Raw genomic sequence first — 72,089 nt, 5'->3', positions numbered from 1 at the left:
TTATAAAATTTAATTCTAATTTAAAACTAATCAAACCACATCATAGTGTCCCGATTATGGACCTACAAGTTCCAAAACATACATTAAAAGCGATCTGAGACTAAATCGAGAACTATAGAAAATTTTAGTAAAATTCCTAGGGTTATGCCTCACACGCCCATGTGGAGGAAAAACACACGCCCGTGTGCTTGGGGACACACTCGTGTCCCTCACCGTGTTGAATTATCTAGATTTATTTTTCATTTTGAACCTATAGGAGTTTTCACACGGCCAAGCACACACCTGTGTCCTTGGCCCGCGTCCCTCACACAGCCTAGACACGCCCGTGTCGTTGCTCGTGTCTAAAAACCTAGACATTCTATTTATGACATCATCATTCATTTTGAGGCACACGGCCAAGGCACATGCCCGTGTTCTAGGCCGTGTCCTCCACACGGTTGAGACACACGGCTATGTCTCTGCCCGTGTGTTTACTACTATGCAAACTGACCTAAAATTTTAGATGCAGGGGACACACGGCCAGGCAACACGCCCATGGGGCTGACTGTGTGTCTCACACGGCCTGGACACATGCCCGTGTGTCTACCCATGTGGACCTTTTTAGGGCTATTTTCCAAGCCTTTAGTCACCCTCTATCATCTATACACACTTAAAGACTTCAATGGTATTTAACATAGCCTAATTATACTCTTAAACAACCTTGGCATAACTCATTGCATGTTAACCTCATCTCATCGGTTTAGTACATGCTAAATTATTCTTTTCATATTAGGGATTAACACAGCACATTTTACATTTTATACTTAGGCCATATTATAACCATATACCATTATATGCTATGTCCACTCTCAAATTATTGGGTCCCATTTCAATCATCCATCCATGATAAACCTCATCGTCATATCTTATGAAACATTTAAACATAAACATGCATCATTAGTAGGTTTACAACCTACATCAATATGAGCCATATCTCATGGCCATATACAAAAGAATAAGTATACCATTTAAACCCTTACGTTGGCTAGCCAAATAACACATATAACAAAATAACCAAAAGCCCTATCCATGCCATTAAACAGAATAAAAGTATCTATATACCAAAGCGGCACAAGTCGATAGTGTGTTGATTCTCCAACCATCTTCCAACCTTTACGAGTCCACAAGCTCTGTAAAACAGGGAAAAGAGAAAGGGGTAAGCATTTATATGCTTAGTAAGTCGGGATAACTGGAAAGTAGACTTACCGGTTAATAAGCATACAACCATATTTAGGCAATAATTCCAACAAGCATGAAATAGTTTCCCTATCACATGCACTCAATCATCAAGTTAGTTTCATAACAATACATCATGTCATTAGTCTTAAATGAGCTCAACAATTCAATATTTCCATTCTTTATTCCTCATGTTAATCCTGTTAAATTTCACGAAAATCTCGATGGATAGTCCAATTACAGTCAAGTTATACAAGTGATCATCTCAAGTACGCACTCTCACGAACCTTACATCTTACAGCGGGATTACCAGTCCAGGCTAAATCCCTTTTTACGAAAGTTGCTCTCATAAGCTCGGATTTGAATTGCCAGTCCAGGCTAAATTCAGTCCTCAATCGGATTACCTGTCCGAGCTAAATTCTTAATGCACCCATATTCTTCGGGAGGCTCGATCACTCAAGGAACACCCATCCGGGCTAGATCCTTTCTATTTTGAGATCATCGGATTACCCATCGGGGCTAAATCCTTTTCTACAACACATGTAGGATCTCATGTCATGTAAGCCATAATTTATCCATCAGATTTCCCTTTCTATTTCAACCGGGACATTTATCAACTTTCATTTACAGTAGTACATTTCATGGGTTATCATGCAATGAATATTTAAATTTTCATACATTCAAGGGCATGCATATTGAAGTAAATTAAAAGTTTACTTCGGGTTATACGAACTTACTTGTAGTCATTTCGAATTCGTGTCTCGGTTATTCTGAAACCTTTCGTTTTCCACGTTCGACCTTTGGAATTGGTTCCTCGGGGTCTAAATCAGTAAAAATAAATTATTAATACCTCACATTGTTCATTTTCAGCTTAAGACTCACCCCCTGAGTAAAAAGACCAATTTGCCCCTAACCTTTCACACTTTTACAATTTAGTCCTAAGGCTCGTATAATGAAATTCATGAAATTTCTAAGTTACTCAAGCCTATCCAAATATTTTTCTTGCCTATAGCAGCCCACATTTTCTTTCATTTCACATTTTTCTACTCATTTTCACAACTTTTACAAAATGGTCCCTTAAGCCATTTCCATGAAAAACTACTTAGTAAAAGTTGTTTACTATCCTTTAAACTCTCATATTCCTCCATAAATCATCAAAACACAAACATCTCATGCATGGCTAAATTTTTTAACATGAACCCTAGCTTGAAATATGGGTAGAAATAGAGAGAGCATGTTACGAGGATCTCAAAAATACGAAGAACGTTAAAAACGAGGCTAGGGAGCACTTACTATTGAACTTGAAAATGTTGAAAAACCCTAACTATGGAGACCCTTTAAAATTCGACAGCCATGGAGAAGAAATGGCTGAATTTTGCTTCCTTTTTCCCTTTTTATTAATTTTATTACCAAATGACCAAAATGTCCTTCCTTACTAAACTTTCAAATTTTTCCATGCATGCCCATTTTTGTCCAAAAACTTAGAAATTTGGAAAATTACTCTTTATGAACCTCTAATTAACATTCCAAAGCAATTTTATACAAATTGCTTCTAGAACCCAAGTTTTGCAATTTATTCAATTTGGTCCTTAATTTCCAATTGGACACCTTACACCAAGAATTTCTTCATAAAATTTTAACACATGCTTATTTTCATACCCTAAACCTCATAATGATCATGAAATAATTATTTTAATGTCATATTTGTGGTCCCGAAACCACTATTCTGACTAGGCCCTATTTCGAGATGTTATAGTTTATCCGGGGAGAAACAAAATGTATAATTATTTGAAAAGGATGTACTGGTGGTCGGGAATGAAACGGGATATTTTTGAATTTGTATCTAAATATTTGATATGTTAGCAAGTTAAAGCTGAACATTAGGTGCCTTCGGGATTATTACAGCCAGTTACGATATTTGAATGGAAATGGGAAGGAATTACCATGGACCTTGTGTCAGGATTACGCTTATCTCTGAAAAAGAAAGATACAATTTGGGTAATCGTTGATCATTTGACAAAGTCCGCACACTTTATTTCAATACGTATGGATTTCTCCCTGGACGGATCAGCAAATTTATATGTTTCTAAGATTGTCAGATTGCATGGAGTGCCAATCTCCATTATTTCAGACAGAGATCCACAGTTTACATCTTGATTCTGGAATATGTTACAAGAAGCTTTAGGTACACAGTTTCATTTTAGTACTGCATTTCATACTCAGGCTGATGGCCAATATGAAGGTGTAATACAGATTTTAGAGGATATGCTCTGATGTTGTGTTTTGGAATTCGAAGGTAATTGGGAAAAGTATTTGCCTGTAGTTAAATTTGCATACAATAATAGTTATTAGTCTAGCATTAAAATGGCTCCATATGAGGCTTTGTATGGTTGCAAATGTAGAACTCCGTTGTATTGGACTGAGCTTAGTGAAAAAAAGATACACAGAGTTGATTTAATCCGAGAAACTGAAGAAAAGGTAAAGGTAATTAGGGATAATTTGAAAGCAGCCTTTGACCGTCAAAAGTCTTATGTTGATCTCAAATGAAAAGAGATAAAATTTCAAGTTGGTGAAAAGTATTTTTGAAAGTATCACCTTAGAAGAAAGTTCTTCGATTTGGCCATAAAGGAAAACTGAGCCCACGGTTCATTGGACCATATGAGGTCATTGAAAGAATTAGACCTGTTGCGTATCGATTAGCATTACCACCAGAGCTTGATAAAATCCATAATGTTTTCCACGTGTCTATGTTGCAACAGTATCGGTCAGATCCTTCACATGTTATGTCCCTGACAGAAATTGAGATTCAGCCTGACATGACTTACAGTGAGGAACCGATCAAAATTCTGGCATAGGAGACTAAAGAACTAAGAAATAAAAAGGTAGCTTTAGTAAAAATTCTTTAGCAACGACACGGATTACAAGAAGCTACCTGAGAACCAGAGGAAATAATAAGAGAGAAATAGCCAAATCTCTTTACTGGTAAGATTTTCGAGGACGAAAACTCTTTAAGGGGGGAGAGGTGTAACAGCCCGTTTTCTGGGTAACCGAAACAGTGGTTTCGGGACCACAAATCTGAGTCAGAAAGAAAAATTATTTTAATATTATTGCATGGTCTGCATTATGATAGGAATAATTTATGAAAAATTCGTTAAGAAAATTTTACCGATTTCATGTTTAATTAGGAGGAAAGGACCAAATTGCATAAAGTGAAAAAGTTGAATTCTAGTAGCTAGAAGGATCAAATAGTTATGGAATTCAAAATTTGAGGTCCTTATAAGGAAAATAGACCATTAAGAGAAGTTATTAGATATTTATGATTATTCATCCATGGGAAATTAGAAAAGGAAAAGGACTAAATTGGAAAGTTGAAAAATTAATAGATGATAAGTTAATTAAATGAATAAAATAATTTCATATCATCATCTTCCCCAAAATTTACCATGGAAACCCTAGCTAAGAGATAGAATTTCAAGCAAGCTTAATTAGGTAAGTACTCATGTCCCATTTTAATAATTTTTACATTTCCGAGATCGTAATAACCTAAAATATCTATTTTGGGGATCAATTTGCAAAGTTATCAAAGTATTAAAATTTTTCCATGGATGAGTATGTTGAAATTTTGAAATTTATGGTAGAAATTGAAAAGTTGTTGATAGATAAACAACTTTTGTAAAGGAAATTACCATGAAATTATGATTTAGGGACTAAATTGTAAAGGTGCAAAATTCATGGAAATTTTCCAAATTATATGAATTACATGGGTTGTAAATGTTATTTGAAAATTTTAGCTAGGCTTGAAATAAGGATTAAATTGCATGAATTTCATTTTCCGATAGAATAAATCAAAAGTATAGGGGCAAAATGGTACTTTTGCTTAAGATGTCAATTGGATTGAATTGGATATGAAATGTGTTAAATTGATGTTAAATTCATTTATATAGATCTAGAAAGATCAAATAAAGAGTTAGAAAGAGGAAAAAAATAAGTATCAGATTAGTAGATCTCTGTATACGAGCTAGGGGTAAGCAAAATTCGATTCGTTTCGAAAAAATCGAAAAAAGATTCAAATTTCGAGTTAAATTAATCGAATTATTCGAGTTAATCGAGTTATTCGAGTCAACTCGAATTTTTTTTCAAATTTCAAGTTCGAATCGAGTTGAGTTTTCGAATTTGAATAATTCGAATATCAAACTATAATATTTTACATTTTTACCCCAAACTCCCAACCTTTTTATTTTTCCCTCAAAACTTTTACTCCTCACTTTTCCCCCAAAACTTTTACTCCCCTCCTATCTCAACCCCCCATCAACCAAAAAATTTATTTCCCACCAAAATTTTACTCTCATTTACTTTTCCTCAAAATTTTACTCCCCAAAACCCTTAAAACTTTTTATTTACCCCCTAAATTTTTACTCCCTCCCACTTTCCCCCCAAAACTTTTACTTCCTTCCCATCCCAACCTCCATCTACCCCAAACCCACCCCCTATTTTTTTTTAATATTTTTCCTCCAAAATTTTACTCTCCCTATTTACTTTCCCTCAAACTTTTACTCTCTAAAACTTTTTATTTTTCCCCTAAACTTTTACTTCTCACTCTTTACTCCCAAATAAAAAATCAAAATTATCCAAAAAAATCCCTAAACATAAATAGTAATAATTTTATTTATATCTACTATTTATATTATTAAATTAAATTTCACATTTTATATTATTTATATTATTAAATTGTTTAGTCATATTGAATATTTATATTAAAATTGAATTATTAATAATGCTATAAAATATTAGTGTTAAAATTTTATATTGGTATCAATTTCACATTTTATCTTTAAAATAACTTTTATTAAAAATCACATTTTACATTTAATATATTTTTAATTCCAAAATATATAGTGACAAGAATATGAAGATAATTGAAACAACTAAGCAAGCAAAGAAGCTAACCCGTATATAAAAGATTAATAAATAAATTATGAGGTGATGAAAGGTAAAAAAAAAGTTGTAACAAGGACCCAAAATTATTTTTTAAAATTTAACTCGAACAAATATATTCTATTCGAATTCCATCTCACTCTACTCGATTCAAGAAAATTTCAAAACAAATTAGGATGATAAAATATGATTCGTCAACTCGATTAACTCAAAAAATTTTCATTCGATTCGATCGAATGCTCTCCCCTAATACGAGCAAGTGATGAGGTAAATTCATATAACTAAATTATGAATTTATATGTGTTAATTTGAATTGTATGTATATGATTGTATTATTGTGATGTATATGAAAGTATTCACATATCCAATAATACCCGATAAACGTTAAGTCCCGTTTGAATAAATGAAGTTTGATGGATACAAGATTTCAAAACTGATTGTAGTCCTTCATGTGTTGTGGACACACCACAGCTCCTACGAGCATCTCGTTATATGCCCTCTCAAGTTTCCCATTGTATGGTTCCTGTGAGCATCATGATCGATAAAGACCTTGCATGTGTTGCGGACTACCGTAGCTCTTTGTGAGTGTCCTATTATATTATCGATTTTGATCTTGCATATATTGCAGACACAAACGCAGCTCTTTGTGAGCGTCCTAATATGGCTCCCTTGAACTTCCCGATATAAGGCTATCTGGAGCTCCTAATTAAAGGCTCTTCGTGAGCTTCCTAATTGAAACTTCTTTGTGAACCTCTTAATTATGGCTCTTATGAGCTTCCTGTTATATAGCCTGAATAAGCTTCCTGATAGGCACTTTGTGAGCTTTCCGACTAACGCCTCTTTGTGAGCTTTCTGTTATATGGCTTGAGAGAGTGCTTCCTAATTATGTGCTCTAGTGAGTACGCCTGAATATGAATTGACGGATTACAGTTTTGTACACTTTAAGCGTACTACATATGTATCCATCGATATTTCAAATAAATTCAACGGGCAAATTTCTAACATAGCTAAACTGAACTTGATATGATTTACCATAGAAATGTATATTTTATATGGAAATATGATAAGAAAAGTATATGTGTATGGAAGTTATTACATGATGAGCTCATTCATGTTTCTTAGCAATTGTGTGAATTATAATGACTAACATGTTTTGATGAAGTTGGGTGTTTAGGCTATTAGCCAAACTTATTTGATGCATTTTGCATGTTTATTTTAATGGAAATGAATGGTAAGTTAAATTTCCAGTTATACTAACTTACTAAGAATTATATGCTTACTCTGTTTATTTTCCTCTATTTATAGTGCTCGAAAGCTCTTAAAGGTTGGAAGTCAATCGGAGCATCATCACACTATCCTTCAGCTCGTTTTGGTATAAATAGCAAACTTATTTTAGTATAATGGCATGTATAGGTTAAATTTCCCAATGATGGCATGTATATGGTTGGTTGTAACTAGCCATTGGAATGGCTAGTGATGGTATATTTGATGTTTGTGTAGGAGGTTATATCATGTTTAATATATATGTGCTTGGTATAATAGATTGAATTTTGATAAGATCGGTTTTGGCTTAGTTTTAATGTCTTGAATTGGTTGGTGAATGTATTTAAATGTTGTTGTTGGTTGAAAGCAAATTTGGGTGAGAAAAGTGGCCTTGAAAATGGCCTATTTTTATCCACACGGGTAGACGCATAGGCATGTGTCTCAACCGCATGTGAAACACGGCTATGTACACGTGCGTGTGGTTAGGTCATGTGTCCCCTACATCCTTAAAATTGAGAAACAAAATGCCCAGGTATTTTCACACAGGCAAAGACACGGCCGTGTGTGACACACGGCCTATCACACGGGCATGTGGCTTGGCCGTGTGAACCCTGTACCTAATTAATGTAAGTCAGTATGCTCACATAGCCTAACACACGGGTGTGTAGCTTGGCCATGTAACCCATGTTAGTAGCTATACTAATTTTGAGCACAGGCTGGGACACGGCCGTGTGCCCTACATTGAATGCCCATATAGCCTAAGACACGGACATGTCATTTGGTCGTGTGAGGCACGCGGCCTACCCACAAGGGCATGTGTCCCCTGCATCTAAGAAAAAATTTAAAATTTCGTGAAAAATTCTCTGAGTTTTCGATTTAGTCCCGACTTGTTTCTAATGCATAAATTGGTCCTCGAGGGTCCATTTAAGGGACAATATGATTGAATATGATTGGATTCCGTTATGAATAGTAAATAATATGTGTAAACTATTTTTAAATCTGTAAACTCCAGTAATGCTTAGTAACCCTATTCTGGTGACAAATATAGGTTAGAGTGTTACATTTATTGGTATCTGCACTAAGATTTAGCTGATTCTTAGACTAATGTAGCAGGTACGATTTTAGTTATACATGCCATTATATAATTTGTGACAGTGTGATATCTCTTGACCATTTTAAACATGTTTTTCATATAGTAATGTCATCCAACCAAGCTGAATCTGAGGAAGCTGAGAGCAATGCTCAAGCTTCAGTTCAAAGAGTTGTTTCGAGTAGTAGAAGGCCCATATCTAAGGGCTGAGGTGAGGAGGCTAAAGAAGCCTTCTTTCACATGATGAATGAATGGTTTATAGAATTTCTAAAAACAAATCCTACTGTACAACAACCTCTCCCTCCTCATTCTCAACTGGTTCCTGTTATACCACAAGGTACTGAACTTATTAAAACTAGTAAGCCTCTGGTAGATAAAATTCAGAAATATGGGGTGGAAAAATTTAGGGCCACTACTGAAGATGATCCGGAAAGGGTTGAATTTTGGTTGGAAAACACCATCAAGGTTTTGGATGAATTATCTTGCACGCCTAATGAATGTTTGAAATGTGTTGTGTCATTGTTAAAAGATTCGGCTTATTAGTGGTGGAATACTCTGGTTTCTGTTGTACCGAAGGAAAATGTTACATGGGAATCTTTCAGACAGAATTAAAAAAGAAGTATATTAGTCAGAGATTTTTAGTCAGAAAAGAAAATAATTTTTAGAGCTTAAACAGGGAAATATTGCAGTATTTGAGTACAAATGAGAATTTGTCAGATTAAGCAAGTATGCCAGAGTGTGTGTTCCGACTGAAGTTGCCATGTGTAAACATTTTGAAGAAGGATTAAATGAAGACATTATGTTATTGGTTGGAATTTTAGAATTCAAGGAACTTGTGGTGTTAGTTAATCAGGCACATAAAAGCCGAAGAATTCAGTAAAGAAAAGAGGCAGGCAAAGATGGAAGCCCAAACTTCAAGTAAAAAGATTTATGGGAAAATCATAACCGTCAACTTCAAAGAAATCTAAGAAATACCATGATTTTTCTGTCACATCAATGGGATATTCTGGTAAAGACCGAAGTATGCAACACTCTAATCTGAGATCTCTGGCCCTATCAGTAACAAGTGCTGGAAGTGCTAAAAACCCCAAATCGAGATGCAAACATTGTAATAAATTTCATTTAGATGTGGTTCTCTTGATCACTATCTTAAAGACTGCCCGAAAAAGCCTGAAAAAGATATTGTTCAGACTTTAAGGCCGAGTAATCCTGCCTTGAGAGGTAGACTGCCTCGTAACCCAGGCAATGCCAATGATAGCTAAGGTGTGACTAAAGATTCAACTGTCAAAACTAAAGCATGAGCACTAGCCAGAACATATGTTATATGTGCACATGAGGATACTTCTGCACCTGATGTTATTTCCGGTACATTTTCTCTTCTTAATACTAATATTACTGCTTTGGTTGATCCTGGTTCAACACATTCATGCATTTGCATGAATTTAACATTTATTAAAAATTTATCTGTTGAATCCACTGAATTCGTGGTCAAAGTATCAAACCCCCTACATTAGTATATGATGGTGGATAAAATTTGCAAGAAATTTTCGCTAATGATATAGGTTTCTACTTTCCGGCTGATTTGATGTTACTGCCATTTGATGAGTTTGATATAATTTTGGGTATGAACTGGTTGACTCGGCATGATGCCATGGTTAATTGTAAACAGAAGTATATTGTATTAAAATGTCAGAATGGTGAGTTACTTCGTGTTGAATCTGATAAATTAGATGGGTTGTCTAACGTGATCTCAGCTATATCAGTCAGAAATATGTCAGAAAAGAAAAAGGTATGATGTTTATCTTGTGTATTTTTTTGGACATTAAAGTATCTGAGTCAAAGATTAAATCAATGTTGGTTGTTTCTGAGTATCCTGATGTTTTTCCAGAGGAATTACCTGGATTACTGCCGGACAGAGAGGTTGAATTTTATATAGATCTTATTCCGGGTACAACACTGATATCTATAGCACCGTATAGAATGGCCCCTACAGAATTAAAAGAGTTGAAAGCACAGTTGCAAGAACTAACAGTCAGAGGTTTTGCTCGACCTAGTTCTTCACCTTGGGGTGCACCGGTTCTATTTGTTAAAAATAAAGATGGATCATTGAGACTATGTATTGATTACAGGCAGCTCAACAAGGTTACAATCAAGAATAAGTATCCATTTTCTCATATTGATGACCTGTTTGATGAATTGAAAGGTGCCACTATATTTTCAAAGATTGATCTTTGTTCTGGTTACTATCAATTAAGGGTGAAAGACTCAGATGTACCGAAAACAGCCTTCAGAACCAGGTACAGACACTATGAGTTTCTTATGATACCGTTTGGCTTGACTAATGCACCTGTGGTATTTATGAATCTAATGAATAGAATTTTTAGATCGTATTTAGATAGATTTGTGGTGGTATTTATTGATGATATCCTGGTATATTCTAGAGATGAAAATGAACATGCTGATCATTTGAGAATTGTTCTGCAAACACTACATGAGAAACAGTTGTATGTGAAATTTAGTAAATGGAAGTTGGTTTTCTTGGGCATATAGTATCTGTTGAAGGCATCAGAGTGGACCGAAATAAAATTTCAGCAATTGTTAACTGGAAACCACAGAAAAATGTGTCTAAAGTTAGAAGCTTTCTAGAACTAGCTGGGCATTATCGGAGGTTCGTAAAAGGATTTTCGATGATAGCTTCTCTGATGACACGATTGTTACAGAAAGATGTGAAATTTGAATGGACTGATAAGTGTCAGCAGAATTTTGATAGATTGAAAGCTTTATTGATTAAAGCACCCGTACTAGTTCGGCCTAAATTGGGTAAAGAATTTGTATTTTACAGTGATGCATCGTTGAATGGTTTAGTGTGTATTGATGCAAGAAGATAAAGTGATAGCTTATGCATCTAGACAGTTAAAACCACATGAAAAGAATTACTGATACATGATTTGGAATTAGCAGCTATTGTATTTGCTTTGAAAATTTGGCAACATTACTTGTTTGGTGAAAAATGTTACACATTCACTGTAACAGCCCGGTTTTAGCTAAATTGGAACAGTGTTTTTAGAACCACAAATCCGAGGTCTTAAAATTATTTTTAATATTCTTTTTGGTGTTTATAGTATGTGATTATAAATGTGTGAAAGTTTCGTGAAATAATTTTAGCGTTTAAATGCTTAATTTGATAAAAGGACTAAATTGCGTAAAATGTAAAAGTTGCATTCTAATTGTTAAAGGTGTTTAATTGCTATGATTTATTAAATGAAAGGTCCTTATGATGTTATTAGACCAATGATACTGGAATTTGACATAAATGGACATTAAATGGATGCTTTTAAATGGTTTCATTTAAGGGTTAATATGGTAATTTGGTTAGTAAGTTATAATTTAATAAAACAAAATCAAATTTAAGCTTTATTATCATCTTGTTGGCCAAATATTAAGAAAGAAAAGAAGCCATTGTTGAGTTTGAAGGTGCATGCTTCAATTGTAAGTCCATTTTGACTCGACTTTTTATGATTTTTACATTTTTGAGATCGTTGCTTTGTATTCTAGCTAGCCCATACCTTAATTTTTAAAGTTGTCAATGATTTTATGAAGTTCCATTGATGAATGCTTGAGATTTTAAATGTTTTATGATGAAAAATGAATATTTGTTAATAGTTACATAAGTTTTGTTAAGTGATTTTAAGTAAAAATGCCTATTAGGGATTAATTTGTGAAATTTGTAAATTAAGGGGTTTAAATGTGAAATAAATGAAATTTTTGGGCTGCTAGGGACTCAAGTATAAATTGGCTAAGCATGGATTAAATTGAATTTTGTAAATTTATTATATTTGTGAAATAGAGACTAAATTGTAAAAATATGGAACTTTAGGGGCTAAAGTGTTAAAATGCCTAAATATGTGTTTGTGGACTAAACTGAATGATTTGATGAATAAATGAGTTAATTTGAATGTATATAGATTAAGAACAAAAGAAATCAGATTTAGATCAGGGAAAATCAAAGGTTATCGAATAGTCGATCCAGTCTATTTATCCCGAATACAAGGTAAGTTCATATGCAAATAAATGTCTTTAAATTGAATTATATATATTTAACTGTCATTAAACTGCTATGAATGTTGAATGGTCAAATACGAGCAAGAATCGACAAGGTTACAATATCTGAAAGTCCCGTACGAACTTTAGGAATAGTATAGAATACTAATGTCATGACATAAGGATTATCGAGATGTGGCTACATGTAAGACCATGTCTGGGACATTGGCATTGTATTGTGATTACATGTAAGACCATGTCTGGGACATTGGCATCGTTATTTGATTTCATGTAAAACCATAGCTGGGCAATCGGCATCGATATGTGATAACATGTAAGACCATATCTAGGATATGGCATTGTACAAGCTATATGTGATTTTTGAGTATCCTTAACGATTCTGAAAGGTTCAACGAGCAAACTCAAGCCGAGAAAGAATGTTTGAACAAGTTAAGTGATTCAGGTATGTGCGAGATTCATACGTTTATTGAAAAGGGAAGTATTTGATGAGATTACATGTGAATTTGAATAAGTATTCATTGAGAAAGGTTTGAGTATCTATATGTGATTATTCATAATTTGCTTATTTGATGGAAATGATGATGATTCATGAGATAGTTTTATCTGTATATGGCTAGTTTTATTTGTATATGGCTTACTAAGCTTTTAAAGCTTACTTTGTGTACTCATTCACTATTTTATAGATTATCGAAGCTAGCTCGGACATCAGGGATCATTAGGAACTGTCATCACACTATCGACTACTTGTTGGTATTTTTTTAATGCTTTGTAAATATGGTATATGGCATGTATAGGCTAGTGAGTTGATGATAAGTTTTGAGTTATGATATTAGCCATGTATGTTGGCTTGTGAAATGATGTAACGTTGGTGTGTATCTAGCAATTTAAGTTGGCTTGATTTATGAGTTTTATAAGTGATTTATATGGTAATAGTTGCCTTGTGTTTTGACATATTTGATATAGATTTTGTGATGGTTATGAGTTGCTCAATTAGCTAGATGTTAATTGGTGAATTATTGCTTGGAAGATGGCATGCTGGGGCTTGATTTTGAGATGATGAAATGGTATGTTTTGTAACAAGAAATAGTGATTAAAATGATAAGAATATGTATCGGGAAGATAGTTGAATTTGTTAGTTTTGGTATATTATTTTGGTATGTTATTGATTATGGAATTGAGTAGTAGAAAGAATGGTTTATAAATGGCATGATATGTGTTTGAAATAGCTTGTTTTTGTTGCTTATGAATGTATAAAAATGGTGCAAATTGTTGTGTTTTAAGTATGCTTGAAGTGGGTGAGAAATGTGGATTAAACCAAGCCTAATTTTGCCCCACATGGTTGAGCACACGGGCGTGTGACTCGACCATGTGTCTGTTGTAATCTTGTTAAAACAAGTCCGTGAGTTACACAGCTTAGACACACGGGCGTGTCTACTGGCCGTGTGTGGCACACGGGCTGGCACATGGGCGTGTGGCCAGCCGTATGACCCAAGTCAGTATACCCTTAAATTTTTTCGTGGCTAGGGCACACGAGCGTGTCTCCAGTCATGTGGTGCAAGTCAGATGTATGCCCTGTTTTCACACGGCCTGTGACACGAGCGTGTCTGGTGGTCGTGTGAGGCACACGGCTTGTTCACACGGGCGTGTTATCCTTATATGCATGAAAATTTTATAAGTTTTCTGAAGTTTTTATATGTCATCGGTTTAGTCTTGAACCTCTTTTAAGCATGTTTTAAGGTTTCGTAGGGTCTTATAAGGGATGATGAGAATGTGTTGAATGAATTTTGATTATGAATGCATAAATGTATGTATTATGTATGTGGATGATGCATATTGTTCAGTATTTCCTTGTAACCCTATTCTGGCGAAGGATACAGATTAAGGGTGTTACATTCACTGATCATAAAAGTTTAAAATATCTGATGTCGTAAAAAGATTTGAACTTAATACAGTGTAGGTGGCTTGAATTATTAAAAGATTATGATCTAGTTATTGATTATCATCTAGGAAAAGCCAATGTGGTTGAAGATGCTTTGAGCAAAAAATCTTTGTTTGCTTTGCGAGCAATAAATACCCAGTTATCTTTGTCTGATGATGGTTCAATCATAGCTGAGTTAAAAGCTAAACTGACATTTCTGCAACAGATCTGCGAGGCTCAGAAAAATAATGATGAATTACAAGCTAAACGTGTACAATGTGAGTCAATTTCTTATTCAAAATTTTAGATTGGATTTGGTGATTGTGTTATGTTCAGGGGCCGAGTATGTTTACCGAGGAATTCGGAGCTAGTACAGAAGATTCTACACGAAGCTCATAGTGGTACTATGTTTGTTCATTCGGAGAGTAACAAAATGGATAATGATTTGAAAAAGATGTACTAGTGGCCGAGAATGAAACGGGATATTTCTGAATTTGTATCTAAATGTTTGATGTCAGCAAGTTAAAGTTGAACATCAGGTGCCTTCAAGATTATTACAACCAATTACAATATCAGAATGGAAATGGGAAAGAATTACCATGGACCTTATGTCAGGATTACCCTTATCTCCAAAAAAGAAAGATGCTATTTGGGTAATCGTTGATCGTTTGACAAAGTCTGCACACTTTATTCCAATATGTATGGATTTCTCCCAGGATGGATCAGCAAAATTATATGTTTCTAAAATTGTCAAATTGCATGGAGTGTCGGTCTCTATTATTTCAGACAGAGATCCAAAGTTTACATCTCGTGTGACAGCCCAAAATTGACCCTAGTCGGAATGTGGTTTCGGGACCACAAAACCGAAGCATAAAAATAATTAAAAATTTATTTTGATACCTATAATATGTGCGTGCTCATGTATGACATTTTATGATGATTGATTTAGTGTTATAAAGGTGAATTTCACTAGAAAGGACTTGTGTGAGAAAACTTAGAAATGAGATAGGCAAATGTTGAAGAGGCCTATTGATGCACACTAGGAAAATGTTGTCCTTGCATGTCAAATTCCCCAAATTTGACTATAATGGCCGGCCAAGGTGGGCATGATGGGCAAGGAAAACATGTTTCCAACATGTTTGGCTAGTGAGTCATGTAGGGAGTATTATAATAAAAATAAGCATAAAAAATGAAAAAAAAAAAAAAGAAAGATGAGCTTGGATGCCCCTTGCGTGAGTTGAGAAAGAAGGAAGAAAAAATTTTGTTGTGTTCATCCATTTTCACTTCTTGGCCGAAAATACTAAGGAAAAGGGGAGGACTTTTGCTTCATGCTTGGGTTGGAAGAGATCTAGAAGGAGATTTGGCTAAGTTTGCATCAAGATTAAGGTATGTATGAGGTTGTGTTAGGAGTTTCATGCATGTTTTGGTTGCTAACTTGATGTGCATGTTAGCCATGGCTCAAATCCTTGTTATGCCATGGAAATGGTATTTGGCCAAAGTTGTTATGGTGATAAAGCCATTGCATGCTAAGTGTAAAGCTTGATGATGATGCATGCAATGATGGATTGTCTACTCTTGAGTAAGATTTTGAGTTTTCTTTTGTTTAATCATGATTGAAGTTGAAAAGGAGCATGATTGTCATATTCGGCCATGATGCATTCATAAGCATGGTTCATGCTTCTTGCATGTTAGTTAAAATTTGTGTTTTGGATGGCTATGGACACCTTGAAAATTCGGCCATGCTCATATATGTATATATATGTTTGCACATGATGTTTGGTTATGAACTAAGTGATGAATATGTTTGTTTAAAGAAGAAGATGTTGAAGAATGAATGTGAAATTGCAAGCACATTCGGCCTAGCACACATATGAGTGCTCGATGCTATATTATAAGTTTTGAGCAACAATATGCAAAGCATTAACTAGTAAAATGCATGCTGTTTTTGTGAGGTATTAAGTGCATAATTTGCCTCAACATGTACATGAATATTCGGCCTTGGGTAGCCTATTGAAGGCCTTAGCTTTTCCTTGATGCTCGAATAAATTGTATTGAATTGCTTGATGTAGTATAAAATGTGCATGACCATTGTGTATTCAAGCTAAAGAGTGGCCATATGACCATTTAAACTCCTTGTCATATTCGGCCATAAGCTAGCACAATGAGGTTTTAATAGATTGAATTTGTTTGAATTAGCTCAAGAGCTAAGAGGGCCACAATTGGACAAGGGGAAGGAAAAAGTGATCGAATAGCCGTAAAAGCCGTTCGACAACATCCGAGGTAAGTCCTCAAGAAGTGACCTTAATTGAATTATGTGGAATGAAATATGGATGTATTGATTATTGATTTATGTGTGTATGAGTATTCAATTCTACCCGGGCTAAGTCCCAAGGCGATTATGCTAATGATTATAATTGTGTTTGAGCCTTAGTAACGAAAATGAAATATGTATGTCCAATGATTATTGATGTATGTGTGCATGAGAAATTGAATGATATCCGGCTAAGCCCGAAGACAATTATGCTGAAATTATATCCGGTTAAGACCAAGGCAATTGTGCTAAGCGGCTATATCCGGGCTAAGACCAAGGCATTCGTGCGAGTCATTCTATCCGGCTAAGACCAAGGCATTTGTGCACATGCTTATATCCGGTTATATTCGAAGAATCTTGGGCTGGAGGTGAGTGTTGGTTGCTGTAATAAATTCAATTAGTACACTCGAGAAGCCCAAAGAATAAGGTACGTTTATATGTGCATTGGAAAGTCGACATGTTTGAGCAACATTCGCTCAATCGACTAATGAATTTCAGTTATTGAATTGATTGATACTTTGTGAAAGTATATAATGATGAAGTGTGAAGTAAGAATGTGTATTAATGAAATGACGCATTTGGCTATGTGAATGTATTGCTGTAATTAGAGTTGATTATATTCCTTGAGACTTACTAAGCATAAAAATGCTTACCCGTTACTTTGGCTCTCTTTTTATAGATTTCGCTCGATAGCAATCGGATTCGGGATCAATAAAGTCAAGTCATCCACACTATCAACGTCTCTATTTTGGTATAAATTTTGGTTGAACTTTGAAATGGCATGTATAGGACTACCGCTTGTTGGTTAAATATGTTGTGATGTATTTGTGTACGGCCATGCGAAAATGGCTCGTAAAAGTGAAGTATCGACTTAGACTATTTGCGGTTTGTATATGTATATATTTGGTGTCATGATGTGACCATGGATTGGAAATGGGAATGTTGGTCACATGATCAGCCATTGGCATGGTTAAAATGATCATATATGAACCTATGTATGGCAAGACTAGTTGGTTCATGGAGACTACCAAATAGGTAAGACCTACCTTAAAACAGATGCTGCCAGCTGCAGTGACGTGAATGTGAAAAATCACCAAAATTTGTAGGAATGGTATTAAATAGTGAATAAGTTATGTAAATGAACCTTGATGAGTCTATTTTCATATGGAAGAAACGAAATGGTCATAGGAGTTACATGTTAAGAGATATTAAAGCTATTGTGAGACAGGGCCAGAACGGTTTCTGGGTCCCCTGTCGCAACTTTAAAAATTTGCTATAAATTATCCAGAAAGAATTAGGAGCCATGCCTTATATGTACAGATTCCATTTTGAGTCTAGTTTCATTAGAAACAAACGGCACCAGTATTAAAGTTCTGTACAGTGAGATATTCAAGTTGTAATGCGTGAAGGTCAGAGTAGTCGATCCCTGTAACATGGGTGACTTTAACTAATAAACTGTACCAATTGGCCCAACCAAAAATTCTAGAAATAAATCCATGGATGGATACATGAGTCTAAATTCAGGGAAAATTTACGAAACCAGTTTCCGAGTTTTGAAACTCGAGATATGATTTTTAAGGCAACAGTGACGCAGTTTTCCAGCCTGACTGGAAATGTCAAATTGGTGGGCAAAACAAGTGAACTTGGTTTGTTAACCCCTCGTGTCCGACACCGGCGATGGTCTCGGGTTCGGGGTGTTACATCTCGATTTTGGAATAAGTTACAAGAAGCTTTAGGTGCATAGTTACATTTTAGTATCGCATTTCATACTTAGGCTGATGGCCAATATGAACGTGTAATACAGATTTTAGAGGATATGTTGTGTTTTGGAATTCGAAGGTAATTGGGAAAAGTATCTATCTTTAGTTAAATTTGCATACAATAATAGTTATCATTCTAGCATTAAAATGGCACCATATGAGGATTTGTATGGCTGCAAATGTAGAAGTCTGTTGTATTGGACTGAGCATAGTGAAAAAAAGATACACAGAGTTGATTTAATCCGAGAAACTGAAGAAAAGTTAAAGGTAATTCAGGATAATTTGAAAGCAGTCTCTGACCGTCAAAAGTCTTATGCTGATCTTAAACAAAAAGAGATAGAATTTCAAGTTGGTGATAAGGTATTTTTAAAGGTATCGTCTTGGAAGAAAGTTCTTCGGTTTGGCCGTAAAGGAAAATTGAGCCCACGGTTCATTAGACCATATGAGATCATTGAAAGAATCGGACCTGTTGCGTATCGATTAGCATTACCACTAGTGCTTCATAAAATCTATAATGTTTTCCACATGTCTATGTTGCGACGGTATCAGTCAAATCCTTCACATGTTATATCCTTGACAAAAGTTGAGATTCAGCCTGACATGACTCACAGTGAAGAACCGATCAAAATTCTGGCACAGGAGACTAAAGAACTAAGAAATAAAAAGGTAGATTTAGTAAAAATTATTTGGCAATGACACGGATTACAAGAAGCTACCTGGGAACCAGAGGAAACAATAAGAGAGCAATAGCCAAACCTCTTTACTGATAAGATTTTCGAGGACGAAAACTCTTTAAGGGGGTAGATTTGTAACAGCCCATTTTCTGGGAAACTAAAATAGTGGTTTCGAGACCACAAATCCGAGTCAGAAAGAAAAATTATTTTAATATTATTGCATGGTCTACATTATGATAGGAATAATGTATGAAAAATTCGTTAAGAAAATTTTACCGATTTCATGTTTAATTAGGAGGAAAGGACCAAATTGCATAATGTGAAAAAGTTGAATTCTAGTAGCTAGAAGGATCAAATAGTTATGGAATTCAAAATTTGAGGTCCTGATAAGTAAAATAGACCATTAAGAGAAGTTATTAGATATTTATGATGAGTCATCCATGGAAAATTAGAAAAAGAAAAGGACTAAATTGGAAAGTTGAAAAATTAATGGATAATAAGTTAATTAAATGAATAAAATAATTTCATATCATCATCTTCCCCAAAATTTTCTATGGAAACCCTAGCTAAGAGAGAGAATTTCAAGCAAGCTTAATTAGGTAAGTACTCATGTCCCATTTTTAATAATTTTTACATTTTCGATATCGTAATAACATAAAATATCTATTTTGGGGATCAATTTGCAAAGTTATCAAAGTATTAAAACTTTTCCATGGATGAGTATGTTGAAATTTTGAAATTTATGGTAGAAATTGAAAAGTTGTTGATAGATAAACAACTTTTGTAAAGGAAATTTCTATGAAATTATGATTTATGAACTAAATTGTAAATGTGTAAAATTCATGGAAAATTTCTAAATTATATGATTTACATGGGTTGTAAATGTTATTTGAAAATTTTAGCTAGGCTTGAAATAAGGATTAAATTGCATGAATTTCATTTTCCGAGCCTAGAAACGAAATTAGAATAAATCAAAAGTATAGGGGCAAAATGGTACTTTTGCCTAATATGTAAATTGGATTGAGTTGGAAATTAAATGTGTTAAATTGATGTTAAATTCATTTATATAGATCCGGAAAAGTCAAATAAAGAGTTAGATCGAGGAAAAGAAAAAGTATCGGATTAGTAGATCTCTGTATACGAGCAAGTGATGAGGTAAGTTCGTGTAACTAAATTATGAATTTATATGTGTTAATTTGAATTGTATGTATGTGATTGTATTATTGTCATGTATATGAAAGTATTCACATACCCGATAATACTTGATAAACGTTAAGACCTGTTTGAATAAATGAAATTTGATGGATACAGGATTTCCCGATTGGTTGTAGTCCTGCATGTGTTACAAACACACCACAGCTCCTATGGGCATCTCGTTATAAGCCTTCATAAGCTTCCTGTTATATGGTTCCTACGAGCATCCTGATAGGTAATGATCTTGCATGTGTTGCGGACTACCGCAGCTCTTTGTGAGCATCCTATTATATGATCAATTGTGATCTTGCATATATTGTGGATGCGAACGCAGCTCTTTGTAAACGTCCTAATATGGCTAGCTTGAACTTCTTGATATATGGCTATCTGGAGGTCTTGATTAAAGGCTCTTTGTGAGCTTCCTGATTAAAACTTCTTCGTGAGCCTCCTGATTATGGCTCTTATGAGCTTCCTGTTATATAGCCCAGATAAGCTTCCTGATAGGCTCTTTATGAGCTTCCTGTTATATGGCTTGAAAGAGTGCTTCCTGATTATGTGTTTTAATGAGTACCCCAAAATATGAATTGAAGGATTACAGTTTTATACACTTTATGTGTACTACATGTGTATCCATCTATATTTCAAATAAACTCAACGGGCAAAGTTCTGACATAGCTAAATTGAACTTGAGATGATTTACCATAGAAATGTATATGTGTATGAAAGTTATTACATGATGAGCTCATTCATGTTTGTTGGCAATTGTGTGAATTATAATGACTAACATGTTTTGATGAAGTTGGGTGTTAAGGCTATTAGCCAAACTTATTTGATGCATTTTGCATGTTTATTTTAATGGAAATGAATGGTAAGTTAAATTTTCAGTTATATGAACTTACTAAGCATTATATGCTTACTCTATTTATTTTCTTCTGTTTTATAGTACTCGAAAACTCATTAAGGTTGGAAGTTGGTAGGAGCATCATCACACTATCCTTCAGCTGGTTTTGGTATAAATAGCAAACTTATTTTTGTATAATGGCATGTATAGGTTAAATTTTCCAATGATGGCATGTATATGGTTGGTTGTAACTAGCCATTGGAATGGCTAGTGATGGCATATTTGATGTTTGTGTAGGAGGTTATATCATGTTTGATATATATGTGCTTGGTATGATAGATTGAATTTTGATAAACTTATATGATTATACAAATAGGTAAGTTTGAATACTTAAAAACATGTGATGGTATATCATGTATAAGATTGGTTTTGGCTTCTTTTTAATGTCTTGAATTGGTTGGTGAATGTTATTGTAAGTTAAAGGCAAATTTGTATGCAAAAAGTGGCCATGAAAATGGCCTATTTTCGTCCGCATGGGTAGACACATGGGCGTACATCTCAACCGTGTATGACACGCATCCATGCACATAGGCATGTGGTTTGGTCTTGTATCCCCTGCATCCTTAAAATTGAGAAATAGAATGCCCAAGTATTTTTACACGGGTAGAGACACGGCGTGTGTGTTTACCTTGTGTGACAGATGACCTAGCACACGGGCATATGGCTTGGCCATGTGAACCTTGCACCGAATTAATTTAAGACAGTATGCTCACACAGCCTAACACACGGGCGTGTGGCTTGGCCGTGTGACCTAAGTCAGTAGCTACCCTAATTTTGAGCACAAGCTAGGACACAGCCGTTTGCCTTACATCGAATGCCTGAACGGCTTAAGACATGGGCGTGTCATTTGATTGTGTGAGCCACACAGCCTACCCACCCACACGAGCGTGTATCCTCTGCATCTAAGGAAAATTTTGAAATTTTGCGAAAAATTCTGAGTTTTCGATTTAGTCCCGACTTGTTTCTAATGCATAAATTGGGCCTCGAGAGTCCATTTAAGGGACAATATGATTGAATATGATTGGATTTGGTTATGAATAGTAAATGATATGTGTAAACCATTTTTAAATTTGTAAACTCCGGTAATACTTAGTAACCCTGTTCTAGTGACAGATATGGGTTAGGGGTGTTACAATGTAAGCAAATAATGCTTAGTAAGTTCTTAGAAAGTAAAACATAACTTACCATTTCATTTACATAACAATAAGTATAAGTATAATGTAACCCAAACCACAGGCTTGGCATAATCCTAAACATCATTATCAATACACAAGTTAGTGTATTTATACATAACTCATTTAGATTAACCACATGATAAGTCATTTCCATATGAAAATACATCATTGAATCATACATCCTTTTCATGAGCATATGCACAATTCCACTTGAAAACTTACCATTTTAATCCCTTTTCTTGCATGCTGAACCATCTAGAATATCATCAGATACTTGAAAAAGCTCCTAAACATATAACTATAACCTTTCTTTTACATCATTGCTCAAACGAGCTGTTAAATGGGTCCTCTCACACGAGCTGTGGGTCGAAATGTAAGCTACACGATGCTGTTCACATGAGCTGTAGAGAATCCACAACAAATGTAGGACCTCAGCCATCGGTAGGACATTCAAGACCAACACCCAAAACATGAAATCCCTAATGACATGTCATTTGTATCCTACGAATTCCTAAGGTTCAAATGGGACTCAATAACCGTCATAGCATTGATTTGGATAATACATCATTCAAGTACATTATGAATACATAATAACATAAATTTGAATAACATGAATATAACAATCGTACATACGAACTTACCTCGATAACTAGGGACGTAAAAATAAATCTAGTTATTCCAAAGCTTTTACTTTGCCTTGATTTGGGTCCGTACGTGGTCTATCTTGATCATGCACCCATCTAAGCTTAACCGAACAAGCACTCATCCATAGAGATTTCTTCCTCTTTAAAATCGGTTAAGGCAAGGAAAATAAGGATGATACTGTTTTTCTTTTCTTTTGTTTTAACCTTTTTTACCTAATTGTCATTTTAACCTTTAAAAAATTTAATAGTTTCATTAAAACCATGTCCATAAACATCCATTATCACATTATTTGTTCTATTTACCATTCAATTCCCTTAGATTAAAATTTCAAAGCTAATTGACTCATTTAACTAATAGAACTCTATTTTTACACTTTTTTACAATTTAGTCCTTTTTAATTAACCATGCAAACATCAAAATTTCTTAACAAATTTTTAATACGACCTTACTAATATCCCATAAACATTACAATAATAAAAATAAAAATTTACTCTTCAGATTTGTGGTCCCGAAACTACTATTCTGATTTCACTGAAAACAGGCTATTACATATTCAATAAAGTCCGTCGAAATAGTAAACATGATTTCGGTATGAAAATTCTAAAGAAAATTCATGGCCATGGCACATTCTAGAAAAGGTAGATGAGTTGTATATATCGATTAGGGTTTCTGCATGTCCCGAGGCGATGATGGGCAAACCTCACGCGATTTTGAGTTTAGGCAAATTCATATAAAAAAATGATAATTCACTTGTGGTGCATAGATGGCATCCAAACAAAGCCTTTGTGGCATTCTTAATAATGCTTTTATGGCGTATTCTATCTGTAACAACCCATTTTTGGGTCAGATAAGAACAGTGGTTTCGGGACCAGAAATTCAAAGTAGAAATATTTATATTATTTTTTCTTTAAGGTCTATAGTATGATAGAATGATTGTGTGAAAATTTCGTTAAGAAATTTTACCGATTGAGTGTCCAATTTGACTAGGAGGACTAAATATTAATAAATACAAAACTTGAATTCTATAATTCAAAGGTTTCTAATTGCTATGAAAATTTAAATTGGAGGTCCTTAAATGGTAATTATACCATTATATTTTAGCATGGATAAAAATGGACATGGCTAGGTAAAATTTTAAGGTTATGCATTCAGGGCATTTTAGTAATTTGTCAAATAAAGACAAAATTAACTAAATAAAAGTGTCCATCTTCTCAAAGCAGTCCCCCCATAGTTGAATTTGAAGAAGAAGAGATAGCTAGGGTTTTGACCACTTTCAAGCTCAATTGTAAGTCCGTTCTTGCCCTGTTTTTAATGATTTCTATGTTTTTGAAGTTGTCTTAACCTAATCTAGCCTTTCCAAGCACTAATTTGAAAGAAAATTAAAGCCTAAAATTTTACCCATGTTGGATGTGAATGTATTTTGATGTTTGATGGTATTTGATAAACAACTTTTGTAAAGTGATTTTCGGTAAAAAGGTCAAATAGGGACTTATTTGTAAAAGTCTATAAAATGTGTAGAAAAGTGTGAATAAATGAAAAATGTGGGCTATCATGAGCATGAAAAAGGTTCGGCTAGGCTTGGGTTGTGAAGAAATTGAAAGAAATTCATTTTACGAGCCTAGGGACTAAATTGTAAAATGTTGAAAAGTTAGGAGCATAAATGTAATTTTTTTCATAATGTGTTTTTGGGCTGAATTAAATAATGTGATGATTAAATAAGTTAAATATGGTATTATAAATCAAGAAAAATGAAGTTCAGGTCTAGATCGGGGAAAAAACAAAGTAACTGACGAATAAATCATTTTGGCCGTTTTTGTAACTGAGGTAAGTTCGTATGTTAAATAAGTTTTACCTTAAATGTATTTTAAATGCTTTAATCTATGCATGAATTGTGAAATCAACCTTAAGGACACATCTGACGACATTTTGACAACGAGAAATCCCAATCGAACCTTAGAAATAGATTTGGATACAAGTGACATGTCACTAGGGTTTTATGTTATGTGATCCGGGTGCTGGTCTTGTACATCCTACTAGTGGCTGAGTATACCGGCATATGTTACGGTTACTTGATAACTTGTGCCAACAGTACCGTGTAGCTACGTCTTGATTGACAGCTTGTGTGAGCAAGCCCGTTAATGGCTTGAGAGTGAGCATATATATGTTATGAAATAGAGGTAGCAATGGCTACATATATGGCACCTTGTGTGCAAGGTTTTCCTGAGTATCCAATATTTTTATTCCGAGTGGTTCATTGGGTATGACAAAGATAAGAATGAGTATGAAACCATTATGAGTGGTACAGGTATGTGCGCAAAACTTATGATTTATTAAATCTGTGAAATGATGAACTCAAGGTAAGTTGTGATGGAATGAATCATGATCATGGGAATATGGTAAATTACAATTCTTATGTTGTATTACTTACATGTTAATGTATGGTAAGGTTAGCTTATTTCTTTCATACGAGCTTACTAAGCTATATAGCTTACTCTGTTTTATTTCCATGTTTTATAGTGTCACCAAGCTAGCTCGGATTGGAGATTAGTCGGAGATCGCCTCACACTATCATCTATCATTTGGGTATCGATGATTTTAAACATTTTGAGAATATGGCATGTATAGGGACTTGGTTATTTTGTTATATGTGTCATTGTGAATTTGGCCAAATGTATTGGCTTGTAATAGTCATAGGCTTGTTTTGGTATTTGGCCATGTAACTTGGCTCATTTTAGTTGAATTGGTTGTAAGGTTATATATATATACAATTATATATGCATGCATGTGTAATTATCTCTTGTGTGATATGGTTTATAAATGTTTGGTAAATGGTTGGATATGGCTTAATGGTTTTGTTGTTGAGTGGTTGTGTAGCAGTCCGATTTAGACCCTGGTCAGAACAGTGGTTTCGAGACCACGTAACTGATTCTGAAAAATCTTTTAATATTATTTTTTGTGTTTATGATATGTGAATTTATATCTGCGAAGTTTCTGTGATTTAATTTGTCTGTTCTTGTGCTTAATTATGAAAAAGGATTAAATAGCATAAAATGCAAAAGTGGCATGCTAATTGTTAATGGGGTTAATTGGCCTTGGCTTTTAAAATAAGGGTCCTTGCATGGTAATTATGCCATTGATAAGGGTAATGGACATTGATGGACATATGGTAGGTGAATTTTAATGTTTATAACTAAAGGGCAATATGGTAATTGGTGTAATAAGCTAAATTTAATAAAATAAAGGCCATTGCATGTTTAATTTTCTCATCATCTTTCACCGATTATAGAGAAAAGAAACAGCCATTGAAGCTTTGTGATATTCGGCTATTGCATGATTAATTAGGTGAGTTTATTTTGCTCAGTTTTTGATAATTTCTACGTTTCTGTAATCGTTGTTTTGTGTTCTTCAGAACCCATGTCTGAATTTCTGTTTATGTTGAAGATTATGAAATGTGCCATTGATAATTATATGAGCTTTGTAATGTTTTTATATGGATTATGAAAGATATAGGTGAGGTTATCATGCTTTGTTCTTGAATTTTTTATGGAATTAAAGCTATTTTGGCTAATTTGTGAAAATGAGGTTTTGAAGGACTAAATTGTGAATTAAATATGTTATTTGGGCTTGTATGGAAGCTATGTATATTTGGCCAAGCTATAATCTTAGCGAATTTTGCATATTTGTGATTTTGTAAAAAATAGACTAAATTGTCAAAGTGTGAAAATGTAAAGGTTAAAATGCAAAGTGCCCTAAATATGTGTTCATGGATTATTTTGAATGAAATGAATGATTGAATGGTTGAATTTGAATTGTATTAGATCAAGAACAAAGAAAATCGGACTTAGATCGAGGGAAGTCCAAAATAGTTGAATAGTCGACTCGTTTCTGTCCAAAATTCGTACGAGGTAAGTCAAATTACAATTACGTGTTAAATTGACTAAATTCTGCGCATACAAACTGTAATCTGTATTGGACGGCCTTGAGAGCCTGATGAATAAATTTCGAGTAAACTCTGATAATATGCTAGTATCTGAAAAGCTCTGTATAATACTAAAAGAACATTGACATTGATCTGGGATATCGTATAAGACTGTGTCTAGGACACAGGCCTCGATTTGAGATTTACGTGTAAGACCATGTCTGAGATATAGGCATCGTATATGATTTTGTGTAAGACCCTGTCTGGGACAGAGGCATCAATACTGAATTACATGTAAGACCACGTCTGGGATGTCGGCATTGTACCCGTTTATGAGTATCTGTATCGTTTCTGAACTGTCTGATGATAGAATACGAGATATGGAAATGAATATATGAAATGTATAATCTATACAGGTACGTTTGTATCGTACTAAATTTCTGAATATGAAAGACTTTGTTTCTGTGAAATAATGAATGCGGAGTATGTATGAAATCATGGAAATGAAACATGATATGTATACAAGTAAATGAGCATGGTTAGGCTCATGAAATACTCTGTGAAATGGCTATGAATTTTTGCTATTGACTATTACTTTATATGTTTTAACAGTTAGACTAGCTGTATTTGGCTTACTAAGCTCTTTGTAGCTTACTCATGTGATTTACATGCATTTTACGCTTATTGTAGCTACTGAAGGCTCAGGGATAGTCGAGGATTGTCACCATACTATCGAACTTATTTTGGTACTTTTGAAAGTGTAAATATTTTTAAGTATGGAATGTATAGGCTAGAATGTCTATGTATTTAAGCAATGATATGTATATATGTTATGCCAAGTTGAGGAAATGGTAAGTTTAAGCATGAGTTAGAAAGTTCCATAAGTGAACTTTGAAATGAGCATTTTGGCATGTTGTTGTAATAAGATTTTCAATGTGTTTTGGTATGGATTTGAATAGGTTATTGAATGATGATGATTTAGTTATAATGAAGCATGTTTTGAACACGTTATTGGCTGAAAATTTTGGTATAAATGTTGTTTAATATTGCTTGTGGGAATGACCCAAAAAGGGGTGGCATGTTGGCTTAAACCAAGCCTACATTGTGCCACACGGTCAGGGAGCACGGGCGTGCCTTGTGGTCGTGTATGCAAAGCAGTAACCTCTTAAGATCACACAGTGAAGACACATGGACGTGTCATATGGCTGTGGATTTAAGTCAGTAGCCAACTAAGTATCACACAGCCACGGCTCACGGTCGTGTGTAAATGTCAGTATATATACTCTGTTATGGGATGGCTGGATTGTGTGGGCGTGTCTGGTGCCCGTGTAAGGCACACGGCCTGGGCACACGGCCTGGGCACACAGGCATGTGACCTCAAAGAATTGAAAAAAAAAATAGTTTTGAAAATTCTGAATGTGTTCGGTTTAGTTCCAACCTCTTCTAAAAGTATATCTTAGGTCTTGGAGACCTCCATAAGAGATAAATTGTTGTTTTGCTTATGCATTAATATCATGTGATATCTGTGATTCTGTATTGATTTGTCATGTTCTGTCTGTCTAGTAATGCCCCTTACTTATTCTGGCGACGGTTACAAGATAAGGGTGTTACAGGTTGAGATTGGCTCATTGGTATGCTATGAAATTTATGGAGAATTATACATTATAAAAGTATTTGTGTTGGTACTTGTGGATGTGAGCTTGGTTTGATTTGGTTTGGTAGAATATGATGTTGGAAGTATGTTATGTATGATAATGAAATGATATGTTTTAACTTTGATTATAGATGTTTTGGTTGCCTAAGTATATCATGATTTATGTCATTGAACTTGTGTGTGTAGGGGTAAATGAGGGTGACAAATGGTTTGGTAAATAGCCTTTATTTTGTCCACACAGGTAGACACACAAGCGTGTGTCTAGGCCGTGTGTGACACACAGCGGCAAGCCGTGTGTCCCTTGCACCTTAATTTTGAGAAATAGAATGCTCAGAATTGAACACACGAGCAGAGACACGGGCGTGTGTCTCAGCTATGTGAGGGACACGGCCTCAAGCACGGGTGTGTGTCTCGACCATATGAAGTCTGCACCTATTTTATGAAAATTAAATTTACCACACGGCCTAGCACACGGGCATGTGACTTTGGCCGTGTGACCTCAATTTGCTCATGCTTTGCAAAATAGAGAGTTACACGAGTTAGGGACACGGGCATGTGTGACCACATAGTCTGCCCACACGGGCGTGTGACCTTTGTTCATAGCAAAAATTTTCTAAGTTTTGTAAAAATTGCCTAAGTGCTCGATTTAGTCCTGAACCATTTCCAAAACATGTTTTAAGCCTCGTAGGCTCGTATTAGGGACTTTATGATTGATTACAAATGGTTTTAAATTGGATGCAAATTTATGACTCGATTTGTATGTTTGCTTGTGATGTAAGTCCGGTAATGTCTCGTATCCTATTTTGGCGTTCAATACGAGTAAGGGGTGTTAGACTATCTGGCCTTTGTGGCATTCTTTTTGCCTTTGTTGCATACTTCTACTAAAGCCTATGTCGCCTATACTTTATGTCACCTTTGTGGCATATTCCTTTTGGCCCTTGTAGTGTACTCTAATAAGTCTACGTGGGAATTATGTATCGTTCTTATGGTAAGTTCTGGTTACATTATGAGAAGTTCTCCGACAAATAAGTCTCTGATAAGGATATGATATGTTTGAAGTTATTTTGGTTTGAATAGTTCTGTGAAGTAATCGAATGGATCTGTATGTTCGGAGAGGTTATCCACTGTGGTCATTTGTCAATTTAAAGTATAGACGTATACATAGTTATAAGAGTTATACAATTGTCCATTAGTCTGGTCTCGCTTGTGTTATGTTGGGTTGAGAAATTTGAGTTGATGGTATCCGCCATATCTAAATAGCATCATGTTTCGATTTTGGAACTATTAGGTAATCTCGTTATCTGTCAACTTGGGTATTGTTATGCTTTGTAAAAAGGGTGTGAGGAATACTTCTGAATGATTTTGTTAGGTTATTATTCGTATGAATTTGAGTTAAGTATCAAAATAGAATATGATTTGATCGGCAAATTGATGTTATCCGACTTCATGTGGGTATCCACCAAAGGTGTAAGTATTTGTCAGTAAACAGTGTTTGTGAACAATTGTTTTGGGATAAACAGTGAAATTTGGCTAAATTGAGAAGAAGAGGTTATATTATTTGGTAAGATCTGAAGTCAGCCAATGAATTAGGTTAAGGATGATACATTAAGTATGGCAAGTGGCACAATAGTATATATATGTATGTGTCCGACGACGTAAAGGTACCAGCCAAAGATAGACTTGGTCATTCAAATATTCAAGATGAAGAATTCAGCATGAAATGTTTACAGCTAATTTGTATTTCAAACTCACTAAGTTCATATAACTTGCAAGTGTTATGTTTATATTTCAGGTTATGCGATATAAATGAGTTCGCCAGGAAGGACAAGCCAAGAGTACGCTAGAAGCGATGAGCTGGAATATTATGCATATAATGGAAAAGTGGCATATTATAGAATTACGCCTTAGAGAGTTTGTTTTTAGTAAACTCTTGTGTTGTAATAAATTGTAACAAGTCTAATGCAATATATTATTTTAAATACTTTTCTTTGTTTCTTTAATAATAAGAATTTAAGTAAAATAATAAGAAAAATGTTTATGCCAAGGTTCAAGAAGGTTGTTTTGAAAATTAAAATAAGTATATTATGTAATAACTCCCAAGTTTTAGACCTAGTGAATTGGGTTAGGTTGAAGGTGCTACAAGACAAGTAAGGCAATGAAACAGTAGTTGAAGTTATGGTCGTTTATTTCCGCCCCAAAAACAACAACTAAATCTTTCTTGCCATCTGTGTCAAAAATTTAGATTATAGATTAAATTTTTAAAAAATAAAATTTTAAGCAAAGATAGTAATAGTAACATTCCATTTGTTGATCTTAAGAATTATCTTATAGTAGCCCACTGTCCAAGGTTTAGCATGGTAAAGGTGGTAAACAGATGGGTTTGGTTAGGTTTTTTTAAATTTAGATTTTCTTGAACTTCGAATTTTTGGGTTTGGATCAATTCAGACTTAGATTTTCTTAAGCTCAAATTTTATTGAGTTAAAATTTTTTTTATTCAAATCAATTCAAACCATATGAATTCTAATAAATTCAAATAATTTTAAAGTTTATAAGTTAGTATATATTTTTAATTTTGAATATGATAATTGATTTTACATTTTATATTTTATAATGGAAATGACACATTTTAGTACATCATTTCTCATGTTTTGGTGTGGATACTTTGGAATTGAAACTTTAATTAGTGTGTTGAATGGTTAGAGTTTGATGGATACTTTTCTCCATGTGCAAGGGTCCATTTTTTCATGGGTCTGGTTATAGGCTTTGGGCTACATGCTCTATTCATCACTCCAATATCTTTTATAATTTTAACAACTTTTATCATTAACCCCCAAAAATAATATAATATAATAAAAGGAGTAATATGTTAGGCTTAGTTCTAATTAGTTTTAAATCATAGGTACATTTAAAGGGGAAAATGTGAAGACATGATAAGTGGAAAAACATCAAATTATTAAAGTAACTTATATTTTTTATTTTAGGTAAATCATAATTTTAGTTTTTAATGTTTATATTTATCAATTTATTTTTATTTTTAAAGTTAAATTTGATCATTGACTTTAAAAAAATTGAATTTAATCATCAACTTTTCAAAAAGATTTAAATTGTTATTTTTAATGGAAATATTAGTTAAAATGTTAAATTTTTAAAAGTGACTACAAAAATGTCAATCCACATATACTTCATGTTATTTTAAAAAAATTATAAATAATTTTTTTATTTTTATAATTCTTAAATATTTATTGATGTGACGTACAAGATAAATAATGACATGCTAGTATAAAATATATGTAGATTGTCATACAAATTGCCACGTCAACATCTTTAAAAATTTAATATTTTAATCAACATTGCAAATTAAATACTTTTAAAAAGTTTATGGTCAAATTTAGCTAAAATAATAATGATCAAATTTAAAAAAATATTGAGAGCTAAATTTATTATCATACTATTATTATATAATATTTTTAGAATTAAAGGTTTTCATGTACATTTTATAACAACTAAGTACTACCTTATAATATATTTATGTACCAAAATTAATCTATATATCAGCACAAATGTATATATACGCCTTGAATTCTGTACATATATAAATATATACATACATATGTACATATGTGTGTGTGGAGACAAAGGGCAAGGGGCAAGCAGGTTTTGGCTTCCTAAAACGAGAAAATTCTGCCATAATATTTAAGTTAATATATACTAAAACTATAATTTGACCCAAAAATAATAAAAGTTGGATAAATGTTGAGTATAATGATTAAATTATATTTTAACTTTTTATAAAATTATATAATTTAATCTAAAAATTTATTTAACTTTACGTTGTATATATACGATAAAACCATTAATTATGACAATTCAAACCTAAATTGTTGCCTGTTGGTCGGGCACCTTCCCTAGGAAATCTAGGATCGAATCACAATTGTATCAAAAGAAAATTATGACAATTTTCAAGAAATTTTGTATATGTTGGAAGCTATTGTTAGAGCATATATCAAGCCATTTTCTTTACTCATTAAGTATTTGTATTGATATATATACATGTGTGTCAATATTAATTAATCACCTAATACTCTAATATTATGACATGTCATCACTTAAAATTTATATAAACTTATAAAATTAAATATTTGTAATTTTAGAGTGATGTTGTAGTAAAATATTAAAATGTCACATCATCACACGTTAATTGAACTAAAGTTCAAGTACCAAAATTAGGACAAACTGTCAAGTTTTGTAAATAATGTGAGCTAAAAAGAAGTTTAAGTATCAAGGTGGACCTAATTATCAAGTTTAGAAAAAATCAACTTTTTTAAAACAATTAAAGTGATTAAAGCGGTAAGAATGGGTAGAATTAAAGCTAAAAATAATCTTAAACTAATATGGTTTCCACCCATGCTTCACGTTGGGTTAATTATTTATTTCTTGACTAAATTATAATATAAAATTTTAAAAGTCACAATTTACTCAAAGTTGTAGTACTCTCCTGGATATTTAGAATTTAATCTCCATATTTTTAATTTCAAGAATTTAATCTATCTACTTCTAATTTAAAATTTTAGATCCATTTGTTAATCTTGTTAGAATTTTTTTTTTGTTAGTGTGGCATTTTGAAAATAAAATAAAATAAACTTAGTATCCATGTAACAAAAAATAACATTGTAATGGACCTGAATTTAATAAAGAATTTTAAATGTCCTAACAATTCTTAAAAATTCACATTATCGTTTCAATGAGAATAAAGTAGGCTAACTAATAATATTATAAAAGTTAAGGTATCAAATTATGTCAAAATTGAAGTATATAGATTGAATCTCAAATTTGAGCGAAATATAGTGATCAAATTAAAATTTAACCATCCTTACAATCTAGAAAGTAGAGGGATTGGAATTGAAGTTTACCCATAATGTTCTCATGTAAAAAAAAAAAAAGAAAAGGAAAAATTGGACAGGTGTCCATATTATATAATAGGATTAAAATTGAAATTTTACTATTATTTTAGAATTAAAAAGAAAAAGAAAAGAAATATAGTGTGTGATGATAGGAGGAGGCCTTAGGGCCTTCTTTTTATATAGTAGTATAGCTTTGAAATAAAAATATACCATCTTGGTAGGAAAAAAGAATAATTTGAGAAAAGGTAGAGGTGAGATATTGAGTCTCACATGTGCTGGTGAGTTAAGTTAGTTTAAATATAACTATTTGATTGTAACTCGTGATATAATTTCAAAGTAGAGGTATTAATGGATGATGTTAAATTCATACAAGGTTTTAATATTATACATAATTCTTTAAATTTTACTTAGCTTGAACTACAAATTAAAATTCATCTATTTTTATAAATAATTAATCTAAACTTGTAAAGTATTTTTTAATTTTGGAAATATGATTATTTTTCTTTAAAACATATCTTAGATTACCTTTATATGTTTTTATTAAATTTCTAAACATAAACCATTACATTTAATTTTTAATATAAAATAAATTACATAATATAAAAACTAACTTATTATCAACTTGTACTCGATCAAATTTAAACTTTAAATATTGAAAGTTACTCTACCTATATTTTAAAAAAAATCATTTTTAAATTTAATATTTTAAATAAAGCTTTAAACTCATATCAATGGATTTATTTTAAGTTACAACTAAAGATGGAAAAAGCAAAGTATGTGAATATAAGAATGTTGCAGTTTAGATTTAATTGTTTGGACCTGAATTTTGTACTTCTAACCAAGAAAATCATACATAATCACGTTTCATTATAGGATGTATCATTGACTAGCAAATATATTATTATTATTAAAAATTAATATCTTTCATAGTCTCAATAAGATCTAAGTCTAAATTGAATAAAATGTTAAACATCAAAAACAAATTAGTACTAATTAGAAAATGGAATCATGTGATACTTTTGACCATTTCTTATTGTTATAATAAACGTCGATAAATAAGGTAAAACGATTGCAAAGTAAATAAGAAAAGAAAAAAAAATAAGAACACATAAATTTTACATAGAAACTCTTTTGTAATAAAACTACGGGCAAAGACTCTATTTGTTTTACTGAAAATCGCTTTCGGAAAATTATTTCTAGAAAATAACTTACTTTTCTGGAAAAAACTAATATTTTCTGATGTTTGGATGAACCTGTGTAAAATACTTTTTATTGTTTGACATATTTCCTAAAAATATTTTACAAAATTGATTCCAATAAAACAAACATACATTTGAGATTTTTTATTTTTTATTATTTAATTGACTTTATTTTTATATCCATAAATTTGTTTTTATATTGTTTTGCATATATTAAAATTATTTTCTTAAATTCAGGTTTATTACAACGTCATTTTTTAGTTACATAGCTACAAAGTGAGTATTTTTATTTAAAATGTGACATCAATAAAATTGACAAAAAATTTTAACAATGTTAACAATTGGATTTGATTTTCAAATTTGAAAAGTAGAGGACTAAATTCTTGAAAATAAAAGTACAAGGACTAAATTCTAAATTTGTGAAGAATACATGAACTTATGGCATATTTAACCTTTATACTACAAAACATTTATTATTAATATATCTATAATTGTAATAAATATTTATTATTAAAATATTAATATTAAACATTTTCAATACTATGTGAAGAATATTATTTAAATTTATTATTTTTAAAATTTATTCTTAAAATAAAATTGAAATATTAAATAATTTATCTTATTATATTAATTATATTAATAATAAATTATATGATTAAATATAAATAATTAAATATGTATGTTTAATAATATTTATAACTATAACATTTTATATTAATATATTAATATTTTAAAAATAAAATAAATTTTATTATTAATATAATAATATTAAGCATTATTTAAGTTAACTTTTATATAAAAATAAAATTACCATAGAAGAGCTTTTTTGGAAAATGACTTACTCTTTTCAAAATGGTAAATTATTTTACAGGAAAAATGGCTTATTTTCCGTTGATTTGTAACTCATTTTCCCTTGATCAGGCTGTTTTTTGTGAAACAAACACAAGAAAATATAGAAAATATTTTCTACAAATTATTTTATGGTGAAGCAAACAAAGCCTAATGTTGAAAAATGAATGATACAAGAAGAGTTTCGACTACATCTATTTAGGAGTTGAAAAACCATATTCTAATCAAAATCATATAATAAAAGTATAGTTCTATACAGACTCAACTTGTTTGGTATGGTCCGCCAACCCCACAGATCCCTTATTTTCTCACTATATTTATTTTTTTAACAAGTAGCGAATTCGACACAATCTCTAACAGTTCTTAAACTTTTGTTTATTTGTAAAGAAAAAAATTAATACTATGGTCAAATTGTAATTTTATTTCCACTATTATATTTAAAATTTAATTTTAATCTTTATATTTTAATTTTGCATAATTTTATTCTCCACTTTTATCATATTATTGGTTAATCTAAATAGTTATAGATAAAATAGTAGTATAGATTACCAACAACTTTTTAGTTAAGTGACAAGAATTATATATCGTGGACATAAGAATTTAGATTAAATTTCAAGTAATCATATTTTTCATCCGCAGTAACAAAAAAAATGTTAATATATATTTCTTTTCCTTAAAACCAACAATTCCAACTCATTATACTAACATTTCGATAATAATAATAATAATAACCCTTATTATGTTAACATAGACTATTTCTTTTGTTGGAAAATTTATTTTATTTTGAAAAATAGGTAAATATTAGATTAACTGATCATAAAGTTGTAAAATTAGAGGGAGTAAATTATGCTAAATTTAAAGAGCAAGAACTAAATTCCGAATTTCAACATAGCAGAAGGACAAAACCCAGAATTTGACCTTATACTATCTATTGTTAAAGGATGACCGCAAAATGGCAGTCACATTAGGGTTTATTTCAAACGTCAGCTCTCTCCCCTTCCCTTTCTCATCACTTAGCATCACCACACCAAACCAAGAACCAACCAGTTTCTGGATTTATTTCTTCTTTAATTGAACCCATTCTTTTAAGCACACAAACGACAGACATTATCATCTTCATCATCATCTATTTTGTTCTACTTGTAGAAACACATAAACTAAAACACACACACACACACAAAAATGAAGTAGTCGACCAAGGCCCTTTTGTAATAAGTTAAAGAGACCTGTGTTGAAGAACAGTACTGATGTTGGTTCGTTGTCTCTTAACATTCCCTGAAGAATTAGATTCATTCCCACAAGTACTCTTCTCCATCACTGCTTTCAATGCTTCTTGTATTGAACCAATAACGTCACCACCATCACTGCTACAGCTCGATTCTTGTTCCTCTCCGGTAATGAAGAGTACATTCTTGACACGCCCGCCCAGCGTCGTGATCTCAGCTTTTAGTGTTTTGAGACGTAAATCTTTCAATGCTTTGATTAGGTCAGGCAAAAGATCGGACCTATCTTCACAGCAAAGCGAAGCTTTTATCACGAACTTACCATCTTGGTCCGATGTATCCACCGTTAGTTCATCGGTTTCGGTCGGTACCGGACTTGTTTCTGCTATCAAACACGTTTGCCGTTTAAGCTCTTTCACGTGTTGGATCACTTCCGCAAGCAGTGAAGCCTTGTCCGTCTATGTTACATGGTGGTAACCAAAACAACAGCACCATTAATTAACACGCATGCTAGGGTACCTCTGCCAGCAATGAAGCTAGCTTTTGTCCCATATTCCCATATCACAAGAAATAACCAAAAGAAAGAAAAATAGAATATGAAATCAATTAAGCAAGAAATGCCATTAATAGCATATTAAATAGATCTTGTTTGTGTAAAGAATAGATGGATTTTTGCTAATTTCCCCACATCCAAAACTTCATTGTTAATGATGGGGTATATTATTGTTTCAAGGTGTAACTAACAAAGGGTAATAGTTTATCAAGGCATGCGGAAGAAAATAGTGTTGGGGGAGTTTTGATTTCCTTTTAGGGATTTCATCCGACTCAATGTAACCATGGGAGACTAATACCGGCAGGTCTCGTAAAAAATTGGTTTGTGTAGCTTTATTACCTTTGGCTCCCTAGTTAATTTGGTTGATGATCCGGCAAGAAATTTTCCAAGGGACTGCTCCTTGGTTTCTCTTTATCATATCAATGCTCAATCCCTTTCGTTGTTTACTTTCCCTTCTTCTTGGAACCACCGCAAGACTTAAAGAATAAACCAAAAGACAAGCATTTGTTCTTTTTAATGAAAAGATCAAAACTGAAGGGAACAAAAGATGGGCCAAAAAGAAATTTGACAACCTTTCACGTCTAAATGAGTAGGTTTTGATAGCTTATTATCAGACCATGTGACCAACCATCTAAGTAGAATCTTAGGAAGACCTACAGGTATCTTTGAATGGGGGGGAAAGCTCATTAAAAAACAAAACAAAAAGGGGTGCACCAAAAGGCGTATGTATGACACTTCCAAATAATATACTAGGACATGTTGTAGGCGTGATGGTTTATAATGTTTTCTTTTTGACAAATTTATAAGCTTTTTTGTTTCATTTTAATGAACTGTACAATGACTACAACTTACTTTGGTGGTGCTTGGGAGTAAGCTGCGTAGCTTTGCGAGATGGTTGTTGATTCGTTCTCTTCTTCTCCTTTCAGCTTCACTGTGACTCTTAGAAGCAGCCATAGCCTTAGCGTCCATGATTTCTTGAGCGGTCATCTTACCTAACTCAGCTTGTAGCCCCAAAGGAGCTGAGCCAACAGCTCCAAAACTGTCGGATAAGATCCTCAGGCGATTAACTGATGGGGCACCATCGTATGCAAACTGCAGGGCAGCGGCAGGAGGAGCTGTTGAGGTAAATAACCCCCCGTATGATGATGGTGGAGGGGGGACTAGAAAAGAGCCATGGACATGGTCCTGAACCGGGTTTCCGGTGAAGTACTGGATTGGACTGAGAGCTTGAACCGGTGGGAAAGACCAAGGTAGTTGAGGGAATACCAACCCTCCCGTAGTTGCTCCAAATAACTCATCGTTGTGTAGTTGGTGGTGTTGTTGGGAAGCTTGTAGGTTATGGATAGGTCGAGGATAGTCTCGATATTCTTCTTTCTTTGCACACATAATAATTATATCCGTACTCTCCCTTCGGCCTGCCCTTAACTCTATAGATCACTTGCTATTCTCTGATATGAATTATGAAAAAGTATATATGAAATTGGAACAAAAAAAAGGGTTACGAACGAAGAAGAAGAAGAAGACTAAAGAGAGAAAGAACTTCCCTTGATGGATATGTTATATATATAGATGGAATTTTAAAAGCAAGCTAACTAGCTATCTCTCTAAATTCCTGTTGTACATGATTTCTTTGTGGTGGTGATAAATTGATAAGAGAGAGAGAGAGAACAAAGAAAAAAAATGGAACAAGGCAAGGAAAAGGGGAAAAGGATAGGACTTAGTGTAGAATGAATGATGATGAGTCAATATCTTTCACTGGTTTGTGGGTGATCTGATCTGATGACCATTTTGATTACCCTTCGCAAAATCAAAACAAGCTTTCGTTTTCATATACGTGCTTTGTTGGACTTGGAAGGAATGGTGTGTCTTTTTGGTTCCTTCGATTTATTTTTTATATATGTTAGTGTGTTTTGGTTTCTCCACTACACTAATTTATAGCGTCTGTATTTTGCAAGTAGTGTTAGTGCTAGTCTCCTTTCCTTTCCTTTCCTTTCTTCTTACGGCAATCCCCATGTAGCTATCAGCTTGGCTTGGGGAGAGAGGATCCTTTTCTTTATTAATTTTTTAGTCTATCTCACCTTTTTCGAATAATAAAATGGTCTAAGTTTGTTCTCACCCTTCTTATACTTTTAATTTCAAATTTTTAATCCAATTTTATACTTGAACTCTACCAAAAGATTTCATTTATATTAAATCATGTGGCACTTTATAAATAAAAACGAATTGTTGATGTGTCCAATATCACGCATATGGAGGATCTATTAGGCAAATAAAAATATTAAATTTAGGGTTGTAAGGTGTAACGAAGCAGGGGAGTGGAGATAGGGGCCTTGGTCCACCTTGCTTAAATGAAATAATTTTAATTTTAGCCCTTTTTGAGGTGCAGTTTTTCTTCTTCTTTTTTTTTTCAAAATGACATATAATCCATTTTAACAAAATTCCTTTGGATTCGATTATTATTATTATAAATGAATTTTAAAATTAAATCAAAAGAGTAGGAGAAGTAAATTCATGAAATTAAAAGTAGCCGGATTAAAGTTTAAAAATGTAAAGAAAACAGGGATTGGAGCATAATAAAACCTAATAAAATAACAACAGTGTGAAGAGAGAGATGGGGAACACAACGCAACACACACAGAGATTGTCGACCGACCAAAATCCAAAAAGGCTGATAAAAGGGTTAGCTTAGGTAAACCCTTTTCATATGGTTTTAATTTTAATATAGTGGGTTAAGCTCCCACGTTGTTCCACACTCTTGGCTATTTTCCACGCCCATCCTTTCTGCTTTCCCAACATCATGCAATCATTGTGTCTTGGAAACCAACCCCACCCCCCCGTCCTCTCCTTCTGAGCAACCTATCTTCAACATCATACACATTCCTTCCCTTTATTCAATTGGCCCTTCAAGTTGATGTTAATTAATATATGCTCCTTTTTTTATCATATAATTAATTCATATGCATATGTGGTTTGTTTTTTCTTAAAATCCTTTTAATTGATGTTTACTATATATAGGTTAAAATACTATTTTTAATGGTTTAAATTTCATCACAAACATTTATATTATATTTTGGAAATAACTTACATAAAAATAATACTAAAATTATAGTTTTAGGCATTAATAAAATTTATCATATTATCATATTTTAAAGACACAAAATTATTATTATAAACTTATTCTTAGAGAAATTTTTATAGTTCTTTTCACCGCATTACTCATGATCTATTTCTAATGTTTAATAACATTTCAACAATTTTTTCATGTTATTGACACATAATTTTGGTGCTTAAAATTTAATGATTCTTAAAAATTATTTTATTGGTGCCTAAAATTATGCTTTTAGGATGATGTTAATATAATTTATTCTCGTATAATAATATTTTGTTATTTTAAAATTTAATAATGTGGCACAATTTTACTGATACTTAAAAACTATATTTTTATGATGATTGTAATATAATTTATTCTCAATAATTAATTAAAATTAATTTTAGACCTTCTCATTTTGAACTAGTTTTTGTCATAAAAATAAAGAGATTTCATATATCTTGAATTTTTTTATGAAGGATAAGACGTAAGGATTGTTTAAAATTGAATCTAAAATTAATATTAACTGAAGATTTAAATATTTTTGGAATAATATTTTATGCATCTCTATGACATAAGTCTCATACACTATTAGTGAATATTAATATAACATATCATTATTAAATTAAACAAAAATATGTAACACTTGTAAGTAAGTAAATACTAATAATTTTGTTTAAACATAATTAAACATTAATAGTAATTATTATAAATAAGTATTAATAACTCTGGAATTTAGGATCTCAAATTTAAGTTTAGTGTATTTAATTATAATTAATTATTATTTAATTATGTTTAAATAAAATTATTAATATTTATTTATAAACCTCTACTATTTTTTGTGTTATTTAATAATGAATTGTGATGTTATTATTCATAGCTAATACATTTATGCACAAACAATACATTAAATATTTTTCATATTTTAAACTCTAGAAGCTTGTAGTTTTGATTTCTCTCTTGGTGATTAAATTGGGTAAATCCTTGGCATACTTGGGTTTGGAGGTTTATATTTACATAACAATTAAGGTAAAGCTATTTCCACAATAAACAACCAAGCATGTTCTGGGGAGAAAGATTTATAATCTTAGCCGTTCAAAAATACATTATATATATACACACATATATTCTAATGGCATAATGCTAAAATAATCCCTAATATTTGGTTATTTAACTACTTTGGTCATTTATATATATATATATATTTGGATTATTTTAGTTCCTAATGTTTTTTTATTAAATTAATCTATTTTTAACGAACATGTTGACATGACTGTTAACATTAATTATTGACATGACGATCTAAATGTAATTAAATGATAATGTAACATTATTTTATCTTATATGTCATGTTAATAAATAATTTTAAAATTATTAAAATTATTATATTAATTTTAAAATATAAAATTATTAAAATTATTAAAACTTTAATTTCCAATTTCCATAGTTTCTTCTTCCCCATTGTTTCTTCCTTAAAATCCCTTAATCCTCCAAAAATTAACTATTCATTTTCTTTCATGAAATCTGAAAATTTTTAAAAATTGAACTTAAAAACCTGGGTTTTTGAAAGTTGTTTTTAAAACTTGTGTTTTTGAAACCTGTTTTTAAAAATCAGCCTTCACCAATTCCCATTCTTCACTTCTCCATTCCCTTCCATACAAAATCTTCTCTTCTGTCGTCAAGCCAACCCCCCAAAATTAGCTTATAAGCTCTGCATTCTCGAAACAATGGCGATCAAACTCTTGTTTTACTAGGCAAATTCAGGGGTTTCTCTCATACCCAAATTTTCCAAAGCGTTTTTGGTTTTATTTCTCAAATACCCATCAGAAGGTTTCAAGCAAAAGTCTTTTGGGTAGCAGAGTTCAGTTTTTCAAACCTTATGTTCCCAAATGCAAATTTGGTTTTGGTCCAAATCGTGGTCTTTTGAAGAGCCATTGGTAATTTATTTTTTTATTTTGCAAATTATTGTATCATCTTTTTCTATTCTTTGTTGAAATTTGACCTCAGATTAGAGTGTTTGAACCCAGTGAAGTAGTCTGTTTGTTGGGTGCCACTGCCGCAGGGTTTTGATGGAAATGGGGGGCGACTCATTTTGAGCCGTTTATGTTTTTGTTTGCTTTGCATTTGCTGTGTTTTTTTTAGTTGGAGAAGTGGGACTCGGGGGAGGAGGAGGATGAACAATGGAAAGAAACAATGGATATGACTTGGGGGAGGAGGATGATGAAGATGGAAAGAAATAATGGAGATGATGATGATTATTTTAAAATAAGTTTAAAAATTTTAAAATCATTTGCTAACATAGCATATAAGATAATATAGTACGATAATATATTTAGATCGTCATATTAGCAATTGATGTTGACCATTAGTCAACTAATGGTAATGTCAGCATGTTCGTTAAAAATAAATTAATTTGAAAAAAAAATATTAGGGGCCAAAATGATCTAAAAAAATCATAAAAGGTCAAAGTGACCAAACATCCAAATATTAGGGCTATTTTTACATTATGCCTATTCTAATTTATTAAACTAAACAACCCAAATTAATTTGTTTTACAATTTAATTCTTTTAGGAAAGAATTAGAATTTACAAGTGCAATTACTATTATAAATAAATACAGAGTTATTATGAAATATATTTAAACCAATAAAAAGTATAAATGAATTAAAACTTCAAATAATTTAAACTAAAACTCATACATAACTATAACATATAATGAAATTAGAGATTTGTATGTGACAATTACACATAGTGAAATTCAAACTTGAAGACTCAAACATGCAGGGCAATTCGTAATTCTGGAAAAAGGATTTTATTTTAATTAGGGTATATTGGTATTGTATAATTTATATATTATTAGTAAATAAATTTGATCAACTAAATTTTAATGATATATTATTTTTATTTATTTTATATGAGTCATATTATGAATGCATGACAGAAAAGGAAATTGAAGACGGAAAAAAATGTTAAATATGGTATTGACACGTAGGTTATTGGGAAGGAAAATGATTGCATTGCTTGCATGCTTGGTTGGTGAAACCCAATGTTAGCAGAGTGTAAAAAGGAACAAGTGGTTTTGCATTTGCTTTTGACAAATGGCAGAGTCTAAAAAGGAATAAGAGGTGTTTCTATGTTGGAAAAAGAAGAGTAAATATTTGGAGATTAACTAGAAACTGTTATTAATTTTAATTCCATAACTGAATAACTTCCTACTACTAGTTTTTGTAAGGAAAAAGTCATGGTGACCCCAATATATGAACATAAAAGTTTGGATTAACTATAATGTTACATTTACGTTGGAACCAACTTCCATGTCTTGCTTATCATACATCAATTAATACAAATTTGAAGGTGTTGTAAAGAATAGAGAGGAGCATGAAGTGACTGTAAAGTCAAAACGAAGGGCAGTGGGTGTGGTGAGACTATTTGCTTTGGCAAAGTGCAGGGGATGGTTTGTGTGTTTTTAGGACCCTTTCTGTGGTCACAACTCACACGCATGGCTGCTTTTGGTCCCCCCCCCCCTCTCAATGTACCATCTTTTCCTTCTTTCTGCTACTTTTTTGTTTATCATATATCTCTCTTTTTTTCTTTAAAGATAATATATAAATTCAAAGGTTTTATGATAGCGGCAGCGCCACTATCTCAACCCACCACTCCACAAGTCACCCCAAAATTGTCGCAGGGGTTTACCATGACGCCATCCCCACCCTGTAATGACGTTCTATTCAAATTCATCTTGCATTTACTAGTTGCAACCAATGTTATACTGCTTCAACTTCATTCCTTTTCTACTAAGAAAATTCCAAAAAGTCAGAAAAAGAAAAACATAATTTTTTAAAGAAATTACAAAAAAAATAAAAATCCTATCACATATAAAATTGCATAAAATTAAAGTTTATATATAATTTTGATTATCCCTTTATTTTATATTAACTAATATCATATATAAACTTAATAATAAAAATGCGTAATTAAAACTTAATTTAAATTACATTAAGGAGTTGATAGTTACACACTAAAGTTGGAACAGATAAATAAAACTAAACATGATTTAAATAAATACTCATATTTATATTCATAATTTATATTATAAAAATTATTATTAAATAGTTATAAGTTTTAATATATATTTAGTATTAAAATATTAATATAAATATTTTCAATAATATATTAAGAATATTGTTTAAAAATTAAAAATTATTATAGTTAAAATATATTATTAAAATGTAATAGTTTAGCTTTTGCACCTACAAATAAAAAAAACAATATTAAAATAAAATTGTAATATTAAATAATTTATTAAAATAGTAAATATATTAATTATTTATATTATTAATAAAATCTTTATTCATTTGGCGTTAAGAGTCAATCGTATACCAACTCAATTAGGAGAATTAAGAAAATATATTTTGTAATTAAAATAAATTATATTATTTGAAAGTATTTTAATCTTTTTACTTAAAAGAAATCAATAAAATTTAGCATGTGGTTGAATTTAAACCAAATGCATTAGATGAACTTTTAACTTACCAATAAATAAAACTTTCTTTTTCTTTACCAGAAACACAAGTAAACTATCACATAACTATTGTTCATTTTCTTTTTTAGTCACCCAACTAATTGAGAGATTATTATTATTTAGTTCATTTTCTGTTAAATTTTGTACTGGAGAGTGACATGACAGTTAAAAATCAGTATAATAATAAATTTAACTGTCAACTTTTACATATTATATCAATTTAGTCATAATTTTAAAAAATTAATCCTCAAAATTTACAAATGATCTTAATATAATCCTTAAAATTTACCTTCCTCTTCCACTTTCCCCACCAACACTACCATTGTTGCCTCCATCTCTACCTCCTCCTTCACCTTTCTCTAAAAAATGAACCGCTAGATTCACAAAAAGACGAATTGGATGAATTGATAGTTTCAGTAAAGACATAATGCTTAAAACATACACATATAAATGAAAAAAAAAAAACAGTAGGAAATAAGTGACAGAAGGAATACTAATAACAATAACGTTGTGAGTAAGGAGAAAGAATTGGAAAGAAAAAAACTGGGTACGGATTTTTTTTTTCTTTTGGTTTTGAAAATTTTAATTTATTTTCATTAATGGATTTTGGAAGTCTCTTAAAAACTATAACTTTGGGGATCCGTTCATTGGTTTTTCATTAAAAAAAAAAGTTGGGACATTTTAGTTTGCATGGAAGTGATAAAGTTGCGCTTTGCTTTTTACTTCCAAACTGTAATTCAATCAGGCAAAAAAGTAGTTAATGTAGTTTTTGTTTGGTTAAAATGCAGTTTTGCTTGAAGCTTCCGCTATTGGCTTCATTGCCTACAGATTATGGAGGCTTGGATGTTCAAGTCGTATTGATTTTGAATCTAAATTCAGTTGAAGAAGGTAGCTAAATCGGCTTTTGTTCTATACCCTTTTTTTTATTTCAGGTTTCTAATTTCTTTGCATGGTGACGGTGAGAGAAGTGAAAGAGGAAGGTAAATTTTAAGCATTAAGCTTTCACGAGGTTATCCCGTTATTTGCAATGCGTAGGTAAAGATATGAAGTGAAGATTTATCAAGGATCAGTCACTTCACATTTCAAGAGCTTGGAGAAGAGTATGAAATCTTCTCTATTTTGATCTAAATAAATGGCATGTACATAGGTGAAACATTAGAGCAAGTGAGTGTCTAAATGCTTTAATACTTGTAAATGCTTTAATACTTGTGTTAAATGTGTTTTGGATCAAAGAGATACGGTATTATATAGTTCGTGAGTGTTGGTTATTGTTTGAATTGGTTGTGAATCAATTTGGTCTGGTTTAGAAATTTCAGATCTCCCGTCTAAAGCCTCGAGACATAAAAACTTCAAAATTAAAAATTTAAGTAATTAAATCATGTCTTGAGACATAAAGGACTTCGTCTAGAAACAAAAAACCCTTTTATCTCGAGCTAAGACAATTTTGGAGCCAACTTTCTATAGTGTCAAAGCAATATCTTGAGAAAATATTGTTTTAGTATTGAGACATACAACCAGCAACTGAAAATTTTTGTATTAAATGAGCCCCAAATAATTAATCCTTATTAATAGTCTAATTATGTTCTCAAAACTCATTAAAGAAAAAGTCCAAATTATAAATATTTGATAATGTGGGATTTATTTGGGTAACAAGTGTTACATAGGTTCTCAAATTTATGGGGCGGAACTTATCTAAATACTAATTAAATGTAGAAAAATTAAATATGAAATTAACAAATTACTTTTTATCCACTAAAAAATACATAAAGGTAGGAAAACTCTCTAAATTGGTATAACTGATAAAGTATCAACAATCTTATAATCTATTTTTTCAACTGGGGACGGGGAATAGGTTACAAGGAGAGTGAAAATTATTATATATATAAATTTTATATCTTAAAAGATTTTTTAGAAAAGGAATTATTTTTTAGTAAAAGTAATTAATTTTTTAAAAAATTAAACAACATATTTTTATTCTAATATGATGATTTTACTATTTTTCTCAATTTAATTCATGGAACAAATTTCAGTGAAAATTTTGATATATAATTCTTTTGACAATTTCTTAATTTTAATATGCAATAGTCTTGGGCTTTGGCGGATAATACGGTAAGCACGGTTACAATCTGGTAGAAACAATTTATACACCGCGAATTGCAAAGATATTCAAATTGAACGACGAAAGTAGGCGTAGGTGATCCTTGAGTAAAGGTAGATTTCTTTGTGTCGTCTTATTTGATCCAAAATAAATAAACAATAGAAGCTTAGATTTTAGGCCATTGTTCAAATGTACCCGCCTGTGATTCATATTTTTGGTTTTTGTGATTTGGTAGTTCAAAAGTTCATCAATGGCGAATACAGCTCATATTCCCACTAGCAACTCTGCTCTTATTGCTATGATCGCCGACGAGGTGGGTACAACTTTTGAAGTAGGCATAAATCAGTACACACATCTCTAATCTTTTTGGTGTTTTTGTATCATTTTGTTGCATTGCCCATATGATTTTGCCAGTCATCCTTCTTGAATTTAGATCTTCAACGCTTGGATTTTTATGTCAATTAGATTCATGAAATTTAGATAAAGATTTACTTTATTTATTTTTAAAGAATGACTGAGTTAATTGCTATAGAATTTATCCAGAAAACAAGTAGAAAGTATTTTTATGAGTTAGATTAATGTTGCTTAGCGACTGAAAACTTCATTTTGCATGAAAGGTTGATACAGTTCAAATCTATATAATCATGAAAGGTAAAATCATGACCTTTTTATGAATTATTGCGATATATTTTGTTCGAAAAGCTTAATCATCACCATACATTTTTACGAATTCCCCCCAAATTTATTCTTTTAGTCATTTACCTTCTTCTATATGTTATCAATAGACAATTGCAAGAATAAGGGGTTCTTATGACATGATTTGATGAACACTAATGCAAATGTTGTTAATATGGAAACTAAAACCATTACATTTTATTTAACCTGTTTGATATATAATTTTTTGGGGCTAGGACACCGTGGTTGGATTTCTACTTGCTGGAGTGGGTAATGTTGACTTGCGAAGAAAGACAAATTATCTTATTGTGGACTCAAGTAGGCTCTTAAACTTTCTATGTTTAATTAGTACCACTTCAAAAGTTTGATGTTTACGTATGCTCTATGTCAAGCTCGTCGCCATATTACTGTCTTTGAATCTCCTAATGTTATTTGAATATAACAATATACGTTCACCTTGACTGTGCTTTATGTGATGCCTAGTTAAGGAGTGGAGAACATGTTATTATAATCAATACAGAAAATTGTTGTTTAGGAGTGTTTTAAGTTAAAAGTATGCCTTTTTAATGTAACCATGTTTGTTATTACTATGTTTAAAAGTCATTCTACCTTCTGCAACTTTCTTTCTGGAGTGGAAAACCTATGTTTTCGTCTCTTTTCCTGTTGAAATGATAATTAGTTAGCTGGATCAAAAAGAAAGTTCATGCATAATTACAAAGATGGACAATATCTCAATAGGAAGATTCCATATTTATCTTAAATCATTGGCATTGCCAATTGCCATCATCTTTATCTTTCATTTATGGATGCCTTTTGTTTTTTACCTTCTAGAAACCACAGTTAAACAAATTGAAGATGCATTTAAAGAGTTCACAACAAGGACAGATATTGCTATCGTGCTGATTAGTCAATATGTAAGTTGTTTGCTTAATGCTATCATATAGAATCATTTATTTCTTGATGATTGTTAAGGTGTGTCATGAACAAAAAAGTTGCAACTGAGGAGAACTGTGAAATGCACAAATCTTATAATGTCTCTTGCTTCCATCATCATCATTAACTCAGACTCATACTGATCCTTAGAAGTCAATGTTGGTTGGTTATCACTGAAATGTGAATATAAATCACCTTCAGATCAAAGGCAAGTATACTAGATTCAATAATGAAGTACATTGTTCAAGTGATTTTATCTGTACAAACTTTTCATGGCTTTGCGTTTCCATGACATGATCATTAACAACCAAAGACACTACCAAACAATGATATTGGTTATGAGATTTGATCAAATATAAAACCCATCATTGCATAAAATCCCTTTTTAAGGGAAGCACTTAAACATTGGGTGACAACTATAGGCCTATTTTATGCTTTCCTTATTATGTGGTTCTATGTGTAAAGTTTTTATTGATTATTTGTTGCTCAGTTGAAGCCAAGCATATGGACATAGTTTAGGGGTGAATGGAGGGGGTAGTTTTATAGTTTTGTGTGAACGTACATGAGATTCTAGTGTACCAAGGTGTTAAGATAGGTAAGAAGCGTTATCTCATCTCGCATGCTTTTATTGGCATTTTGATGAATTTCCCTTTACTTTGATAATTTCGTCATTCTAATATTGGCATTAGATTAAGAAAAGCTCTTATCTTCTGAATATATAACCTCATTAGTTTTCATCTATAATGATACAAATCCATACACAAGAATTTATATTTGAATTTCATTCTTAAGTCTTGTGGGCTAAATTAAGGAGCAAGGCTTTCACCCTTTTAATTGCAGGTCGCTAATATGATAAGATTTTTAGTGGATAGCTATAACAAGCCTATTCCTGCAATTTTGGAGATTCCATCCAAGAACCATCCTTATGATCCTGCACATGATTCTATTCTTTCACGAGTTAAACACCTCTTCAATGCAGAATCAGTGGCATCTACAAGGCATTAAATGCAAATACCCTTGAGATTTTCACTATCCAGTGATGTTTTAAAATTTTCCATTGATTATATTATGACTTAAATTTATTTATTTATTCCTATTTCCTATTTGGAGATATGCTTTAATGGCCTTTTTAGTTGAATAAATGACGTTTGAAGAGAATTTTTGAGCATTAAATGGCCTTAAATAATAAATATTTATAAACTAAAATCATCAGACCATCAGAAAATGGTAACACTAACACCTTTCTTTTTTATAGGAAGCTTTTAATAATGTGCAAAATGAGAAGCCAAGCTGGGTGGATGTCCTATTAAATTGTATGTTCAAAATCAGCTTCTCTTATTGGCTAAATATTTTACACGACAAAACTTCCTCCAAGTTCAGGCCTGGAAAACCAATTCCTAGATATGGAAAAACATATTGAAAGTTCGCGACATTTGTTTGCAGGGAATTGACATTCAAATTCGGGATGGCACAAGCATTTCAATAGTAGACAATGGATTGTCCCTAATCCAGGTTCCTGGAAAAGTGCTACCAGGAATTCCAATGTCCAATTTATGATCGCAATACAACAATGTAATCCAGACCCAATATGGCCAAAGTTGGATGGCGGAATTATCATCGAGAGCATTTTCCTTGTTCAAGCAGGGTGACAAATTCGTTTGGAAAGTTGGCCACTTTAGGGAATTCACGGTCAAAGAGGTGTAAAAGTGGATAATTAATAGCAATAGCTCCCCAAGTTCCATATTAAGGTATAAATGGTTGGTTCTATGGCGTATCAAACTACCTCTCAAGATCCTAGTTTTTATATGAAAAATTTACAACAATGGGCTGTCGGTTCAGGTCGAAATTTAGAAGCATCCCTACATTTGGTCTCTGTTGCCCTCTTTGCTATAAAGTGGATGAAACCCTTGATCATCTTTCTCACAATTGCATATTTGCAGCAGTATGGTTTGGTTCCAATCAAGGAGTTCATGTTGATCATTTACAAGTTTAGGATGTCCATGAATGGACTGCTAGTTGGTTAGAAGAACTACAAATCGACAGGTACAACCGTCACTTTACATACAGGAAATTTATTGTTATGCTTTAGCAAATCTGGAAGCATAGGAATTTTGTTTGCTTCTCAAATAAGATTGCAACCCCTCTACAAACAATACATGCTATCTCGACGTACTATGAGTACCTATACTCAGCCTTTGCCACAAAGGAATCACGATCTCAACGTAGGGGCAACTAGGGCTTCGCATATATGACTTGTCTACCAATTACAAAAGGGTTCACATAACTATTCTTCTAGGGTTCGCTTAATTGATCTCATGAGGTTCGCATGACTATTTCATTAAAAGTTTACATTCATAAGGGTTTTAAGACTTTCTAACAATGATAGCCTTGCGAGCAAGGTTTACATACATAACAGTTTTCTTTATAAGCGTAAGTTTTGCAATCAACCAATCTGTGTAGAGATACTGCAAACACAATTCGCAAGGTTTTTCCTATGTCGTTTACCATAAAATATTAAGGGTTCTTTAGAAGCAGTTCACCAATTGACGGAGTTCGCACTCTGTCACTTTGCAATAACTTTTGGCGAACTTTATAAGTTAGCCAAATTTTTTTATTACATGTTATTTGTAACACCCCTTACCCGTATCCGAGGCCGGGATAAGGTACGAGGCGTTACCGGACAAACATACAAACATTAAACTAAAATACGGGCCATAAAATTTCATTCATATTTCAAAACGTTCATTCACTTACACATAGTCCCTTATTTGAGTCTACGAAGCCCAAAACATACTTTAGAAAGGATTCGGGACTAAACTGAGAACTTACAAAAATCTTGGAAATTTCATCCTTTAAGGCTCTATACGCCCGTGTCCCAAAGTCGTGTTCCATACACGGCTGAGACACATGGTCGTGTCTCTGCCTGTGTGGAATATACCTAGGCTATTTTCCAAGCTTTGGTCAACCTTAATCTCTTACACACTTATACAAAATCAAAAGCATTAATCATTAAATATTCTCAATTAAACCACAAACATAGCATTTGTATGTCATCATACATGTGTCTCTCATACTCATTTTACCTTGTTTATTATAGTACCACTTATACATTTATACCAAGATTATCATCTTACCAAATATCTTCAGCTTAATCATCAAGCATTCATATTTAAAACTAGATCATATCTTTATAAAATACCACAATTCAGATGCGCAAAATAACATGTTTGCCTGAAACATTTCAATTCAACTCCATACCCAACAAGCATTACATTGAGACTAGTCATATATATATATATATATATATATATACATGTCATGATACATATCATTCTCTTTGCTTTTCTTATAAACACATATCATTTATTTCATTATATCAATATTTCATATACCATAGTTTCCATGTATTCCACATATATTTATTTTCCTCCTCCTCCTCTCCATTCCACATCCTTAATGTATATAGCATTCTTGTAAGTACGATTTCACAATTTACTAATAAATGCTCACATCAAACTGTCCACACAAGTAATAGTCACTTACTTATTTATAATTCGAGTTACAGAGCTCCAAATTAATATCTGTAAATTTCTCCTAAAACTAGACTCACATATCTTTCCAACATAAAATTTTCATAATTTTTGGTTTAGCCAATTAGTACAATTTATTCATTAAAATTTCCCCTGTTTCACCCTTTGACAGTTCTGACCTCTCTTCACTAAAAATTAATTATCTCACAGTACAGAACTCAGATAATGTTATTGTTGATTTATCTTGAAAATAGACTCATTAGGGATTTTAAAATATAATTTTAAGCCTCTAATTATTTTTATCCAAATTTTTGTGATTTTCCAAAGTCAGAACAGGAGATCACGTAATCATTATGAACTAGTCTGACAAAAACATAAATATCTCAAAATATAGAACTCCTTTTCTTTCTCTGTTTCTTTTATATGAAAATAGACTCATTAATCTTTAATTTGATATCTCATTCAGTCTCTGATTCAATTTATACTATTTTTGGTGATTTTTCAAAATCACATCACTGCTACTATCCAAAACAGTTTAATTGCTAATTCACTCTTTCACACTTTCTTTGTATTAACCTCATTTTAACATACATATCACAAATCATTTTCACCACATTTCATACATCACAAGTATAGGCCCATGATCACAAGGTCACTATAAAAGTATCCTTATGTATAACTTACTTGTTTATAACCTCACCACATCTTGGTCACTTAATGAACACATCATTCACATAATCAAGTTCCTGCACTTATTCATCACAAAACTCACAAAGCAATACATAGAGAGTCTCTCGTTGAACACTTCGGATCAATCCTTGATACTTGGTGGTTTCAGCACATAGCTCCACCCATCATATAGTTCGGCTCTCTTGTACACATGGTGAACACTCAATACCACCCATGTGACCTAGCCAATTTATCTCGTAGCTCTCTTGTCTACATGGTGTACACATAGTATCACCCATGCGACCTAGCTACATCATAATGTCTTGTAGCTCTCTTGCACACATGATGTGCACTCAGCACCATACATGTGACCTAGCTACATACTATCTCAGATCATCCAATCTTTCCAAGGTTCAAACGGATTTCTCTCTTTTTCCAACAATTTCACCAATCAAGTAATTATCCACAAACATATTTCCAATATTATTATAAAATATCATAATACAAGTAATATTGATGTATTACTTACATATAAACTTACATCTCATTTAATATCAAGGCAATAACATTAAATTACACATTGCCTTATTAAAAATCATGTGACAGCCCAAAATTGACCCTAGTCGGAATGTGGTTTCGGGACCACAAAACCGAGGCATAAAAATAATTTAAAATTTATTTTGATGCCTATAATATGTGTGTGCTCATGTGTGACATTTTTTGGTGATTGATTTAGTGTTATTAAGGTGAATTTCACTAGAAAGGACTTAGTAGTGAACTTTGAAAGTACGATAGGGAATTGTGTGATGACTAATTAAAGCATGCATGCAAAACAATGGACTTGCATGTCAAATTCCCTTTATAGGTGGTGGCGGCCATGGCAAGGAATTATGGGCAAAGAAAACATGTTATGACATGTTTTGTTAATGCATGATGTATTAAGTGATAAAATAATTAGATGAGGGAAGAGAAATAAAAAAAATGTGTGTGAGAGTGTAGCAATCCCCATTGCCGTGCAAGTGAAAGAAAAACAAAAAAATTGTTCATCCTTGTTCTCTCCTTCTTTTGGCGAAAATTCTAAGAGGAAGAAGAGATTTTTGCTTCATTTTCTTTGTTTAGAAGAGATCTAGAAGGAGATTTGGCTAAACTTGCATCAAGATTAAGGTATGTATGAGGTTGTGTTATGAGTTTCATGCATGTTTTAGTTGCTAACTTGATGTTCATGTTAGCCATGGTTCAAATCCTTGTTATGCCATGGGAATGGTATTTGGCCAAAGTTGTTATTGTGTTAAAGCCATTGCATGCTAAATGTGAAGCTTGCTAATGATGCATGCAATGATGGATTGTCTACTCTTGAAATTTCTTTGTAGCAATCTTGAGTAAGACATTGAGTTTTCTTTTTGTTTAACCATGACCGGTTGAAAGGGGCATGATTGTGATGTATTCGCCATGAAGCATTCATGAGCATGGTTTATGCTTCTTGCATGTTAGTTAAAATTTGTGCTTTGGATGGTTATGGACACCTTGAAATTGCCTTGCACCTATATGTGTATATATGTTTGCACATGATATTTTGGTGATGAAGAAAGTGATAAATATGTTTGTTTAAAGAAGAAATTTGTTGAAGAATGTTGTGAAATTTGCATGTACATTCGCCTAGTACATGTATAGGGTGAAAACCTTGAAATTATTTTTGATTTTGTGTATTTATGACCATGTATAATCGGCCACATGAGTAATTTGAGCACTTGATGTTATGTTAAAATTCTTGAGCTTAAATATATGGATGTATGTATATGTGGCCATATAATGGCGTTTTGGTTCAAAGGTTGAATGATAAATTATAATAAAGTGAGATGATATGAGATGCGAATGTGATTGACTAGTAAACATTATTGAGAAAATATTGAATACTTCTACTTGTATTCGTTAAGCTCAAGAGCAAAGGGAGCTAAATCCGATAAAGGGAAGGAAAAAGTGATCGAATAGCCGTTGAAGCTGTTCGACAACATCCGAGGTAAGTCCTCAAGAAATGATCCTACTCAATTATGTGAAATGAAATATGGATGTGTAATGATTATTGATTTATGTGTATGAGTATTTGAATGATACCCGGCTAAGTCCCGGCGATTATGCAAGTGATATGTTTGTGTTTGAGCCTTAGTAACGAAAATGAAACATGGATGTGTAATGATTATTGATGTATGTGTGTGCATGAGCAATTGAATGATATCCGGCTAAGTCCCAAGACATTTATGCTAGTAATTATATCCGGTTAAGACCAAGGCCATTGTGCTAGTGACCACATCCGGCTAAGACCAAGGCATTCGTGCAAGTTGTTAAATCCGGGCTAATACCAAGGCATTTGTGCAAGTCGTTCTATCCGGCTAAGACCAAGGCATTCGTGCATGTGGTTATATCCGGTTGTATTCAAGAAGTATGGGCTGAAGGTGAGCGTTGGTTGCTGTAATAAATTTAATTAGTACGCTCGAAAAGCCCAAAGGATAAGGTATGTTTATATGTGCATTGGAAAAGTCGATATGTTTGAGTAACATTCGTTCAATCGACTAACGAATTTTCAGCTATTGAATTGGTTGATATCTTGTGAAAGTATACAATGATGAAGTGTGAAGTAAGTATGATTATGTGAATGTGTATTAATGAAATGATTCATTTGGCTATGTGAATGTAATGCTTTAGTTAAAGCTGATTTTATTGCTTGAGACTTACTAAGCATAAAATGCTTACCCGTTGCTTTGGCTCTCTGTTTTATAGATTTTGCTCGTTAGCGATCGGATTCGGGATCATTAAAGTCGAAGTCATCTACACTATCAAAGCCTCCATTTTGGGTATAATTTTGGTTGAACTTTGAAATGGCATGTATAGGACTACCCTATTGTAGAAGGTCATGTACCTTTCGGTTTTATGTAAGCTTGGATAGCCATGCGAAAATGGCTTATATACGTTGTTAGTATGATTCTATAATCGTTTGTATGATGATCATTATGGGGTATGGAATGGTTTTGAAAAGATTAGCCATTGGAATGGTTAATCATGATCACACTTGTGCTATGTATGCAAAAAAGGGCCAATTGAATCGTGGAAATCATGAAATAGGTAAAGGTTACCTTGAAAACAGATGCTGGCAGCAGCAGTGGTGTGGTTTTGAAAAATCACCAAAATTTGTAGGAATGGTATTAAATAGTGAATAAGTTATGTAAATGAACCTTGATGAGTCTACTTTCATATGGAAGAAACGAAACGGTCATAGGAGTTACTTGTTAAGAGATATTAAAGTTATTGTGAGACAGGGCCAGAACGGTTTCTGGGTCCCCTGTCGCGACTTTAAAAATTTTCTATAAATTATCCAGATAGAATTAGAAGTCATGCCTTATATGTGCAGATTCCATTTTGAGTCTAGTTTCATTAGAAACAAACGGAACCAGTATTAAATCCCTGTACAGAGAGATATTCAAGTTGTAACGCGCGAAGGTCAGAGCAGTCGATCCCTGTAACATGGGTGACTTTAACTAATAAACTGTACCAATTGGCCCTACCAAAAATTCTAGAAATAAATCCATGGAAGGATATATGAGTCTAAATTCAGGGAAAATTTACGGAATCAGTTTCCAAGTTTTGAAACTCGAGATATGATTTTTAAGGCGACAGTGACGCAGTTTTCCAGCCTGTCTGGAAATGCCAAATTGGTCGGTGCTTTAAGAGGATTTAGCTCGTCAACCCCTCGCGTCCGACACCGGCGATGGTCTCGGGTTCGGGGTGTTACAAATCATATGAACTTACAATTTCCCATAATATCCATAATCATAGGAATCACATTTATGATGATAATTCAATGCACTTCATGTACCATAGACATATTTTTAAATCAATTCATAAACTTGGCACCATAATCATTTAATTTAATATAATTCAATTAATTCACTAAATTTAACTTTCAAATATAAATTACAGCATTATTGCTGTATTATTATCATACCAACTTACATACTTTCAACACCTCGGAAATAATAATGAATATATCAATTTTACATTGAAACATGCATAAATTAATGCTTATTATACATATGAACTTACCTCGATACTAAAACGGCCATTTTACCAATTTTCCCAATTTTCGATTTTTTCCTCATTCTAGGATCAAATCTCATTTTTCGGGATCTAAAATATCATATTTTACATATTTAATTAATGTACTATTCAAAACAGTCCTTAACTCAAACTTTGGTAAAATTATAATTTTGCCCCTAAACTTTTGCATATTTACACTTTTGCCCCTAGGCTCGGGAATTAAAATTAATCCCTTATTCTTATGTTTTATGACATGCTGATCACTTTTCCCTTCTATGGCAACATCAAATTCTCACTCTAACATATACTTATGACTATTAGGTATTTTTACCGATTAAGCCCTTTTACTCATTTTCACTCAAAGCCGAGTAGCACAAGTTGTCTAACATAATTTAAAACCTCATATTCTATTATAAAATAGAAAAATGAACACATTTCACCTCTAGGTATTTTTCCAAATATGAACCCTAGATTAAATTATTTCTAGAATAAACTTAATCAAATTACCGGGATTCCAAAAACGTAAAGAACTTGAAAAACGGGGTTAGAACGGACTTACTATTGAGCTTGGAAAGCTTGAAAACCCTAGCCATGGCTTCCCCCATGCTAATTTCGGCCTCCATGAGAAAGATGAGTCAATTTTGGCTTTATTTTCCCTTTTTATTTCTTTTAATTACCAAATGACCAAAATGCCCTTCCTTACTAAACTTTCAAAAATTCCATCCATGTCCAATTTTGTCCATCACTTAGAAATTGGAAAAATTTATTTAAGACCTCCTAATTAATATTTCAAAGCAATTTCATACTAGAAACTTCTAGAATGCAAGTTTTGCAACTTATTCAATTTAGTCCCTAACTTCAAATTGAGCACTTTATGCATAGAATTTCTTCACGAACTTTTCACACAATCATGCAATCATAACATAGACCTCAAAATAATCATAAAATAATTATTTCTATATCGGATTTTGTGGTCCCGAAACCTCTGTTCCAACTAGACCCAATTTTGGGCTATTACACTATTGCTTATGGTGAATACTAGGTTTATCAATTTAATTACTTAAATATGGACTTGTAATTTAAGAAAACGTCAAATCAGACTTGGTTATACTCATGTACTTAAAACTCAAATGATTATAATATATATATATATATATATATATATATATGTTTACAAATAAAAACATAACAGACGACATAAGAAAACATAAAATAACTAAGTCCTATGAATTAATGAAGTTATCAGAAAGATATATCTAAGCCCAAGCAAAATGTCCCACATTTCCTTTAAACTAGGGTTCGCTTGTATCACCTTGTCGGTAATTATGCTTCCTGGATCACTCGCCTCACTGCTGCTTACCATGCGATCTAACTATTTACAGTATTTAGAAAGGAATGTATGAGCTTTTGTGAACCCAGTGAATATACAATAAAAAATAACCACAAAGCATGCACAAAACTTTGGTTAAACATAAAATTTGGTAAAATCACTAAGGAATGTGAACTGGGTTCGCAATACTTATGTGAAACCTGATTCACAAATACTTATACTATTAGATAGTTTTAAAACTTGAAAAACATATTATTTCAAAAAACATAATCTTGTTCACATGTTCATTACTATTAGATAAGCGAATCTCCTTATAACGCCTCAGAATGACTCAATGAGTCTTAACATGTCTCATAAGTGTAGCATAAAGCTAAACACTCTCTAACACACCAACATGTCCGATTGAATGAAGTTTAGCTTGACATTCCCTTATCACTCCAACCTGTTTTAGGGCTTTAATGCCCAAAACATAAAATATATAGGTGAGTACTCACAATCCTATGGCATGCCATTATATCCAATTATCCCAAAAAAATTATAGTGTTAAAACATATACTTAAAACATAGAGCTCTCAAATCATGAGGTGCTTGTAAAACATATAGAGCTCAATGTTCATAGAGCTTGAATGTTACTATTCATAAAACCTCATTTTTAAATACAATCACAAATCAGAGTTATAAAGAAGGCTTACTCTCGAAACTTAGGTTAAAACCCTAAGCTCTTGATTAACATTATGGTTCGCACATACAAGTGGTGATCCCTAAACACTCACCAATTGTTGTAAACTTTAGATTAGATAAGCTTTGCTTTTACCTTATCCTTACTTGTAGACAATTCTGCTGGGTTCGCAATTTACAAACATACATAAGTCACTATTAAACAAAGCACATAAAAACTCTTACCTAATCACAAGTGAACCTAGGTTCACACATGCCAATCATTTGGGAAACCTAGTTTCCTTTGCTTAATAACCTTATGTGATTACTTTTAATCATAACATAGAAACAGAGTCTTACCTTAGATCCTAAGAACTAAGTTCTGGGTTCTTAGAACTTAATAATAGAATAATCGATGATAAGTTTGAGAGAATATTGTTGCATAACAAAATATGATATTTCTAATGAAAAAGGCTTAATGTTCTTAGGAAACCTGAGTTGTAGTAGAAGTAAGAAGAAGTTACATGCATGAATGGTGTTGTAATATAAGTTGACTTCCTATTTCAGGTATAACTTTCATTAACTACTCCTACTTATGACTTTCAGCCCAAAACAGTGATTGTAGCTTGTTAGGCCCACTAGCGAACACCTCTTCACCAAGCCCACTGGCGATCCCTTCTTCGCCAAGCCCACTGGCGATCATGGTTCGCTAAATTCATTGATAAATACCAGTTCGCTAGCCCAACTGGTGAACAGTAGCTCGTAAGACCTATTGGCGTACTTCAACTCACCAGACCTGCTAGTGTATACTAGTTTGCCAAATCTGCTGGTAACCATCTACTTGCCAAGATCAAGCCTTTTCTTTTACCCAATTTCAACAAGTACCAACATGCCAAATAAACCTATGAGCAAGGCACCAAAACATGCCAAAATATGCATAATAAGATCATTTCAATATACCATAAGTCCATTCAACCAATATGCCATTTAGGCACCTCAATCCCAACCAATCATTCATACTTAATTTTGCATCAAAATGATCATGTTTCATCCAAACAACCTTAACTAATTTCTATATCAACACATAACCTAATTGATCACATTTCAACCATACCAACACATACCACTTTGGCCATTTAACCTATGCATCAATTTGGCAATAAAAACACCAATCGCCAAGACATCAAAGCCAAAAACATACCAACCAAAATGCCACATTTACAAGCCAAACATAACAACATATCATCAAAACACAATTTACCTATACATGCCATTATAACCTTGATCCAGATATCAAATCTACCGATATAACCGCTGGATAGTATGATAGATCTCCGACGAGCTTTTAACCTAATCGAGCTTACGATAATCTGTAAAGTAAAGGAAAATAACTACGTAAGTAATGAATGCTTAGTAAACATTAAACATAACATTCCATTTCAACAATGAACTTTATAGATTAAATATAAACCTATACTAATGCCTCAAGATTTATCAACTACATAACCATCAACTCATAAATGAGTAAGTCTATCAACATCATATATATATTTTTCATTACCTTTTCTTACTCGTTTTATTTGTATAATACTAGACATAAGCATAAACATCAATCATAATCTCAAGCTTCACATAAGCCTAATCATCATCATCAATACACAAGTTAATGCATTTATGTATATAACTCATTTGGGGTCAATCACATGATAAACCATTTTATAAGAAATACACTGTTGAAACTTACCACATTTTCATGAACATAAGCATATTTTCATTTGACACTTACCATTTCAATGTATATCATTAATATTAAACATGACATAATGTTTAACACTCTATACCCGTAACCCACGCCGGAGCGGGGTACAAGGCATTACCTAACTTGATCTCATGCATACGACCCATCTCAAATTACCAAGACTCTGTCCAAATTTAAAACTTTTTCAATTTCTACTTTAATCTTCTTATTATGGGCCTACAAGCCTCAAATCGACCATTGAAAACTATTCGAAACCATTCCGGGTCCTTAAACCAACCTTCAAAAATTTGCCTTTAAAATAGGGCACACGCCCATGTGGAAGGATAACACGCCCATGTGACCATTTCAACATGATCGTGCTGATAGTCCGTGTGGCTCACACGACCTAAGCACCCTGGGACATGCCCGTAGCCCATACCCGTGTGAAATTAATTTCTAATTCACACCTATAGAGGTTTTCACACGGCCAGACACTCGCCTGTGTTGATGGCCCGTGTCCCTCACACGGCTAGGACACGCCCGTATGTTAGCCCGTGTGCAAAAACGTAGGTATTCTATTTTTGACGTCAGCATCCCCAAAATGACACACGACCATGGCACACGCCCGTGTACTATGCCGTGTCCTCCAAACGGCTGAGACACAAGGCCGTGTCTCTGCCCGTATGTTTATTACCATGCATACTGACTTAAACTTTTTACATGCAGGGGACACATGACTGGACTACATGCCCATGGGGCAGACCGTGTGTCACATACGGCCTAGACACACTCCCGTGTGTCTACCCATGTGGACAATATAAGGCTATTTACTAAGCCTCATTGCCACCCTTACATACCTAGTTTCATACAATTGTCAACCAATACCAAAACAAACACAATTCATATAACCAATTCAGCTACATTAGACATTCATTCAACCATGGAAATGTATCTTTCATAACTCAAAAATAATGTTAACCATCATTCAAAGCTTAATACAAAATGAGGGTTTCCAACCCAAGCCAACACATTTGGCCAATCCTCAATGACACGAAATAATAAAGTATAAGTCCTATACATGCCATAATAAAAAATATAAATCCAACTATACCGAATGCTTCGGTTGATAGTGTGATCGATATCTCTGACTTCCGGTGACCCTGGAGCTAAGTAGGCGGCACTGTAAGGAAATGGAAAGAAAAGGGAGTAAGCATTAAAGCTTAGAAAGTTGCATATAAGTATATATACAACAACAATATATCAATAAACAACATGGTCATAATATCAAGGTAGGCATAAGTATAACTTACTCATTACCGTCCATACAAATCACAAGTTATATATATAGCTCATATCTCATACGTACCAATTAGGTACATGTACCACTCACAACACGGTTATACTTTCCTTATTAACGTAAGAACATAACTTTCACCGTTGAACCATTCAGAATACTATAGGATATTCATTAAACCTCAAACATAGGGTATAATGTTGATTCCATGTCCCAAACATGGTCTTACACTAGCTCTCACATCTCCGTGTCGATGCCATGTCCCGGACATGGTCTTACACTGACACATCTCGTAGTCGATGTATGTCCCAGACATGTCTTACACTGGCTTACATCTTGAGGCCGATGCATGTCCCCGACATGTCTTAAACTAGCTCTCGTTTCAATGCCGATGCCATGTGCTAGACATGGTCTTACACTAGCACACAAATGACTCAAATGTCATGGCATGAATATCCGATTTGTTCCTAAGGTTCACTCCGGAGTTCTATTATGTCAATTATCATCATGTATTTTCATTTCCACAAACAAGCAATTTATGCTATATCAATTCAAAAATATATAATAAAAATGTATTTGTATTATTTACATATAACTTACCTCGGATTACAAAACGTACACGACTAGTCAGTTTAGTCGATTTGCTTGGCTTTTCCCCGGTCTAGGTTCGAAATTGGCAATTCTTGATCTAAAATAGAAAAATGCACTCATTTAATCACTAAATAAAATTAAGCAATTAAAAATTCACATCTTCAGTAAAATGACCATTTTGCCCTTAAATTTTGGTAAAATGACCATTTTACCCCTATGCTTGAAAATCAATTTTTATCGAATTTCTTCGCGTCTTAAGCTTAGCTGTACTCTTTTTACTCTTATAGCAGCCCCAAATTCTCTCTATTTCACACATTTATCCTTTATTTTACAACTTGTGCAAAATAGTCCCTTTTGGTGTTTTCATGGTAACACCTTTCACAAAAGTTGTCTATTACACAACTAAGACTCATATTCTTCCATAAAATTTCAGAAAACACCCTAAATTATCTCATGAAAAAACCCTAGACCTTTAACTCTTTTGCAAGATAGTCCTCTTATTTGAAAGCTCATGCTTCAAGGGTATCAAAAATACAAAAATCATCAATAAAGGATATGGAAATCACTTACTTGTGAGTGCTTCAAAGTGCTAAAAATTTTTAAGCTCTCAAACCCCCTTCAATGGGTAATTTTCAGTGGATAAAAGAGATGAATAAGGAATGATATCATCCTTCTTTATTTTATTTCTATTTTAGTCAAAATTGGTCACCTAACCTAACAAATTTTGAAAATTTTGACCACATATGTCTTCTATGGCCGGCCACTCTATTTATAGGGGTCTAATTTCCCTTTAAAGACCCCCAATTTGGTTCTCTAACTATTTGATAGCTTTAGCTATCAATTTAGCACTTTTGTATTGTAACACCCCGTACCCGAGGCCGTCGCCGGAGTCAGACACGAGGGGTTCGCAGACTTAAATCACTTATTTGCACAGTCCATTTAAAATTTTTCCAGGCAGTTGGCTAACTGCGTCACTGTCACCTTAAAAATCATATCTTGAGTTCCAAAACTCGAAAATCAGTTTCGTAATTTTTCCCTGAAACTAGACTCATATGTCCATTTACATATTTTTTTCTAGAATTTTTGGTCGGTCTAATTAGTACAGTTTATTAGTTAAAGTCTCCCCTGTTACAGGGTTCGACTACACTGACCTTCTTGCATTGTGACTTAGATAACTCCTTGTACAGGGCTTAAATACTTATGCCATTTGTTTCTAATGAAACTAGACTCAAAAAGGAATCTATACATATATGGTATGACTTCTAATTGTCTCTGGTTAATTTATAGAGAATTTCCAAAGTCAGATCAGGGGATCCAGAAACCGTTCTGGCCCTGTCTCACGAAAACTTTAACATCTCATAATATACTGTTCATATGAACGTTTTGTTACTTTTCTATGAAAATAAATTCATCAAGGTTCGATTACATAATTTATTCACTATTTAATTCCATTCCTACTATTTTTAGTGATTTTTCACATCCACATCACTGCTGCTGCCAGCATCTATTTTTAAGGTAAACTTTACCTATTTCATGATCCTCCATGGATCAGCTAGAGTTTGTCATACATATACCAAAAGTGATCCTGAATGACCATTCCCATGGCTAACCGTTACCAACATTTCCATACCTCTTGACGAACAACATAAAAAACGATTATAATGCTATGATCAAAGTATATTTAAGCCATTTTCGCATGGCTATCCAAATTTACACAAAACCAAGGGTACATGACCAATAACAAAAGGGTAGTCCTATACATGCCATTTCAAAGTTCAACCAAAAGTATACCGAAAGGGCTTTGATAGTGTGGGCGACTTGACTTCAAAATTCCGAGTCCGATGGTGACGAACCAAAATCTATAAAACAGAGGATTAAAGAAACGAGTAAGCATTAAATGCTTAGTAAGTTTTGAGCAAAGAATTTAAGCACAACTGAAGTATAGCATTCATATAACTAAACGGATAATCCCATATATACATATTCTCAAATCATTCCTACTTCACATTCCAACCCCTATATTCATACATAAGGGATCATCTTAGCCAAATACCGGAAGCTCATTACTCGACTAAGCAAAAATTATTCGAAGGGAATCAACTATTCCAATGCACATACAAAACATACCTCATTGTTGGGATTTTACAAGCGTATTAACTGAAATTTTTACAGCAAGGTCGCTCATTCCCGAATCACATACCTTCAGAATTTAACCGGATATAGCTACTCGCTCAAATGCCTTCGGGACATAGCCCGGTTATAGTAACTCGCACAAATGCCTTCGGGACTTAACTCGGATTTAGTAACTCTCACCAATGCCTTTGGGCTTAGCCCGGAATTAGTAACTCGCACAAATGCCTTCGGATCTTAGTCCGGATATAGTCGCTTAGCACAAAAGCCTTCGGGACTTAGCCCGGATATCATTCGAATAACCAAGCACATATATCAATAAATCATGACACATCCGTATTTCATTTTCATTACCAAAGCTCAAATACAAGACACTTATCACACTTGCAATTTCGGCTCAATAGCCACATACAAAGAGCATGATTTTGATTTGCTTAAAACATGATCTAATCAAATCATAATCTAAGTTCTATTACTCAAAAACTTACCTCGGATGTCGTCGAACGATTTCGATGGCTATTCGACCACTTTTTCCTTCCTTTATCGATCTAGTTCCCTTTGCTCTTGAGCTTAATTTAACAAATAAATTGATTTAATCATTTGAGCATCGAAAAGAGGAACTCAAGGTACTTAGCCCATATATATTCATTAGACATTAAAGTCACATACATATGAAATCATGAATCAACTCAACATATTATCCCACACTTCCTTTTAGCCGATTGTCTAAGCCAAGATAAAAGCATCAATATGCTTGCCTCTAACCGAATACATGCAACGCTAATCCATCTCATGTGGCGAATATGCATGTCTACGTTGAGGCCAATTATATACTTAGTACCACATATAAATGACATACATTTTACTAACTAATGCATTACATATTATAACTCAATACGCATCCATCATTTACTCCATAACTAAAACACCACCATATATAAACATATACCTTGAGATGATATATATATATGTCATACCAATACATCATGTGCAAATATATATATATATATATATATATATATGCAAGAGCGAATCACAAGGCTGATTATAACCATCTCATATATTTTCATCCCATACCCAATGCACAAGTACATTATAATAGCTTCCAATTTAATTCATCATAAATTTTCTTTTTTTTTTCATGGCGAATGCTCCTTCTACACCATTTACCTTCACAAAGCATAAATTTCATCATCCAACTTACAAGCTTACAATCTCATGAAGTTTAACCTCATAGTATCTATCAAACTCTCACTCATTAGCTTCTATCATAAACCTCCAACAACACCAAATAAACATATACTTCGTGGGTCTATGGTAGAACCAAGAAAGGAACTCATAGATATCAAGATGTAAGCAAACTACCATTATTCATCTAAGTTTAGCATGAAACACAACCATCACCCTTATTAATCTTTTATAGCCGAAAACCATACTCACCCCAAAAATCAAAATTTCAACATGGTTTACAAAATCACTTGATATCTCACTCAATATCAACTAAAATTTCAAGAGCTAGTACAAACTTCCTTACCTTAATAGTGACCTAAGATGACCGATTGCTTCACTCCTTCTTCTTCCTTTCAATTCGCCAAGAAGAACCAAAGAACACAACTTGTTTTTCTTTCTTCCTTAGAACATTCGCCAAGAGAAATGAAAAAAGATGTACACTTTTTTTGTTTTCTTTCTTACATTCACGGCAATGGGGAGGGAGAAACAATCACACACATTCTTTCCTTTTCCATTTCTTTATTACCCATACTCCTTATTTTATTGTTCCTAACATACATCACTAACATAACATGTTTGTGACATGTTTCCACTCATAGCATGGCCGCCACTAGCTCAAATATTGGGCAATTTGACATGCAAACCCACCATTTCTATAACATGCATTAATAGGCCACTTTACATTTGCCTAGCACATTTCTAAATTTTCTCACATAAGTCCTATTTACTAAAATTCACTTACAATTAACAAAATTCAAACATGAAATTTTCACACATGCATAAGTACATATAATGAGCATCAACTAGGACGGTTAATTATTTTTTTATGACTCGGTTTAGTGGTCCCGAAACCACTTTCCGACTAGGGTCAATTAAGGGCTGTCACATGTATTTTATGCGATTTAGTCCTTTTTCGCAATTGGGCTTACAAATGTCAAAATTAACTCACCAAAATTTTCATGCACTAATATAGATATGCTATGACTCTATTTTAATAATAAAAAAATTTTCTCTGACTTCGAATTTGTGATCCCGAGATCACTATTCTGATTAGCCCCAAAATCGAACTGTTATAATTTTCCCCCTTAGGGATTTTCGTCCTCGAAAATTTTAGCGGTGAATAAGTTCGGGTACTGATCTCTCATAGTCTCCTCGGGTTCCCATGTGGCTTCCTCGACTCCATGTCTACACCATAAAACTTTCACAAGTGTAATACTCTTATTTTCTCAATTGTTTGACTTCCCGGGCTAAAATCTTGACCGGCTCTTCACCATATGTCATGTCCGGAAGAATCTCAACCTCTGTCGGCTCAATCACATGCGAAGGGTCTGATCTATATCGACGTAATATGGACACATGAAACACATCGTGAATCTTTTCCAACTCTGGTGGTAAAGCCAATCGATAGATGACCGATCCTACTCTCTCAATAACCTCATAAGGCCCTATGAAACGATGACTCAACTTGCCTTTTCTACCAAATCTGAGGACTTTCCTCCACGAAGGTACTTTTAAAAATACCTTATCACTGACTTGAAATTTAATTTCCTTTCATTTCAAGTCCGCGTAGAATTTTTGTCTATCCGAGGTGGCTTTCAAGCAGTCACGAATTACTTTAACTTTCTCTTCAGTCTCTTTGACTAAATCGACCTTATGAATCTAACTCTCTCTTAGCTCAGTACAATATAAGGGTGTTCGACACTTTTGCCCATACAAAGCCTCATAAGGCGCCATTCTTAGACTTGTCTGATAGCTGTTATTATAGGTGAATTCAACCAATGGTAGATATTTTTCCCAACTGCCTTGGAATTCAAAGGCATAACATCGTAACATGTCTTCTAATATCTGAATTACTCTCTCTGACTGACCGTCGGTTTGCGGATGAAAAGCTGTACTAAAACTCAACTTTGTTCCCAATGCCTCTTGTAACTTTTTCCAAAACCTCGAGGTAAATATCGGATCTCTGTCTGAAATAATCGATATGGGCTAATCTCTCAAGAGAGTAATCTATACGCACAGGTATGAAGTGTGCCGACTTTGTTAGCCTATCCACAATAACCTAAATAGCATCCTTTTTCTTTGGGGTCAATGGCAAACCTGATACAAAGTCTATAGTGATCCGATCCACTTCCACTCGGGGAACATGATAGGTTGAAGTAGACCCAAAGATACTTGGTGTTCAGCCTTCACTTGCTGACATACTAGGCACTTAGACACAAACTCTGTCTCTTTTCATACTTGAGCACCAATACATTTTCTTAAGGTCGTTGTACATTTTCACATTGCCCGGGTGGACGAACAAACAACCACTATGCGCTTCTCGTATAATTTTCTGAATAAGCTCATTGTCTTTGGGTACACAAACTCTATCTTTGAACATTATACATCCATCAGTACTAATACAAAAATCTGATTCAACTCCCGATTCACACTGAGTTTTCTTGGCTTGTAGCTTCTCATCACTTTTCTGAGCTTCACGGATCTCTTGAAGAAACATCGATCTAGCTCCCAACTCTGCTAGAATTGAACCATCATTAGAAAACTCCATACTGACATTCATTGCTCTCAATGTAAATAATGATTTTCTACTCAATGCATCGACAGCCACGTTCGCTTTTCCCGGGTGGTAGTCGATAATCAACTCGTAATCCTTTATTAGCTCTAACCATCATCGTTGCCTTATATTCAACTCCTTTTGAGTCATCAAGTACTTAAGGCTCTTGTGATCAGTGAACACTCGACACTTCTCACCATATAGATGGTGTCTCTAAATTTTCAACGCGAATACGATGGCAGCCAACTCTAAATCATGCGTCGGGTAATTTTTCTCATGCGGTTTCAATTGCCTTGAAGCATAAGCTATAACCTTACCTTCTTGCATAAGCACACAACCCAAACCATTCAAAGAGGCGTTGCTATATACTACAAACTCCTTGCCCGACTCCGGTTGCACTAACACTGGGGCTTCGATTAAACAAAGCCTTTAATTTCTCGAAACTTTGTTGGCACTTTTCTGTCCATTCCAACTTGACATCTTTTTGCAGCAGTCTTGTCATTGGGATAGCTATCATAGAGAATACTTTTACAAACCATCTGTAGTATCCGGCCAAACCCAAAAAGCTTCGAACTTCAGTTACATTCCTCAGCGGTTTCCACTCAACAATAGCCGAGATCTTGCTTGGGTCAACTCTAATCCCATCACCTGACACAATATGCCCTAAAAATCTGGCCTCTTTAAGCCAAAATTCACTCTTACTGAACTTGGCATAAAGTTGCTTATCTTTCAAAGTTTGCAACACAACTCTCAGATGCTCCTCGTGCTCACTTTCATCACGCGAATAAACTAATATGTCATCAATAAAGATGACGAAAAACTTATTTAGATACAGTCAGAAAATATGGTTCATCAAATCCATAAACACCGCCAGGGCATTAGTCAAACCAAAGGGCATGACGAGGAACTCATAATACCCGTATCTTGTCCAAAACGTAGTCTTCGGTACATCTTGCTCTTTCACTCTTAATTGGTAGTATCTGAATCTCAGGTCAATCTTGAAAAATATAGTGGCTCCCTTTAACTGATCAAACAGGTCATTGATCCTTGGCAAAGGATATTGTTCTTCACTGTTACTTTATTGAGTTGTCTATAGTCGATACATAACCTCATCGACCCATATTTCTTTTTCACAAAAAGTACTGAGCTCCCTACAGTGAAAAACTCAGTCTCGCAGAGCCCTTTTCTGTTAGCTCTTGTAACTATGCATTTAACTCTTTTAACTCTGTTGGGGCCATCTTATACGGAGCGATCGAGATGGGTGTCGTTCCGGGGACCAACTCAATTCCAAACTCTACTTCCCTCATCGGTGGCAATCCAGGTAGTTCTTTCGGAAACACGTCTGTAAACACACAAAACACTGGTACCGATTCAATCTTCAACTCAGACACTTGAGTATTTAACACAAAAGCTAGGTAAGCCTCATATGCTTTCCTTAAATATTTCTTGGTAGTCAAAGGCGATATTACTACAGGTAGATTATCTAACTCATCTAGTCCAACTCGAAGAACATTCTCATCTTTACATTTCAACTCAATTATCTTTTTCCCGTAGTCTACTACAACACTATGAGTAGTCAACCAATCCATCCTAAGGATTACATCAAACTTATTAAACGGCAATAACATCAAGTTAGCCGGGAAATAATGACCTCTAATTGTCAAAAGGCAATTTCTACATACTTGGTCCACTAATACATGTCTGCCTAAAGGATTGGACACTTTTATTACAAACTGAGTAGACTCTACTAGCATACCCATGGCTCTATATGAATTAGCCGTTTTTGATCCCCCCGATCCCATTCTTGATCCAATGTGGAGACAAGGTATGTTCGTTATACCCTTCATGACTCATTTAGGAATAACCAATTCATGGGGCAGTTGGAGTATTATAGGGGGACTATAACAATTCATGGGGAGGTATCAAATCCATACAAATATAAGAATGGGTAGAGCCCGGGTCAATTAAAGCAACAATAGATATTTCTTGGATAGAAAAGGTACCCGTGACATGTCGGGAGACTTGCCTCTTCCCAAGCACGTATAGCATAAGTCCTTGTAAGCTCTCAGCCCTCAGACCTCACCGCAACATCTCTTAGCGTGCCTCTACTACTAGCCCCACTTCCGGGGTTCTTTTGTGACCTACCCCTCAAAGGAGCACTACTTGCTTTCACATCTTATTTTCTCTTTCTCTCATCCAACTCGGGACAATCAAGGATGAAGTGTTCCAATGATCCACACTTAATGTAACGCCCTAATTTTTGGGTTTTCTGTGTTTTCGTGATTTTTAAAATTTGTGTGTGCTCTGGTTGGTTAAAATATATATTTTAGTAGGTTAGCGGACCTTTGGAAGGCCCAAACTTAAGTTAAATCCGTGGTAGTCTTCAGAATTTTAATTTTATGAATAGGTGATGCAATTGGTGTTTGGGCTTTTAAGAGTAAAGGGGTAAAAGATGACACAAAAAGGAGTGTGGTTTAGTGGCAAGGTGGCACCACTTAGGGGACAAGGAAGTGACGCCATAGAGGAAGCAAGGGGTCCAAGGTTCAAGTCTTGGCTTTTGCAATATATTTTGGTTTTTCTTTTCAATAAATCTGAAAGCAAGTAGGTATGCTTTAAAGTTTGATGTGTTGGATTTATGACACAAGTGAGCTTGTGGCCTAGTGGTGGTGGCGTGAGTTGGCATGTGAGAGGACTTTGGTTCGAATCCCGTGGCACGCAAAGGTTGATTATTTTGCTATGTTAGGACGACAAGAGTTGGTGTTGGTTTTAAACTCTGGTGATGGAGGGATCCCACATCGGGAAGCTAGCATAAGAGTAGATGGAGAGCTGGCTTTAAATAGAGCAAACCATGAGGAGAGTAGGCATACCCTTCTTGGCTGATCCCTTTCGCTTTGTGACGTGTTTGTTTGGGTTGGGCATCAGCTAAGAGTGTTTGGAGCGCGGATTAACTACAGTCTCTTAACAGGTGTGTATTTCTCATTACTCTAGCAGTAGCACAGCTATTTCGGGCTGCGATGGGCTGAAATGGGCCATGTGGTCCCAATGGGTCCGTAGGCCCAAGTGGATAAGTTGTAGAATTACCAAAATACCCCTGTAAGGTAGAATTACCGAAATACCCCTGTAGGGTAGAATTATTGAAGTACCCCTGTAGGGTAGAATTACCGAAATACTCCTGTAAGATAGAATTACCGAAATACCCTTTTAGGGTAGAAATACCGAAATACCCCTGTAGGGTAGAATTACCGAGATACCCTTGTGGGGTAAAATTACCATTTTGCCTCTAGGGTGTTAAATGACTATTTTGCCCCTCGTGCGTAAATGACTAACTTGTGTGATGATTGGGTTAGTTGACGTGGATTTATCGCGTGGGAGATATCGTCACCAATCATCATCAACCAGGTGTGTAAACGACACCCTTCCTTAGACTGAATCGGTAAAACCCGAAACATTTAAACGTTTGTATTTTGTGAACTCACGAGCGTACGAGCGCTCGTGAGACAGTTGTTAATGAATATGGTGC

At 33.4% G+C, this 72,089-nt stretch overlaps 2 protein-coding genes across 2 annotated transcripts; one reads left to right on the top strand and one right to left on the bottom strand.

Annotated features, from left to right (window-relative positions):
- Nucleotides 1–36,509: 36,509 nt before the first annotated feature.
- Nucleotides 36,510–39,385, bottom strand: LOC108461920 (transcription factor bHLH30-like). Its single transcript, XM_017761904.2, has 2 exons — nt 38,294–39,385; nt 36,510–37,346 (listed from the first exon to the last, which is right to left on the bottom strand). The coding sequence occupies exons 1-2, from the start codon at nt 38,825–38,827 to the stop codon at nt 36,882–36,884; spliced, it is 999 nt and encodes a 332-aa protein (XP_017617393.1). The 5' UTR covers nt 38,828–39,385; the 3' UTR covers nt 36,510–36,881.
- Nucleotides 39,386–47,130: 7,745 nt separating this feature from the next.
- LOC108463607 (V-type proton ATPase subunit F-like) lies at nt 47,131–49,915 on the top strand. The gene is made up of 5 exons (XM_017763526.2): nt 47,131–47,262; nt 47,385–47,462; nt 48,061–48,142; nt 48,656–48,738; nt 49,598–49,915. Exons 2-5 carry the CDS (start codon nt 47,400–47,402, stop codon nt 49,760–49,762), a joined length of 393 nt encoding a protein of 130 aa, XP_017619015.1. The 5' UTR covers nt 47,131–47,262; nt 47,385–47,399; the 3' UTR covers nt 49,763–49,915.
- Nucleotides 49,916–72,089: the final 22,174 nt, after the last annotated feature.

This window comes from Gossypium arboreum, chromosome 13 (assembly GCF_025698485.1).
Source record: "Gossypium arboreum isolate Shixiya-1 chromosome 13, ASM2569848v2, whole genome shotgun sequence".
In the NCBI taxonomy this organism is placed as follows: Eukaryota; Viridiplantae; Streptophyta; class Magnoliopsida; order Malvales; family Malvaceae; genus Gossypium; species Gossypium arboreum.
This window is presented reverse-complemented; position numbering and strand designations above follow the sequence as displayed.

What these genes read in the sequence shown, in the direction of transcription:
- LOC108463607 (XM_017763526.2), top strand. Translation starts at nt 47,400, where the DNA reads ATGGCGAATACAGCTCATATTCCCACTAGCAACTCTGCTCTTATTGCT. An exon ending in TTGCTATGATCGCCGACGAG is followed by an intron (nt 47,463 to 48,060) that starts GTGGGTACAACT and finishes TTTTGGGGCTAG; the next exon opens with GACACCGTGGTTGGATTTCT. An exon ending in TTATCTTATTGTGGACTCAA is followed by an intron (nt 48,143 to 48,655) that starts GTAGGCTCTTAA and finishes TTTACCTTCTAG; the next exon opens with AAACCACAGTTAAACAAATT.
- LOC108461920 (XM_017761904.2), bottom strand. Translation starts at nt 38,827, where the DNA reads ATGTGTGCAAAGAAAGAAGAATATCGAGACTATCCTCGACCTATCCAT. An exon ending in TACTCCCAAGCACCACCAAA is followed by an intron (nt 37,347 to 38,293) that starts GTAAGTTGTAGT and finishes CATGTAACATAG; the next exon opens with ACGGACAAGGCTTCACTGCT.